This window comes from Taudactylus pleione, unplaced genomic scaffold (assembly GCF_031769625.1).
Source record: "Taudactylus pleione unplaced genomic scaffold, aTauple2 ptg000959l, whole genome shotgun sequence".
Taxonomy (NCBI): Eukaryota; Metazoa; Chordata; class Amphibia; order Anura; family Myobatrachidae; genus Taudactylus; species Taudactylus pleione.
Window position 1 is genome coordinate 2,573,825 of NW_028285360.1, and position 72,089 is coordinate 2,645,913.

Genomic DNA, 72,089 nt, shown 5'->3' on the forward strand with positions numbered 1-72,089 from the left:
ACACAAAAAAAAAATAAAAAATAAAGGAATGTATTTACCTCTAACTGAACAATAGGTACAATATACACTACAGTTTGTTTTTTAAAAAAACTGTAAAAAAAACCCAAAAATTAAAAAACAAAAACACAAATGCATACTTACTCCAGCGTATTTGTGCAAACAGACTTAACAATATCTGTAGCGAACACCGCCGGAGGTCCGACCACCGGCGCTCACATTGTGCGATATTGCGCTGAAATCCGAGCGCACGCAGCTGGCGCTGGACCACTGCGTAAGCCTGCCTTTTGAGGATATTCCTGATAGGGGGATCAAGATGGCCCAGAAGCCTGTCCATTACTTCCACCAGCACCATCAGCTCCGCATGAGTGAATGCTGAAGCTCTCATGATGACAATGGCAGGTTTTACAGTAAACAACAATTATAAATGGATGACCAGAAAAATAATTGGCTAAAAAAAACAATATTTTTGAAAAAATTATTTCTATTGGACAAAGCATTATTCATGTGACTAAAAATTAAAAATTAACATTCATAATAGCAACTCGGATTGGCTCAAGCCCTTTATGTGCGAATGCAAATTTAAATATGCAAAATTACACAACTAACATTCATAATGTTAAGTTTATCAAGCATTTCACAACAACAAAACATTATTAACCAAAAAACCAGGTTTAAAACATTTTATTTCAACAAACGCACTAGCAGAAAGACATCAGCATGACCTGAATGACATTTGAACAATAAAGTTTTTACACCAATTGAAAGGGATTAATAAAAAACAAACAACACTTTCTAACACTAATTATATAATTGACAAGTCAAGTAGATAGTAACAAGCTGATCGATAGCGCATGTAAGCATGAATGTGCGCATCAAGCGGCCGCAACCATCAGAATAAAATTAACATACAGCGACAGACAACGACTGACAACGACCAACTCAAACGCTAGCTGCTATCACTCATTAGCTAGAGGAGGTGCTTTGTCCATGTATGGGCGTCACTTTGTTTGCGATCGGACGGACGTATGATTTTTTTTTTAATAGGATTCTCGATCGTTAGGCGTACGACCGAGCAGCCGCAACGACCGCCTCTGAATGAGGCCCCCTATTCATAAGAACCTGTATGTTTAAATAGCTATCTTCTCTAAACAATTCTAAACTATAAGGACAATTGAAGGTGGATTATAATAACAGAGAGTGATTTAAAGGGTAAGATAAACCTAGACCAATTCCACCCCTTCACATTTAATTATCTACTCTTTGTATAGTAATTTCCCCTTCCTCTCCTGATGTTAGGCGATGTGACAATGTCTCACTTGCTCACCACTCCTGGCTGATAGGGCTTTATCAGGTTTACTTCATGTGGCTGTGATGTTAGGCAGGCTGCTCTCAGTAGAGCCTGTTTCTATACAGTCATCAGACATAGCCCCACCTGGCAGGCAGATCTCACAGCGAACTCCGCCTCCTGTCTCACACTCTGTGTCACTGTATCAGCCCATGCCCTGGCTTCGTAGTCTGGCTTCCGTAGCTGACTGAAGCCAAGGTTTATACTACCTCCGTCACCGCCGCTCACAGCCGCCAGCTGAGGTTTGTACTTCTTCCATCACTGCTGCTCACAGCCATCCTGGGCTTTAAAGATGGGTTAATCCCAGTCATTGCTTTGTTGGTGCTGCTGGTGTGGGACCCGTAGCTCTCAGTCTGCCGTTAGTCCTTCATCTGTCCAGCTAACAGTTCTCCCTGCTGCTTCCCACACTAGGCTCCCTCTCCTCCATGCATCTCTTTTAGAATACTCCCATTGAAATGAATTGAATGGGGGCATTTTTTTTAATCACCCTCTCTGGGGATACAATCCACTCTCTTACATAGAGTATGATACACATAAGGATATATAATCACATATATATATATATATATATATATATATATCATATATTTATATACATATATATATATACACACATATATATATACGCAAACACACACACATCAACCTGGGTTACATTTCTTATTGGCAAATTCTGCAATCATTATAAAAAAGTATATTGTGCTTATATGTAATGCTTTGGTTCAGTTATGTGGTGGTGGTGGACAGGGTTGCACTGCTATTTGTCCACATACAGGGCTCTATTTAGTAACATTATTTTTACTAAAATAAAGTGAAAAAGGGTGTTTTCACACCCTTTTCACATTATTTTAGTTTCACCTGTACTTATTACAGGGCAATTGGAGTAGAATTAGTAAAATTCTACTCCAACCCCTAGTATCACTTATTTTTAGTAAAGTAGATCGCATTTCCCATAATTGTAATGGAAAATGTGATCCGACCAGAGTTACTAAAAATAAATTGTAAAAAAATACCGGGGGAAGCCCTGTGATAAGCCCGCCTCCAGGTGGCGTTATCCAGGGTCTCCCCCGGTTACCGGGCTCCCACTCTGCTCTAACGGGGAGAGCAGAGCCGGGAGCCGGTACCAGTAATCAGCTATGTGGTCTAAACAGACCGCAAGCTGATTGCTGTAAAAAAAAGAAAAAAAAAATTGAAACGTTTTTTTTTTACTTACCTGAATCCAGGGACCGGTGATCGGGCCTCCGGTGATGGCCCCTCTCCGGTCAGCTGGTCTCCCATAGTGCACTGCGGCTCGGTCATCAGGTGATCGGGTCCCAGTGCAGTATGGGAGATCACCTGATCGGGAAGCCCGGAGAAGATCACCGGAGGCCAGGAGGATGCAGATAAGTGTAATGAAGGGAGGGGGGGTCGCGGGGGGCAGGGGGGGTCACGGGGGTCTGTGATCGCGGGGGCGGGGCTTAGCGTCGGTGGGGGGTAGCAGCGACGGTGGGTCGGCGCATGCGCGGGCTCTTAGTCGCTGTATTTTTTCCGAAAATACCGCGGCTAGAGTGCGGATGGGATCCGCAGGGACAGAGCTTTATCACAAGCTCTGTCCCTGCAAGGAATTTATAGTAAATCCCTGTGATATTGCCTGAATTCGCAATGCGAATTCACTCGGTAATATCACACTACAATCCGCATTCAATATGAGGATTGTAGTAAATAGAGCCCACAGTATTTACTGATTGGCAGCCACCAGCACTGATTTTGCCTATTCACATTGACTATAAATAATTTGATTTGGTACAGGACTACAAACTCGTGGCACCCCTACAAGTGCCTTGTGGATGTCACAGCACTATATCACAATCCCACTGCCACGGTTCTTGCCAATGGCTGCTCCTCCTCTACTTTTACAATTAAAAATTACACTCTCACCTTAGAACCCCCTATAGCTGGGCTCCGTCTTAATCCAGATATCACTGGCATTACAGTAAGCCCCTTTGAATATAAACAAGCATAATATGCAGAGGACATTCTCCTTACCATTACTAAACCCCTCATTTTACTTCCCTTAGTTTTGCATGAACTTATATGGTCAATTCTCTTAACTTTAAAATTAATTCTGATAAAATGGAAGCTCACACACTTAACGTCTCCCCGTTTGGAGTAGCAATGTCTCCAAACCAACTTTCACTTTAAATGGCAACCACAGAAATTAAAATATCATGGGGGTTTACCTAACAATATCCTATGACCAGCTCTATGCTGCCAACATATCCTCTGCCACCACCCCCCCCCACACACACACTTATAGACTCAATAAAAGACATTTGCACAGAGTTGCTGGGATTAAAATGAATGCCTTACCTAGGCTTCTTTATCTATTCGAAACCTTACCGGTCAGTGGGGCTGATTCAGACCCGCTCGCGAGCGCAGGACGCTCGCAAGCGGGTCGATGGTGGCAAATTGCGCATGCGCACGACGGAGGTAGCTCCGTCATGCGCATGCGCGAGACCCAAATAACGACGGTCGAGCCGTCGTAATGGGTCTCGCACCAAAGCGGGCGTGCTGTCGATGGTGAGTGACAGCACGCCCCCTTTGGTGGGCGTGCCGGGGGCGTGGCTGCCAGACAGAGGCGTTCCCATGGGAACGTCTACCGTCTGAGTCCGGCCCCACTGACATCAGTAGTGATGTCAGTGGGAGTGATTTTGGCTCTGATAGAGCCAAAATCACTCCAGGGCTTGCGGTCACCGAGACCCTACCGCAGTGTCTCGTCGCAAGCCCGATGGTCGCGATGGTCTTGACCATCGCGACCATCATCATGGACACTCGCTATAGCTGTGGGTGGTAACCCACAGCTATGCGAGCGTCCATGAGGCCGCTCCAAGTTGAGGGAGGAGGGCCCTGATTCAGAGCGAGCGCTCTGGTCAGAGCGTCCGGCTCTGAATCAGGCCCAGAGTCCCAGCTGCTGTCCTTAAAGATCTCCAACAGCAAATCTCCCACTTTGGTCTGCGAGGAAACCCAGGGTCTGTCTCAAGTATTATATAAACACATTAATGATGGTGGCCTAGGCCTACCTTGTTTGCACAAATATTATCTTGCATCCCACCTGACTCAGAATGTTCTCTCTCATTCTGATTCCCACTCCAGGTTCTGGATAGATGTTGAAACCAATTTCCTACACATGCTCTTGACTTACAGTTTGTTCTGGATGGCTCCGAAAGTCAGGCCTCCTATGTCTACCCTACCCCCACCTTGTGTTTTTCTTTGAAAATATTCTTTGAACAGATTGTCTCTGGACTTACAATATACAATTCCTCCCAGATTGGGCCCCCTGACACAGTTTCCCTGAGTTCTCTGAGCTTAGTGACTGCTTCCACCTCCAATCCACTGACTTCTGTCAATTTCTACCACTTTGCCACTTGTTTGATTCTGTAGCCAAACCCTGTGGTTCCTTACAACCTTCTATTAAGCTTTAGGTCTTCATAGGTCCTCTTCCAGAGGCCTCATATTAATTTTTTACTCTCTTCAGAGACATGGCCAACCAGACAAAGATCTGCAGGTGCGTCGATAGGAGACTTATATGGGAGGTCGGGGAACGTTCAAGCCGGAGGTCTAGGCTCAAATTCAAAGTCTTATTTTCGAAGGACAGTACTTTTTGGGGAGAGGGATGCAAATTTTCAGTCCTTTTGAATTTTCATTTGTGGCAACAGGATCTAGTCTGGTCTGAAAGACCTGGTGTGCTACGTCACAGCTTTAGCAAGCACAGTCAGGGTTTTGTTCCACTGCCATGTGAATGTGAAAGGGGAGAAGTAATTTTTGAAAATGTGTGTACAACTTGGTGTTCTTGCAGAGTTGTGTACACACTAGCGGATATATAAAGAACATAGACAATTAGCCCAGTGTAACATAACCAAGAAGGGTTGTTTATTGTGTACAGCCACACTCATTGTTACACTGGTTTTGTCCAAGACATGAAGTGGAGCTTGTAGCGGAGCAGGGTTAGGCAGCTCACCAGCCAGTGACTGTCTCATGTACCGTGGCAATGGTGCAGGCAGTGGTAAAAAGGGGTTACTAATCTCTGGAGTTAAGACGAGGACAGCCGTCCTCCACTGTATTGCTCATACATGGTAACGTAAGATGGCACCATGCATCTACAGCTAGGGTATTGGTGGCCATCTTGGTAAGGGAACTGAAGTGTTCCTTGAGGAGCCATTTTGTTGGAGACTGCGCAGTAGCGCACACCACTTCGAATAATCATGACCACCAATAACATGCAATCAGCTCCCAACTGTCAATTTTCAAACACACAGCCTATGACATGGCAGTTAGGAGCTGATTGGCTGGTACCTTATCTCATTTCACTTTGTCTCCTAACACTGCTGAGTAAATAGACCCCTGAGTCATGGTTGTAGATGGCTAACGTAGGGGAAATCTGACCATTTGGTTGCTCAGACAGAGCTGCTAGATAACTTCTGCCACATTCATGGCCATTGTTTAGGAACGCCCGCTGTCTTTCTGCCACTTGATGTCACGGCTCTTCCAACTGTTGGGTCAATTGCCCTTAAGACATGTTGGTATATGGAGTGCGCTAATGCACTACCTCCATGATGCATCTCTCCATTACAAAGATGGCCACCGTTAGGTAGTCTGCACATGGACTGCGCCATCTTGGCATGGTGTTTCAGTGCCACAGTCCTACACAGGCATGTACTACTTAGCTCCATGGGTGACCCTGCAATATCCGCTTACATACATGACCATATGGTCCGTTGGATTCACAAACAAATCAGTTGTACACACACGCCAATGCACTCACAATATTTCATCAATCGAACAAAACAATATATTGACAAGTGTGCATCCAGCTTTAGGTATCCCAAATCTAAACCTCAAGCAACTCCAGAATTAATTATGCACAGCTGAAATCATCTCTTTGACTGGGTTAATCATTATCTCAGAACATGACCTTTTTGTGGTATTGAGTATCAGATATATGTCACGGCCAGGGTTTCTCGGCATGGTGGTCACCGGGTATTACCTGTGAGGTCATTGTGGCGGGGAGTGTCTGGCAGCGGTGCTGGTGTTTGGCGAGGGGCATTGGCTGCGCGTGGTTCTGAGCGGGCACATTGTCACTGGGCCTGGTGAGGTCTGGTGGTACTTCCGTTCCGTTTGGCATGGGCACCGCCATCTTGCCTGCGGCCATGTGATTCAAGCTGTCCAATCCTGGTGGGTCATGTGTTCTTTCCAGCCAGTCACAGTGCGGCACTGAGTATTTAGGAAGGTCCAGAGCCTTCCTTCCTTTGTCAGTGCAACGTGTTTCTCAGCTGCGGCTGAGAGAGAGAGAGTACCTGTGCCTTACCTGCCTCCTTAGAAGCACTACTAGCATGAACCTTGCCTGCTCCAACCTGCTGGACTTACCCTGCACCCTCCATTTACCTTTTCACCTGCCTGAGTACCTGAACCTGCTGTTTCCCTGCACCTTGCCTCCACTCACACGCAGCTGGACTTCATTACCTCTGCCTGCATTCTGTTACAGCTCACCATACCTGTATACTGAACTGTTCCTGCCAGTCACTATCTGGACATTCTCCCATTTACCCCCACTACAGTTATCAAGTGCAATTTAGTGCTATACCTGGACTTTTTCGTTTGCCATTCCCATGTCTTCGAAGCCACTTATTAAAAACTCCACTTTTTCATTTAAATCTGCTTCTGTGTCTGCTCCTATCACCACCCCAGGTCCACAACAAAATCAGAACCTCACAGTTTGAACTGGCCCCATGGATCCTGCCACAGAACAGGAGTCTGTAGTGGATTTATTTTGCTGTATTGCTGGCCGTTTAGAAAACCTGGAAGCTATGCAGCATCAAATGGCTCAGTTTCTACAGGAGATGTCTAAACAACAAGATAATCTGCAAACCTCGTTAATCACCCCTGGGATATCAGCAACTACACCTCCTCCTGTGCCTGGTAATAGAGGGACCAGGGTATCCCCTAGTCTACATCTTCCTATGCCAAGCAAATTTGACGGCAATCCTAAGCTCTGTCATGGTTTCTTAAATCAGTGTGATATACACTTTACATTACAGCCTAATAACTTTCCCACCGCTAGAACTAAAGTGGCATACATTGTGTCTTTGTTGACCAGCTCGGCTTTGGATTGGGCCTCCCCACTCTGGGAGCGTTCAGACTCGCTGCTGGATAACTATACAGACTTTGTATCATCGTTCAGGAGGATTTTCGATGAACCTGGATGCACAGTGTCAGCATCGTCCAGTATCATGACCCTGAGACAAGGAACCAATCCTGTTAGCCAATATGCCGTACAGTTCCAAATCTTGGCATCAGAGCTTAAGTGGAATGAGGAGACCCTCACCTCAGCCTTTTGACATGGCCTTTCTGACCGACTAAAAGATGATCTGATCACCGTGAGCTTACCACTAATTTAAATATGATCTCACTCTGCAACAAAATTGACCTACGCTTCAGAGAACGTCAGGCTGAAAAGCACAATACTAACCGGCAAAGGTCATTTATGCCTCCCTTGCCTTCCCGTCCACCCCATCCTCCTATAGATGAGGAGCCTATGCAGGTGAACCAAACCCATCTCTCCAAAGAGGAACATCAGAGAAGGATACTAAAACACCTCTGTCTATACTGTGGAGATTCAGGTCACCCGTTGGGCTCCTGCTGCAGTAAATCAAGAAACGCCCATTCCTAACTGATCCTGGGGACATCAAGTTAGGAGTTATGAGCCCGTCCCCAAATACTAAAGATTTCAAAATTTCCTTAGCTTTGGATCTCAAACCTAACCCTGTGTTCGTCTCTGCTCTATTAGACTCTGGAGCAGCCGGAAACTTCATGACTTCCAGCCTAGTTGATGAACAAGGAATCTGTAGTTTATCTCTCAATCATGTAATTTCCCTGACTTCTGTAGATGGATGGCCTCTAGCTAAAGGAGTGGTCACCAAGGAAACTCAACCAGTATTAGTTCATGTTGGGGCACTTCACTCCGAGTCATTAAAGCTCTTAGTGATACCAGAGGCTTCCCAAGAAATCATTTTAGGACTACCCTGGTTATGCCAGCATAATCCCAGGATAGAGACTGGTGTTCAATGCAGATTCTTTCATGGGGAACTATCAGAAATCCTGTCTTCCCAAGATACGACCTGTAAGAAAGACAGCTTCGTTAACATCTCCAGCTATTCCCAAGGAGTACCAGATGTTCTCTGATGTTGTTTCTGAACAACAAGTGAATGTCTTACCTCCCCACAGGGGATGGGACTGTCCAATCGAGCTGCTGCCTGGCAAGATGCCACCTCGTGGTTGCACCTATCCTCTATCCTTGCCTGAGACTCAAGCCTTGTCTGAATACATCCAAGACAACCTAGCGAAAGGGTTTATTCGTCCTTCCACCTCTCCTGCCGGAGCTGGCTTCTTTTTCATCGTCAAGAAAGACGGTGGCCTAAGACCTTGTATAGATTACCGTTGCCTTTATGATATAACGATTAAGAATCGATATCCTCTTCCCCTGATCACAGAGTCGTTCAACAGAGTTAATGGGTCCATCATATTCTCAAAGTTGGATCTGAGAGGGGCTTATAATCTCATCCGTAGTCGCACTGGTGATGAATGGAAGACCGCCTTTAATACTAGAGATGGACACTTTGAATACCTCGTGATGCCCTTTGGGTTGTGCAATGCCCTGCCGTGTTTCAGGGCTTTGTTAATGAGATTTTCCGGGACTTGTTATATGTCTCGGTTGTTGTTTACCTGGACGATATATTGATTTTTTCGTCTTCTGTAGCAAAACATGTTTCAGTAGTTGTCTATTTGGACGATATATTGATTTTTTTCGTCTTCGCTAGAAGAGCATCATAAACATGTGAAGGAAGTATTGTCCCGTCTAAGAAAGAACCACCTTTACTGCAAACTGGAGAAATGTGTCTTTAGGGTACCCAGTGTGCCATTCCTTGGTTATGTCATCTCTGGCTCCAGTCTAGAATTGGACCCCAAGAAGGTGCAGGCGATTTTGGATTGGTCCCGTCCCCAAATTTTGAAAGCCATCCAGAGATTACTTGGGTTCACCAACTACTATAGAGATTTTATTAAAGGATTTTCATCATTATCGGCTCCCATTACCGTGCTGACCCAAAAAGACGCTAATCCTGCCCTATGGTCACCCGAGTCAGAGACTGCATTCCAACTTTTAAAACAGGCGTTTATTTCTGCTCCAGTCTTACGACAACTAGATCTGGATAGGCAGTTTCTTTTGGAAGCGGATGCATCATCAGAGGCCGTGGGTGCAGTTCTTTCCCAGTGTTATGTTCGTGCTGACCTGGAGAAGGCGTCCTCCCATTACAAATTTCAAGCTGATAAGAAGCGTAGGAAAGTACCACGTAGGCAAGTTGGAGACCAAGTCTGGTTGTCCACCCAGAACCTACAGCTTAGAATACGATCTATGAAATTTGCTCCACGCTTTATCAGGCCCTTCTCCATCATAGAAATCATTAACCCTGTGGCTTTTCGCCTTCAGTTACCCCCTTATCTGAAAATTCCCAAATCCTTTCGTGTCTCCCTGCTTAAACCCCTGGTGCTGAACAAATTCCACAGAGTCCTGCCTGCTTCTCCCTGTATCCAGACTGAAAGGGGCGTGGAGTTTGAGGTCTCCCAGGTCTTGGATTCTCATCTCCGCAGAGGACATTAGCAGCACCCGGTGGATTGGAGGGGCTACGGCCCAGAGAAACGTTGTTGGACCGATGCCCGAGATATCCATGCTTCTGCACTCAAGAGGTTCCATGCTGCCCATGGTCACTGTGGCGGGGGGTGCCTGGCAGCAGTGCTGGTGTTTGGTGAGGGGCATTGGCTGCGCGTGGTCCTGTGCGGGCACATAGTCACTGGGCCTGGTGAGGTCTGGCGGTGCTTCCGTTCCGTTTGGCATGGGCGCCGCCATCTTGCCTGCGGCCATGTGATTCAAGCTGTCCAATCCTGGTGGGTCATGTGTTCTTTCCAGCCAGTCACAGTGCGGCACTGAGTATTTAGGAAGGTCCAGAGCCTGCCTTCCTTTGCCAGTGCAATGTGTTTCTCAGCTGCAGCTGAGAGAGAGGACCTCATTCAGAGTCTGTCGCTGCAGCCGCACGATCGTACGCCACCGATGTTCGCTAAACTGCGCATGTGTAAAGTTCGCAATGCGCGTGCGCAAACTAGCTGCTACGATCAGAGATTTCTCTCTCCTTGAACACAGCCAGGTCGGTAGTTTGAGTGACAGAATGAGGCGTTGTGGGTGGTAACAGGGGAAGGTGCTTGAAAACGGGGGTGTGGAGATCCGAACGCAGGCGTGCCTAATTATGCGAACAGCGTTTTATGGGCGTGCATAATTAACAAAGTAGTGTCATGGCACACGTGACATGGGTGGTTTGTACACTGACCTGATCGTAGTGCTTAAGAGAGGGTATGGTCAACCCTAAGCTCTACGACCAGTTCCGATGGTCTCGATTAATCCTTATATGGCCGGAGATGACGTGTAATGCGTACGGGAAGGGGGCGTATTTTTTGTCTTACGGCCGCATCCTCCCCTTGGTCAGCCAGCCAACGATCCGATCTTAAGGACGCAACTTGTGAGTGCATCATTTGCATATCCGGCCCCTTTTCCCTTACGACCGTGCGGCTGCAACGACCGACTCTGAATGAGGTCCAGAGTACCTGTGCCTTACCTGCCTCCTTGGAATCGCTACTAACCTGAACCTTGCCTGCTCCAACCTGCTGGACTTACCCTGCACCCTCCATTTACCTTTTCACCTGCCTGAGTACCTGAACCTGCTGTTTCCCTGCACCTTGCCTCCACTCACACGCAGCTGGACTTCATTACCTCTGCCTGCATTCTGTTACAGCTCACCATACCTGTATACTGAACTGTTCCTGCCTGTCACTATCTGGACATTCTCCCATTTACCCCCACTACAGTTATCAAGTGCAATTTAGTGCTATACCTGGACTTTTTCGTTTGCCACTAATTAAAAACTCCACTTTTTCATTTAAATCTGCTTCTGTGTCTGTTCCTATCACTACCCCGGGTCCACAACAAAATCAGAACCTCACAATATAAAAATACTTTTTCAGAGGAAGGACAATCCATTGCTCTACTCTACACTCAAGTGTGTTGGGCACAACTGCCATATGCCTTTTTACTCAACCAGTACTAAGCAGGAAGTGTTACAGGTACCGAACACAGGAAAACATTTCATATAAAAAAAAATACTGTATATGTTTATTACTGAATATAATCTACGACCCAAGTACATACAATGAATAATTCAAACATTAAATAACAATCTTCACATAAATCTAAAAATACATAAAAGCATGATCCACTAATAAATACAATAAACACCAGATATCTTTACATGCTGATAATAATTGCTAGATCATAAATTATCAGGTGGAGATGTCACTTCATATACTTCAGGCGAGATATCTTATCAGCACTCCTATAGTTCATCAGGTGACATAGCTTTAGAAGTTGTGCAGCGGGAAATGCCCTCTGGCCCCAAAAGCTTATAGTTTAATTTAGAAAAGTTACGCTGCGTTAGAGGTGAAGCTTACCATTCCCTCCGCTAAGAAACCAAAGTCTGCATGGGATAAGCACAGCTGTGGTCCATGGGTATTATAATTATGCCGTACATGTTTTAATACATATTTTAACAATATAAGTACAAGTATAAATCCATGGAGAATGTATAATCTGCTGGTGCTTCTCACTGTAAGTCTGTATTGTACTGTGTATTGGCTTCCTCAATATATGTGTGTGTAATGCACTCTACCATCCCCTTATGATTTCATGAATATTTACTCTCTGCTCATTTATATTTTCTATCATTACCCAACCATTTTCTATGTAGGTCTCTTCATGTTTAACTGTTTCATTTGCAACAATGGCACTAAGATTTGGTGGCTATGGTGTCTGTATGTGCATAGACATGTAGTTATTGGCTGCCTTGTCTATACTGTTTCGCATACAGTTAGGTTCTGCTTTGTTTGTACATTTTATGTTCTGTTAGGTTTGCACTGCATATGTATATGCACTTTGTAACTGAACTCTGTTCTTAGAGTCAGATTAACAATGGGACTACAGCCCCAGCTCTCCATATAAAACTAGGCCCATCACCATGGAGGTATAATGATGACCAGTCACCTGCTGGCCACACAGTCAGACATAAATCAGAAGTAGAAAAATTGTATAATTTTGCGAAGAAAATTTGATTACTTTTATGTATTTAGGGAGATATTGGAACGAATAGTTTAGGGTGTACACGCCCCCATGGCACTGGCCACACTAGCACTGGTCACATCTCCTATGCGTCTCACAATAGGCTTTTGAGCATAGTCAGCCCCATGACCGTGTGGCCTGTAATCTAAACCTGCTTCTTTTGGATCATGGGATTCACGAAGCCCTGAAACAAGTCTCTAAATTTAGCAATGTAAGTCATAAAAATAGTCTATAAACTCTTACATACTCCACCATAAACTATACATATATATGTAAGGCAGGGGATTTTAAAGGCAAAGTTAATAGCATCCATGTGAATATATTTTTTAAGCTATTTACAGGTCATACCAAACATAGAGATGGCAGTGCCATTTTCACATTCTTCTCAGTCTGCTTTACCTTTAATCGCACTTTTTGATAACTGTATGTATCTCTTGATAAAGTCTTGCCTCATCTACCCAATTTATGAGGATACTTGACCAACTGTAAGGATAAACTCTCCATTCCACCAAGAGCTAAATGCAGTTTGTTTTTGCTCCTCATGAAAACAGAATTATTAAAGTCCAAATTCCACATGCTGACAGATTTGCCAGTCATCACTCCTTCAAACTCAGTAGATGTTAGTATATGCTTAGTCCAGTACATCATTAGGAGCTTAATGTTCTCCAATAACATAGGAAAATGTTCCTTCATTCTTCCCAAATAGCTGAACAGCCTTAGTTGGTCTTCTACACCAAGATTCCCTGCATGGTGCAGGTTTTACCAGATGCATCGAAAGCTCCATAGGCTTTGCAAGACCTCGCTCTATTATCTCTCCTTCTACTGTAGCTCAATGTTTTGCAACTTCTTATCTTTTTCTTTTCCATACAACAGCGTCTGAGGGCAGTTTAGATGCAGTGGAGGAGAAGCGTTTTCTGGCATACAAGAATTCCCTGTTTTTTGAGGCAATATCTCTGTGGAAGAAGAAAGTATTAACATAGGCGATCATTATAAATCCCTTTAGATTTTGTAAACCAGTATAAGAAGGGTAGAGAGTTAATCCTGCTTATAAGGGGTCTATGTACTAATAATCACAAAACATGATTATTAAAGGTTCTGTTTCATGGTGTTTATTTTTAATGAAAATATCCCCACTATATACCAAGGGGGATGCGCAGGGACAGCAGTTGCGGTAACCACTGTCCCTGCGAGTTATATCCCTGGCATATGTAGAATTCATTCACAGTTGTGGGAAGCTAGCACTGCAGGGGGCTGCAGGAGAGAGAGATCGGAAGATCTCTCTCCTGCTCATAAACCTCTGTAGGCTTAAATCAGTTTGCCCCATCTGAAGATGGTGTAAACTAAGGGGGCCAAACTCAGAAAATGTTGCTTTTAGGAGTTTGGTACATAGGGCAGAGATCGTAGTCCCCATTGATAATAATGGGGATTGCGATCTGCAGTGCTAATTAGCACTCTGCTGGAGATTTCTGTGAAATCTGCATTGTGCCATTAGTACAATACATAAAATTATGCAGAAACTGCAGTTTTTACATAATGATAAATAGTCCCCTTCATATTGATAAGGATGATTTAATTGCTTACAATAATAGTGCTATCTTTCACAGCCTCTGTTACGTCAATAGCCTTTAGTCAGAATATTTGGCATTATTCTGGACATCTGGCTGCCAAGCAATAGCCGTGTTCCCTTTGTGTACAGGCATAGTGCAAGACTTGCTCAGCTTGCCTTAGCAATACTGAAGTCCTTGAAATCCACACCAAAGGAATTTAAATTCACATTTATTTATGCCTCTTATCTCTGCAATTTTTATAGAGCAATTTGTGGTGCTCTGCCCTTCCAGTGCCTATAAACTGGGGAGGTATAAAAGGTAAAAGTTAAGTTTTAGGTGAGGCCACAAAAAGTAAACAGAAGCAAGCAGTAATTTATAGAACTTTCCTTTCCAGCCAAGTCATCTACACTATCTCCATTTTAATTTGTCAAGGGAAACATGCATACCCATAATGTGTTTGTCGCTAAAGAAAAAAGTGGAACATGGCTTATGTAACACCATTAACTCCACTCCCTCTAGAGGGTGCTAGGTATCGTAATAATGCTTTACATGGAAATGGATCACTTCATTTCTAATGGAGTTTAAAAGTATATGAATGGGTTTGTGTTGTGCAGCTGACGTTAAATCTGATGTGGCAGAAAGTATAAACATTGGGGCTCCTTTTCGAACATGTCATTTAGAGGCAAAATTTGCACTGAGCCACATCAACCAGTCACGAACTTGCTTTTATCTGTCTAATACAGATTAGCCAACAAGGTTTCTGACTTGCTGTTCTGCTTTAGTAGAAGTTATGCACCTAAATGCAATTTTTAGTATAAGCCCTACTGCATTGGATGTCAGGCTGAACTATTTCATAATTAATTTTGTAACATTGACAAAATATTATATATTTGTTCACAGCTCACTTTCTTCAAAACATGCAGAAACACTTTTCAGAGCTTTCCTAAATTAGCCTTAGATGACATCAGTCTGCTTACCTCAGTGGAGCAGATGACTGCTATGCCATTGTAACTTTCACACTGTGTGTGCGTGACCAGAATGTCACACATTTGAGTTTCTGTCCAAACCCACAGGTTAAGAGCTGGCGCAAGCATTCACTTTACTATTTTGTTTACACCAAGACGGGCTCTTATAGTATCCGGTGTCTTGGCGACACAAGGATGATAAATACTCCCAAAATTATTTAGATATTGCTGCAATATGCAGTAATAAATAATGTTCGTTTTTGGGGCTTTAAAACAAATATCGAGAAACATGGCCCTAAGAGAGCAGTTACCAGACAGCAGTAATTATACAGTCTGTACGCAATATATGATTTATTATCAATATTTACTTACATAGGTCCACTACATTCTATTGTGCTTTACAATTACATAACAGTAACAACAGACAAAGAGGTAAGGAGGCCCTGCTCGCAAGCTTACAATTACATTTTGGACACCGTTCCACTTTATTGCATGATATTAATAATTCATTACACCTTGTGCATCTTACCGGAGAACATGCAAAAGGCGGACTTGAGACTTCTTCAGGTTTAGGAAGTGGTTCATTGGTAACAATTGCTCAGCTGCTCTTGGTTCCTGATCAGCAAGGCTCCTACAGACACAGGGAAAAAGTGATTATTTCACTTGGTCCCTTTCTTAGTGAATATGTTGAAGATGGGACAGAAACTGATTCCCCTGTCTGCTATATCATGGTTACAGCACACTTTTGCTTATGTAATACTGTAGAAAGATTGTATGGGACTGGCATACTCATTTCTCTATCACTATAATGAATTTAATGATAAGGTTAAACATGTATTTTTTATTGCTTTATTACACGTGTTTTATTGGAGCAATACAAGGAAGCTGGTATTGTTGATAATTTTTCAGACGCCACTCAGGTTTATACTGCATTAGAAAATGCCCATCAAGTTTTTTGAATAGAGTATCATGAATGACTAAAAATGTAAAGCTTCTGTACCCAAGTACATTTTCTCTTTATTTCATTTCCCTGACATTTTGTGCCCTCTTTTCCTATGACATAACTTTCATTTTTGCAGAAACTGAAGTCTTTGGCTGTTCCTCTATGTAGTAGAATACGCTATAAAAAGCTGATCAGCGAAATTAGCTCAGGAATAAGAGAGGAGAGGGAACATTTTCAAGTCTCATAGGAAAAGGGAAAGTCTGCAGTGATTCAAACTGGCTGGATTCACACACAGGACAATTCCCTATAATGTCATCTTAACTGTTTGGCTAAATATTGCTATCTGGAGACTTTTGTCCTACATTTGAACACTTACCTGTGATAAAGGCCTTATGGTATGTGGTTTATGCTTATGGTTATAGTGTGTGGATGGAAAACTTCTATTAACTTTTAAACAAATATGTGACAAATCAGTAGTAAATGGTGCTTCATCGTATATGCATGGGCGCCGAAAGGAGAGAAAACAGGTACTAATTACCCGGGCTTATTGGAGGGGCCTGGGTCTGATACCGCCCCCCTTTCCTGTCAGCAGCCCAGCACACAGCGCTGCAAATAGTTTTTGTTTTTTTTTAATAAGTGGGCAAGGTCACGCCTCCTGCTATTAGGCCACTCCCTCTCTATAGTAATGGGGCCTGGGCCGGCTCACTACGGGTGCTGTGTATATGAACATTTTTGGGGGGCTGAAGTTGCATAACAAATGTAACAACTGTCTAGTCACTAGCGATGATAAGATACAGATTAATACAACCTAAGTACAGCAGACCTAAATAACATGGTGTTCCTTAGCCCAGAGGTTCCCAAAATCGGTCCTCAAAGCACCATAACGGTCAGGTTTCAAGTATATCCATGGTTGAGCACAGATGGTTAAAGCAAAAAGACTGAGGTACTAATTAGAGGTTGAGTACGGGATGCCGGCGGTCAGAATACAGACACATGCCCTCCCCCTAATCCACCTTTCCCACAGCCTTACCCTAACCTTCCCCTCCCACAGCCTAACCCTCCCCTCCCACAGCCTAACCATAACCCTCCCCTAGAGCCTAATCCTAACCCTTACCATCGGGATTCTGGAGCCAGGATTCAGGCGTCGGGATTCTGACCACCGGGATGCAGACTACATCCCCTAAATAGGTCACTTGTGCCCAAACATGGTTATCCTTAAAACCTGGTCCGTTATTGTGCCTTGAGGACAGAGTTTGTGAACCTCTGCCTTAGCCATTACCATTTCAATACATGGAGAGAAAGGAGTTATATAGAGCACTGCTGGTTCTATAAGATGCATAAGTAATCTTCATAATGTCTTAAGATACGTTTAAGATACTGTGGTAAAAAAACATTGGAGCATAAAAAGATCTGCTCGATGGCAATACTGTTTGGCTGAATGCGACTATTCTGTTGCTGTAAATGTATTTATGAGCCTATTTATAATCGAAGGCCATATGGCCTCCTATGATTTAGTATTGATCTCGCTGTGAGGGTTACTTAAGTATCCAACTCACAGCGGGGGATAGAATACAGCAATTCCTCATTGGTCCGGTGAGGGGACAGCTAATCTGAAAAGCAGATGTAGCTGCGTTACTTACCTCCTTCCCGTTGGCCCGGCTATGCATGCGTGACCAAAGGTCATGCATGTTCACAGTCCAAGGGGGTCCGTGAGAAGGCAGTGGAGGGATCCGCTCGGATCCCTCTTTGCATCCCCAGAACTCCTTCCCATAGGAAGGAGCAGGGCTGTGAGAGCAAGTGACGTCTGAAGATGGCGCTTGTTCTCAGCAGCAAACTCTGAAAACTTTGTTTTCGGAGTTTGCTGAATATCGGACCCCTGATGATGAATGGCCCAGTAAGTAAAATATGCTTCACCATGGTTACCGGGCCATTTATCGATGATGAATAGGCCCCTGTGAGAAACCCAGTACAATGTACGGATAAATTATTGAATTTCAAATATAATATATATTATATATTTAGTACACACACCTGTATACGCTAGCCTTGTTGTAACATGTTATAAAACATGAGGGGGCCCCAGTTACAGTCTTCACTGTATTGTGTTCTGCTCCATATTTCCAAAACTATCTTCTGAAATATGGTGCCGAGCAGGGACGTAGGTTCATCTCAGTCACCCGGAGGCAAGTTAGAGTTTGAGTTTTGCGCCACCACCCCCACCAAAAAAAAAAAAAAAAGGGAAAACAAATTTTGTATATAATATATATCGTTTTGTTTCAGGACTCCAGGTGGGCTGCTGGGTCGGAGTCAGACAGACTCAGAGTTTGGCGACTCTGCAGCAGCATATGCTGGTGTACGTCGTTTGTTGTGATACAGAATCAGCGGTTACCGATGGGTGGCACTCTGTACCAGTGGTGGCTGAAACACGAGATCAGGCAGGTGTCTTGGGTCCCAGCTCACTGTCCAGCAACAGTGGTGGGTGCACCATCTCTTGCTGTAGCACAGGCTGAGGGATATATGACGGGAGCCTCCTGACTCCTATTGCAGGTGTTAGCAGGGCTCCCAGTACAGAGCTGATCAATGCTACAGCAGCAGTGGGGGGCACCACTGCAGAGCTGCAGTGGAAGATCAGCGGCATACTCGTGCTGCTGCATATGCTATAAATGGAGGAGCCCCTTAAGGGCTTGGTGCCCGGAGGCAGGCGCCTCTATTGTCTCTGGGAGTTACGCCCCTGGTGCCGAGGCCATATTTTCAGGGATTTCTATGGTGTTACTGACCACAAGGAGATGGTTGTGTGGTGGTTGTGTAATTGTAGGAGCAGGAAATTCTATAGCTTCTCTTCCACTGAAATCTGTGCCAGTGCAGGCCGAGTGGTCATATGTGCAGGTGTTGGCATTGGGGTAGTATAACTATACTGCAAGATTGTTATAATGAGTAAAGGAAATAACAAATTCAAAATATAAAGATTAATGTTAAATATAATTTATTATGTTAAGGGTGTTTGTTGCCTACTATTTATTAATAAAATAATACTTCACTGAACCTGATAATGAACAGTAAATGTAACAATATATTTCAAATATGGTCTATAGCCGTTCATGAAATGTCTTTTTTTTTTACATAATTAAGTTATTAAATACAGTATGGGTGCATCAGCTTTAGGGGCCTATTCATCATAACTTAAAATTCTCTGGAGGTGATTAGGTTTAGAACTCGCATGGAGTTCTACCTAATTACCGGAGGAATTCATCATTCCTCCTCTCCATAATTATCTATTTCGAAAAGCTGTCATTTTTGCGATGACAGCTTTTCGGGAAATAGTACTTTTCCCTCTCTACACTAACTTACCGCAGCTGGAATCTGTGCTGAGCATACGCTGTTACATTCGTAAACCCAGCGCATGCGCAGCACTAATTAGTTTACAAAGAAAATAGATCTAAGACTGCACATTCTGGACATATATATATAATTGGAGGTGCTACCTGTGGAGACCATTGATATATACACAAAGAAGAAATACAGGTGCACAACTCCAAATTAACTGATTATATATAAATAAATACATTTTGCAGTAAATACAATAGAGGTATTTGGCATAATCTTGGCCAAGCTTATGGGCCTGCCCACCATATCAGGGTAACCTCTTGTCGGGCAGGTCCCTAACAGACTAAGGCTCAAATCCAGAGCGCAGGACACCCCCAAACTAGCCCAGCCAATCCACCCCAAAACACCGCTCTAATAAGAAAAGTGAAGTGTTAAGAGCAGCCGCTGGCCGCATATAAAGCATATAAATAAAAAAGTGAAATACATATATATAAAGGAAACAGACAGCGAAGTATTAAAATGTGTTAAAGGAAAATGTGTTATACTGCGGTGCCCTGAAGCAGATCAGCAAAGCAATCTAGGGGGACCCACACCCCAAAAATGAACCAATGTCTGTTTCCTTTAAATATATGTATTTCACTTTTTTATTTTTATGCTTTATATGCGGCCAGCGGCTGCTCTTAACACTTCACTTTTCTTATTAGAGCGGTGCTTTGGGGTGCATGCGCAGCACTACCTACAGCGGTGGTAATTTTGCGTGCCCCCCCCCAACCCCCTGCTCCCCTCCCCCCGCCGAAAACCTCCCCCCTGTCCCGCACTTACCTGCCCGCTGAAGTTGCCTGAAACTCCAGTGCCTGCGCTGACACGTGTTCTCCCAGCAGAACACAGTACAGTTTAGAAAAGAAAAAAACAAATTTTCTTCTAAACTTTATTGTGTTCTGCTGGGAGAACACAGTGTCCAAGCAGATACCGGAGGAAGAGAACGGACCAGAGCGCAGGAGGAAGATGCCGGGGTACCTCACCAGCTCGAAGCAGGCAAGTCTTACCTGCTATTCGCCACTTCACAGTGGCGGATAGTAACTCCATCAAATTCCGAAAATACATAATTTTCGGAATTTGACGAATACCATAATTTTCATATCCCCATACTAATGTATGGGGAGTGTGAAAATTAACGCAGGGGGACTTAACTAGGAGATATCAGTAATATCTCCTGCGTTAAGATACTTCATGAATACCAAAATAATGGTATTTAAGTAAAACATCCTTAAAAACGTTAATTAGTGTTGATGAATAGGCCCCTCAGACAGTAACTGTTCAGTGTTAACAGGGCCACCCCGGGAATAACCCTGGTCGAAAGTACAGTGTGAAAGGTGTCTGACCCGGGTCGCAGCTGGGTTGGTCCAGTGTTCAAAATAACAGGTCAGAGCAGAGTTTGCGATGTGAAAGGGGTATTACTGTATTTGTTTGCAAAAAAAAAAAAAAATACAGTGAGACGTGTGCGGTGAGGATTCGCAAACTCTGTCACTGCATAAGAATCTTAATACATTCTTGTGATATTTCCTAAATTGGCAATGCAAATTTAGTAAAAAATATCACACGATAACCGCATTTGAAATGCAGATTGTATGTAAATAGGGGCCTTTGTGTGCCGGGCGTATAGCAAGTCTCAGAGGGCGTGTTTGCCAGCAGTTTGAATCGGCTGCCATCATCGATATAATTTATTATGTATTGAATAAGAGCAATAAGTTGGAAATATTAATTGATTGCTAATGGGGCCAAAAATGTGTTTATGACCGGGGCAACAATAATATTTTTATGCCAGTATAAATGATGCCTAGATCATAAAATAATAATTGTTTCAGTTATCATTAATACATTTTTGGCCAACATTTGCAAGCAATTTAAGTTTTCAACTTAATCTAATTTATAAATAATATTACTCCTGATAATTGTATTGAAAATCCTCATTTGCAGTTTGTCCAGATCATTGCAAAACGGTTGCTTTATAAATGTGATGGTTTCAATTCCTAACAGGTTTAAAATATTGATGGTGATGTGTGAGATTTTGAAAAATGGTGGTTTAGCCATTATTACAGTACAGCAGATTCAAAATGGCTGTAATAAAAAAATAAATAAAAAAAAACAGAAAACGGCAGTTCCTTTAGTACTCAAAGTCGGTCCTCAGGACCCCCAAACAGTGCATGTTCTCCATGTCTCCACACTGAATCAAGTGAAATAATTAGCTCCACCTGTGGACCTTTTAAGATGTGTCATTGAGTAATGATTACACCTGTGCACCTGCTGGGTGACCTGCAAAACGTGAACTGTGTGGGGGGTCCTGAGGACAGAGTTTGAGAACCACTGCTCTAGTGCATTTCCCCTGGTAAAAGAGGGCTGAGATTACACTTGCTGTGTGTTGTATACCCTGCACATGGAAATACAGATCATAAAATAATTAACTGTAGCAGTAAAAGAATTTAAAGGGAAAACAAAAAGTAATGAGGGGAAAACAAAAAAATTTTTTTTATATATATATTGTGAGCTTAGCAGGTGTATTTGTATTACTTTGACCGTTATCCAAAATCATAATGACACAGCAATACAAGTAGAAAGGATTTAAGTAATAATAAGAAAAGCGGTTTATTACCTCTAATATTAATACCAAGAGATTGTTAAAGAAACATTGCATATATAATGATTTGGAATCGGTATGGATTCCCAGCTGCCGCATGGCCGGCAGTTCGATTCCCAGCAGCGGCAGACCAACAGATCAGCAGAGCCCGGCAGCGGAAGCCCGGCAGCGCTGGAAATCCCGATCGTCCCTAAGGTAAGCATAAACTAACCTAACCTAACCCCCTAACCCTCCTTAGGGGTGCCTAAACCTAACCTCCCCCCAAGTGCCTAACCCTAATCCCCCCTCTAAGTGCCTAACCCTAACCCCCCCCTTCCCCGCTGCCTAAACCTAAGTCCCTCGGGGGAGTGCCTGACCCTAAGTCCCCCCAGAGTGCCCTAAACCTAACCCTCCCCCCCCCGCGGCTGTCCGCTCGCGGCGCACGGCATCCCTTCGATCTGGTTGCCGGGCGCCTGTCTCCCAGTGTCGGGGAAATGACAGGTATCTAGGTAGATGCCTGGCATTTCACCCTCGCCGGGATATGACATTCGGGAAGCCGGCTGCTGGTATTAAGGCAGCCGGTTTCCAGATTGTATACCAATGATTTTGATTCCAATCTTCTTACTTAAAAATATAAGTACACGGAAGGTTATTTAGTAAAGTTGCTCAAATGCATAAAAATACACTATAGCAACCAGAAACTTGCATTTCTGTCTCATGTAAATTACATATTGAAAAGTATACTGTTGATTTGCACCTTCAGAGTCCTTCCAATATATCTATCAAAGGTCTAGGTACACTATGATACGAATGCACATGTTACAAATGTGGATAATAGGTATCCCCACTCACCATGCCTCATTGTGTTGGCAGAAGCGGATACAGTTCCTGTCCTTTATATCATCACACTGACACCGTGCGGCTGCTCTCCTCCGACGCCTTCCTGGGCTCCCCAGGCCATAAGGCAGGGTCTGACTATAAATACAGATTGGACAGATAAAAACATTCTTTTAGAATATGAAAGACTTCTACTCATGGAAAGCAATTTCACCTGACATCTCATTTATCGGGAAATCATTGTAAGATTTTTAAGTAAATCCTCTAAAAAAAAACAGGCTAAAAAGTTGGATAATTCAACAGAGAATGCTATATATGTGACTAAACAATGCAAACTAATGAGCCCATGGCCAACAGGATCTGTTCCTGCCAGCTGTAGATGGCTCTTCAATCATTATCCAGTAATTTCAGCCTCTCATTTGAGGAGAATTTTTATTCAAAACTGATTCAATCTTTTCCATGACATAGAAAATGTGATTTATACTACATAATGTTATATCCTTTTGTTTTCTGATATATCTATAGAGTAATAAAGCAAAATGTTTAGACATTAACAAAATTTCCATTAGTTAAAATTTTTAGGCTTTGTAAAAGGTAATTACTATCCTTTATTTGTAATTTGCTGACATATCTGCAAGTGTCATGAGCTGTAGACATATAGGTACCCCTATAAGAAGAAAGGACGTTTTCAGAGATTCTCCCTTTGTACATAGAGAGAATCTACATCAGATTTTCCCAAACTCAGACTTCAAGGCACCCTAACAGTTTTAAGATGTCCATGCTTGACTACAAGGGATTTAATTAGTACCTCAGTCATAGTGATTTATCCACCTGTGCTCAACCATGGATCTCCTGAACTGTTGGGGTGCCTTGAGGACCTCATTTGGGATCCCCTGGCCTAGATCACCAAGGTTTTTCTCCTAGGCTTATTTTCTTAGACATGATTTAGGACCCATATGAATGTAGCCTTATTGTCCCAATAATTCATGGCATAGTTTGTCTACACTATCCTTGTTGTCTATGGTATTCATTCAAACTCACCTTCCTGTATATATCCAAATAATATCCAGATGACAAAAATATATACACTCCTTGTCAATCATGTTATTGCAGGAACATCTCTTAATCCGTATGTGACTGTTTGGTGGAATGGTAGAGGAGATACCAGGGAAAGACAAGGTGCTGGTAACTAGGGAAAAATACAGAGATCTGTAGATTTTTATCCTCCATAAAATATATTATTATATATAAATAATATTCAAAATGACTTTGGTTTTATTTGTAAACTGCCACCATAGAACTCAGCAAAACACATTGATTAGATTGGGATAAAAATAAATAGCATACAATTACATTAAGAAGAAGTAAAGATAATCCTCACTAAAGAGTTTACAATCTAAGACATGGAGGAAACACTTTGATACAAAAGGGGAATAACAATTTTATATTTATTGGTTAATGCAGTAATCTCAGTGTTCTAAATCTACATATCAAATTGTCCACCAACACTGCATAGCTAACATGGAAATACCATTTCCAAGGACATTATACTGGGCAGCAGTGTCCATGGGTTTATATAAATTTATTATTATCATATAATATATTACAATACTAAGGTGCAATAACACTGGACAGCGAGGAAAACAGGACATACAATAGGAGTATAAACAACACAAATGCTGTTATGAGCATTCTAATTGAAAATAGTACAGCTGAAACAAGAAGAACATGTGGCTCAGTGCAGTGGTGGATCCAGGGTGTGAGACGATCACTTCTTGATGTACTCTACTGCAGGCCACTGTGTAGCATCATGCAGGGAGAAAGTGGAGACTGCACCTGCTTAGCGGCAGCAGCCTCCCTCCCCAGCCCAGCACATGCAGATTTGTTTTGGTTGCAGCCGGTCCAGGGAGGCTGCTGCCACTGTGCAGCAGCAGTCTCCTCTCTCTCCCTGCATGATGCGGTGCTATACAGCGCCTGTTGGGGTGGACGCAGTGATCGCCCATCGCCCCTGGATGCACCTGAATAGAGATTTGGATAGTTGCAATGGTGCATTGGCATGGGTAGCATAGGTGGTCTATAATAATATCGAATAAAAAGAGGTGGGGTTTTAGAGAGTGTTATCGATTTGAAGGCTGTTAGATTAGGCATGGCAGGAAATTCTATATATTTGCAGTGGCTCAAGAGAAGTCCTTTAGATGAGAGAGAGAGGTTATCAGATATGATGCTAGGGCAGAGGTAAGTAAAGGAGGATGAGTGGCTGATCACTTTGATATGCTATTTAAGATGTGCAGCATGAAGGGATGATGTTCTTGAGGTGAGGTAATCAGGATTTCAGCGATCACAATACCGGCAGTAGAATCCAGACCAGTGCACGAAGTGGGAGGGTATGCAGCGGTATGACATACAGCCACTTCCCGCCACCACTTCATTTTTGCTGCAGTGGAGAAGTGTCCTGGCGCTGGGATTGAGCAGCACGGAATGGAGAGGTGTCCTGTGGGAGACATCTCTAATCTTCACCGAGAAGGAGCAAAATGTGGCATTCCCCTGCTCGTCTCCACCATGAGCTTGTTCAAGCCAACCGGGGAGCTGGACATCGCGCTGCATTGTGGAGAGCCACCGGAGCGTGCAGCATAACATGGAGGGCAAGAAGGAGGAAAAACATTTTCCTCTTCTATTGGAGACTGAGGCATATTCAATTAGGTGCGAAAAGTCCTGTACTTTTAGCATGCCGGACTATATGCCGACATCGCTGGTTTTCCATTGGAAAAAGTATGGCGCTCGTCCCCGCTTATCCCCGTATTCAATTAGAAATCAACAAAAACGGGACCCGGCAAATTTAGACCTGGCAAAATGTGCTGTCAGATTTGGGGAAATCCGCCTTACACCCCCCAAAAGATGCACTGACATTGGGGGATCACTATAGATACTCCTGAATAGGCCTGTTGAAGGTATTTGGAGTACTTAAATGCTCTCAATAGCGGCTAATTAGAGTCTTTGCACAAGTGGAGAAGAATAGCATTTAGCAGTGTTTTTTGGGGAAAATAAGTAGTCCCAGAAAATTTGGGGTACATGAAAATGGGTGCTAGCATATTTTAAAGTTGCTAAAGCGAAGTTTAAAAAAATCCACCTACTGCAAAGTTAAAAACACCTGGGGCATACTTGGGGACCCCCTTGGAATCTATTTCATTAGTCTTTAAGTTTGTCCCGCAACTTTGTACTTTTTCGTCCCTATTTTCAAAGTACTTTTTTGGGGTGTTCTTAAGTATTTTTTTGACTTTTTTTTGACACAGTTTAACTTAGAGGGGCTGTCCCAAGGGTGCAGGGTGGTTTCCGCAAGTTTGCACCTCAATTCTGCATTTTTTTTCCAACAGCTTTCATAGGCGAATCTTTTTCACCTATTCCAATGCACTGACTTTCCGCACCGGCGTAAAGTCTTTGGAAGTGAATACAGGAATAAGTTTTCGCCTGGAGAAATTTCATCACCAGCTATACTTTTCCGCAGAAACGGGCTTCGCACCTAATTGAATACGGCCCTGTGTGTCCAATCGCTTCACAGTCAGCATGTGGAGCCCGGGCAAGTGACTGGAGCACCAGGTCCTGAAGATCAAAGTCATCGGTTAGATGGGGTCGGCCAATGACTCACTAGGGGATGGATTGGAGGGGGGGATAGAAGGAACCAGTTAGTGAGAGGTGCAGAGAGGAGGTAGTTAGTGGTGCAGGGGCAAAAGAGGGTATCAGTTAGCCAGGGGGAATCAGTGAGAGTGGCAGTGGGTGAGAGGGTATCAAGGAGTGAGAGCCTGAAGTGCAGTGGGTGAGAGAAAATTAGTGAGAAGGGCAGTGGGTGAGAGGTATATAGTAAGAGGGTTACCTGGGATGAAAATATGGGCACATGAGGAGAGTGACAGACAAAGGAAACAGATAAGAGAAAGCAGAAGGGACACATGGAAGACATAAGAGAGGTGAGCAAAATGTGTTCAACATATCCTGCAACATAGTGCTAAAAGCATCTACAATTAAAATCATTATAAAAATCCCTAAAGTTTCTGGGTAAGGGGGGGGGGGTTTAAGGAGGATGGGGGATATTAAAATTTCCAGACCCCCACTTCAAAAATCCCACTTCGAGCAATGATCCAGGTGGTATTAGGCAGAGCTGTAACTAGACTTTTTGATGCCCTGTGCCTGAAAAAGCATTGGCGCCCCCCTCATTTTTCAAAGAGACATAATGCTCCCAAAAAAGGGCCATGGCTTCATGGGGAAGGGCCAGGGAAGAGATAAGGGAGGCCAGGAGATGTTGGGGATGAAATAAGAGAAGCTACAAGCAAGAATGATAATAAACAGTAATTTGACAGCACCCCCTGACCTGTGGTGCCGTGTGCGATGGCACCGGCCGCACTACCCTAGCTACGGCCCTGGTATTAGGCACTACAGGAAGTGTTAGGGGAGTGTTAGGGCTAGAATACTCGCACTTGCTTTGTGGAGAGAGAGGTGCATTTGTTCTGGTTGGCCAATGACCTCCCACCTATTTGACAAGACATCCTGATATTCACACATGCCTTTAATTAGATTTATACTACAAAACTCAAAAAAATCTGCTGTGTGGGCTTTCAGGGTCAATAAATGACTTCTTGTAAAGAGATTGCCATCATAAACTACTAAACAACACTCTACCATGAGAAATGAACCGTAACTATTTGCATCATAGTGGATGCCAAGTGCAGTAACAGTAAGTTGTGCACGCTATAATCCGGATAGCCATGTGAAAACCAAGTACAGGGCCATGTCCCAGTAAATCAGGGACAACTGGCAATTATGTTGCAACCCATGATAAGGCTGTCAGAGCGCTTTATGCTGTTATATAGCTGATCTTCCTATTTACAGGAGTTGCAAAACCAACAAACAGTTCGTCAACGTGTGTAGAAGAGATTAGACACGAGTATATAATAAACTTTAGTGCTAGGCTAGCAGCATATTATACATTAGCAAACAGGTATTGTGAGGGCCTTTGTCCCTAGCTGTTGATATGTATTTCCACAGGCAACTTCTGTCAGGGTTGTTCAGCTGCCAGACCAGTGCATTCCAGAGACCTGACACATAATGAATTTAGAAATAGGAGTGTAACCTAACACCTGAAGTGCACCACTCCACAGACATGACATCACAATCATTCATATACAGGCGGCATTAGCTGGATGGATCATTGACCTGCATCGATGCACTGGAAAGCGGTGAACCATCGTGCAAGAATGTTTTCAGGTAGACTATGATACTCATTCCCATTTGATGAGTAAACAAAAAGAAAAAAAAAAAATGATAAAAAGTTTGTTTCTTTACAGCAGCTTATCACTATCATCGGAACTGGTTATACTGTATCTTGCAACAGATAATATATCAGGTAAACACTGTCCTGATAATCTTCTTTCAGCACAGGCGAGAGAGTGAGAGAGAGAACTCTCTTCTGCTCATTGTCAGGACAGTATTATACATTACTGATGATAATAATAATAATAATAATGATTAATAATGTGACAGCTTGCTAACAGAGCACATCATAAAAGACCTGACACTAAGCTGCCAGTAAGGATCCGTCACACAAGAACAATACCAGATAATCAGAATCAAGTATTTCTCAGCATATTTATTTATAGCAATCATAGTCATAGACAAGTAACATATTAAACTTAAAATACACAAAACACTTTCGAGGACAATACAGTAGATAATCAGCAAAGAGAAAAACAACTACACTATAAAGTACAAATCACCCGTGACCCTAGATAATGCTAAACGTCTACCTGTAAATTGCACTTACTGCCATCAGTAGCACTAACAGTGATGAGTGAATGTGGCGTTAGTGTGATATTACAGCGTACAGTAAGTATGAACCTAGAAGTGACATATAGGGACTCACCTGCTGCGGCAAGGTACATGGCTATTATGCCCGCTCCCAGCATCTTGTATGCTAAGCAGCTGGTTAATGCTGTGCACCTGCCCTCATCCCACTGGTTATATATATATATCATAGCCAGCAATCTCACGCCCCTCCATTGTGGACCAGGTGAGCTGCCTGCTGCCAGTGCCTCCCACTGATAGGATATCTCTCTGCATGTGGGGAAATACATTTTATCGATGCTGGGAATTATTGCTAAGGGAGGGAATGATGGGTGGAGTAGAAAAAAAAAGGGCTTAACTCCTGCATTGCCAATTGAGGAACTGCAACTTACACCACCACAAAGTTATAAATTTACAGTTATGTATTCATGAAAGGTATAGATTTATCTTAAATACACTCATATATATTTTGTTTTGGTAGTATTAGTATTTTTTGCATATATGTGATTATAATATATAGAGGTGTGTATAATATATTTGGAATTTTTTGTCATTTTTCTAATTAACACAGAGATCATGTTATGGCATTGATAATTTGGTGTACCCATGTAGTGATGACGCGTGTACCTATGGCAGTTATGCCCATGCCTACATGTGCTCTCGAGGAATGGGTCTTTCCCCTTTCATATTATTTGTTCATGCTGGAATCCATATGAAAAGTTATGTGAGCAAACTGCTCCGGAAAGTGCAATAGTCCATCGTCTATGCCAGTACTTGCTTGCCTCTGCAGTTAACATGGATCGTGGTATAGCCTGTGGTCCAGACTACAACAGTAAAAAATTGCGTATTCTCACCCACAAACTATACGGCTGCCTGTGATCCCGGCATCCTGACTGTCGGGATTCCAACTACTTACCTTTTGATTATAGCCTTGTTCATTGTCAAACAAATCACAATGGGAGAGAAAGATTCAAGGTAGCGGAATACAGTTTTATACCTGTGTTGGAGTTGCATTACTGTGTCACTGAAAAAAACAGGCATCAGTAATGATTCCAATATTACGATATTATTATTGAAAGTATAAAAGTCAGCATTTTAGAAATACTATTGCTGATGACCATATACCTCTGAACAGAGGTTCCCAAACACGGTCCTCAAGGCTCCCCAACAGTTCAGGTTTTAGAGATATCCATGGTTGAGCGCAGGTGGTTAAATCAAATTGACTGAGGTACTAATTAAGTCACCAGTGCTCAACCATGGATCTCTCTAAAACCTGAAGTGTTTGGGAACCTTGAGGACTGCGTTTGGAAACCTCTGCCCCAAAAGATAGGATGATGTTCCACTTTCAATATCCACAAGCATGTGTCAGCTGCTAATGCTGCAATAAAGCAGTAAGGCCATGGTTCCCAAACTCTGTCCTCAAGGCATCCTTAACAGTCCAGGTTTTAAGGATTTCCATGATTGAGCACAGATGGTTATATCAAATTGACACTGGTACTATGTAAGTCACCTGTGCACAAGTATGGATATACTTAAACCGGTACTGTTAGGGTGCCTTGAGGACCAAGTATAGGAACCTCTGCAAAGTGGAGTATTGGTCCAGGTGCAATTTATAAAAGCCCAGAAAATAGTGGAAAATCAACAATGAGGGGAAAAACTGACAAACTGTCTGTCCATCTTCCATCACATGCATTATTTAAATAAATATTAACGGGAGAGGGTTCCCGTCAGTGGGCGATGCACGTGTGTGGTCAGTAGACTGTGCATATACAGAAGTCCAGATAGAGGAATGAAGAGACCCCTGATGCACATCGCAGAGATGGGCTCCTTTCTGTCCCTGTGGGTATATATTGATACATTTGGGCAATATTTAATTCCTTATTGCTGTGAATAGCAATTTTTTCAAGTCTAAAACAGATAATTGATAAATATGCCCCTTTAAAAATATTGATATTTATAAATAAATAAAAAAACACCAAGCTCTGCTCTATCCAATTCACAACCATAGTAACTATTCAGTGTTAACACTGTGAATTTTAAAGAGAAAATATCAAATACAGTTTTGGCAACAAATAGCTAGATCATCATTCTGTTGATCATATAGCGACACAGCATTTTTTGATTGTGTACAGATTGTAATTACACTTTATTTTTTCATCCCACGTGTTCCTAGTTACACCTGCACAATACATGTTGAGTGTGTATACTAAATTTCAAACATACTTGTTTATGATTGCTGCACTAGATTGTCTGTCATATACTGTAAATCCTTCTTATTCAAATAAATACTGGCATAACATTTTGCCTCTTCTGCTAAAGTTCCCCTTTTGTATGCTCTGCATGCTTTAATAAATGTAGTACAGGCTAAACTGGCATAAGTTAAGAGTCTTTTAGACAACATGGTCAGACGCACAGTTAGTTTCCATCTAAGGCAATATTGCAGTTTACAGATGACCATGTATCCAGTCGGGAAATGCAAACCATGTTATAACTGTTAGATTTCCATGTGTGCACCATCATCTGAACTGGCATGCAAATCTTCCACACAAGTTTAATCTCCTCCTTTGCATAAGGTGTTCCTGTGTATGGTATCCTGGCTAGATTACTGTGCTCCCTAAATCTATAATCCATCATATCTGTAAATGCTAAACTCAGATGCATGCATAGTACAAAAAACTGCAAGTTTTGTCCGCAAAACGGTCAGGCGCTATAATTGTCTTGCACATCAAATTTTCATTTGAATAAATATTGCAGTACTGGTAACTCTAATATATGTTAACATAATTATAACTGTGAAATAAAATGTTTTTAAAAATAGCTGAGTGCAGTATGTGTGGCTGAAATTCACTTAATATTCCTTATGCCAATGGTGCTCTACCTTGTTATATGCCATTTTTACTTGGACCTCAAAGGAGCAAGTTTACAAATGTAACAATCAAGGGCCCTATAATAAAATCTGGAATCCCAGTTTGGGCCCCAAACTGCCAACTCAAGGGCCATTCCAGTGGAGCTGTTGAACGGGAGCACCACCCCACGGTGGGCGCAGTGCGGCTGCTGCCAGGGTCCTGGACTCACCAAGGCTGGCCACAACCTCAGCAGCACCGCCAGTACTAACTACAGGACGGGGCAGTGTGGGGCTCTACCGGGCAGCTCAGACACAACCTGGGCCATGCTCTATGCCAATGCTAGTGCCATATGCCAGCGCACAGTGCAATAGTCTGCACTGAGGCTGAAGCCACTTATGGTGCTGGGGCTGCCGGTAGCTGAGGGCAAGGGAGAAGTCCTCTGCTACTGACAGGTCAGTCTTCTGTGAGGGGCCGGGGCAATTAATGTGTCTTATTTCTTTTGTTTGGGGGCCAATGTGTGTTTTTTTTTTTTTTTCTGTGTGGGCCAGCATGTGATTTTATTTTCTGTGCGGGCTAAAGTGTGTTTTTTTTTTTTTCCTACCGGGGCTCATATGTTTGTTTTTTTCCCTGTACGGGCCAGTATGTTTGTTGTTTTTCCGTCAGGGGCCATTGTGTTTAGTTTTTTAGACTAGAACAAAATAGAAAGTAATTTTTTCACACCCCTCCCTTTTCAAGCACCTTTGAAAGACCATTAAGTTGATCACTTTTTTTATAGTACTGTTTTATAGTACACCAGCAGATCTAAGATGACCCAAGTGTAGCTTAACCAGGCAGTGTGGTTTATTATGGTAGCAAAGCCATACTCACTATTATACTGGTAGAGGAGGAGCATGAAGTGGAGCTTGTAGTGGAGCAGGGTTGAGGCAGATCACCAGCCGGTGACTGTCTCAGGTATGCGGTAGTGGTGGAAGTGCTGAAACAGCAAAAAATGTGGGTGAAAGGTCGCAGGTCTCTGGAGCTTATGGAGAGATGTCCATCTACCACTGTCACTCATACACAATAAGCAAGATGGAGTAGCGCATGCGCAGTAATAGAACCTGCAGCCATCTTAGTAAGGGAATAAAGTATCATCCTCAGAGGAGCCATATTGGAGACAGTGCAGTAACGCTCTCCACTTCTAACACTGCCCCTCCCCTACTACAAGCTTCTCCATGTTACACAAACTCACAATTGAGCTGTCACGTAGCAACCTGTAAGAAGGGTAAGATTACACATATAACATTAACACATTAGACAACTTTTGGGCCTTCTTGATTGGAACTTCAGCAAAGTTCATCTTACTGACAACATAGGCCTCAGCTACAGTCTCTAGACTCGTAAGGTTAGGACTGATGTCAATGTCACAAATTTTGGTGTCTTTTGTATTCTTGACAAAATGTTGCAAAAATCTGGAAAGGTTTCCTATACAGGTTTAGACTTCTGCTCGCACCATTCAGTTTTTTCCTTTGGCTTTTGAATTATATCTCCTAGGTGGCTCCATGATATTTCGTCTAGCCAATGATCTTTGTTGTGGTTGAACTTCCACGCTGGTAGTCTTTTTTGAGATATATTTCCAGCTACTGGCATATCCAGTGACACATATTTGCTTTGCATGTCAAAGTCTAGCTTTTCTGTAACTTGTACTGTTTGTTTAAACACAATGGGCCTGATTCAAACCCGGTCGCATGCGCTGAGCGCTCGCAACCAGGTCGATGGTGGCCCACAGCGCATGCGCACGACGGAGCCGGCTTCATTGTGCGCATGCACGAGACCCAGCTAGCAACAGGCACTCCGTCGCTCCAGGTCTCGCAACAAAGGGGGCGAGCTGTCGATGTTGAGTGACAGCTCGCCCCTTTTGGTGGGCGGGCCGGTGGGGTGGCTGCCCAAACGGAGGCGTTCCCATGAGAACGCATGCCATTTAGGGTCGGCCCCACTGACATCACGAGTAATGTCAGTGGAGAGATTCCGGCTCTGTTAGAGCCGAAATCTCTCTGGGGCTTGCGGCCACGAGACACTACCACAAGGGTCGTGATGGTCTTCACCATCGCGACCATCATCATGGCCGCTCGCTGTAGCTGTGGGTGGTCACCCACAGCTATGCGAGAGGCCAGGAGTCCGTTCTAAAAAAAAAAAAAAAAAACCCCGGCCCTGATTCAGAGCGAGTGCTCTGTCAGAGCGACCCGGTCTGAATCGGGCCCAATGTTCCTTGACTCTACAAGTTTTCTTGTAAATGGATTCCACAATCTGTAGCATTTACTTTCATGATAATAGCCATGCATCATGCACTTTACTGATTTTGAATCCAGTTTGCATCTTGTTTCTTTTGGTATAGGTGTGAGGTTCTGGTTTTGTTGTGGGCCCGGGGTGGTAATAGGAGCAGACACTGAAGCAGCTTTAAAAATAAATGTGGAGTTTTTAATGAATGTGGCAAAACAAAAGTCCAGGTATAGCACTAAAGCACACTTGGGAACTGTAGTGAGGCAATGGGAGAAGTCCAAGTAGTGATAACAGAAGGCAGTCCAGTATTCCAGGTTTTTTGAGACTGAAATGAAAGTGCAGGCTGAAGAAAATAATGTCCAGAGGAATGCAAGTGGAGGCAAGGTGCATCGTAACAGCTGACACAGGTACTCAGGCAAGGGAGAGGTAATGGAGGAGGCAGGAGAATCCAGTGGGCTGGAACAGGCAGGGTGAAGCAGGCTAGGTAATGGTCCCAACAGACAGGTGAACAAGCACAGGAACACTCTCTCAGCTCTCGCTGAGAAACACGTTGCACTGGCAATGAAAGGAAGCTCTGCACTCCCTTAAATACCCAGTGCCGCACTGTGACAGGCTAGAGAGAGCATGTGACACACCAGGATAGGGCAACTAGGTCACATGTCCGGAGGCAAGATGGTAGCGCCCATGCCAGAACGGAACGGAAACACCACTATGCCGAGAAACCCTGCTCGTGACAGTACCCCACCCCTCCTTATGGGTGGCCTCAGGACACTCACCAGGATTTTCAGGATGGACAGCATGGAATTTCCTGATGAGTGCGGGAGCATGGATATCCCAGGCATCAGTCCAACAGCGTTCTTCCGGGCCATAACCCTTCCAGTCCAGAAGGTACTGTAGTCAACCCCTGCGAACACGAGATCCAGAACCTGGGATACTTCGAACTCCACACCTCTTTAAGTCTGGATGCGAGGGGGAACAGGGAGAACTTTAAGGAATTTGTTTAGGATTAAGGGTTTCAGTAAGGAAATGTGGAAGGAGTTGGGGACTTTTAGGTATGAGGGTAGCTGAAGGTGATAAGCCACAGGGTTGATTACTTCGGTGATGGAGAAGGGTCCAATGAAACGGGGGGCAAACTTCATGGAAGGTACTCTGAGCCGTAGGTTCTGGGTGGATAACCAAACCTGGTCTCCAACTTGCATGCAAGGTACCTTTCTTCGCTTCTTATCTACCTGAAGTTTGTGGCGAGAAGATGGTTTCTCCAAATCAGTACGCACTTCAGCTCATATTGATGCAAATCTCCATACAATATCTTCCACTGCTGGCACATCAAAAACAGAGCAACTTTGGAACTCAGGTACTCAAGGATGGACACCGTAAACAACCTGGAATGGAGTTTGGTTTGTGGAGTGATAGGAGGCATTATGCGCAAATTCAGCCCAGGGCAGCAAATCGGACCAATTGTTCTGAGATGAAGACATAAAAACTCGTAAGAAAGTCTCAAGGTCTTGATTGACTCTCTCTGTGGATCCATTGCTTTGTGGATGATAGGCTGTGGAGAAGTTTAGCTTTACTTGCAGAACAGAACATAGAGCTCTCCAAAATCTTGCTACAAATTGAGCGCCCCGGTCTGAGACTATTTCGGCAGGAAGTCCGTGAAGACGGAATATGTGCTGGACGAACAGATGAGCTAAATCCGAAGCAGTAGACAGTTTCTTTAGAGGTACATAATGGACCATTTGGAAAATCGGTCAACCATGACCCAGATAGTAGTGAACTCAGCAAATCAGTTACAAAGTCCATGGAGAGATGCGTCCAAGGACGTGATGGAATAGGCTGGGGCAACAACTCACCAGCTGGGGCTTGACATGAAGATTTGTGTTGAGCGCATGAAGTACATGAAGAAATAAATTCCAACATGTCAGTTTTCATCGATGGCCACCAGTAGGCTCTCTTTAAGAATTCCAGAGTCTTCCAAGTACCAGAATGACCTGCGAAACATGAGGAGTGAGCCCATGTGAGAAGCTGCTTCCTTAACTCCAGGGCCACAAAGGTTTTCCCGGTAGGAGGTTGTAACTGTATGGTAGCAAACACCCTTGACTCCAGTACGGGGGTACTGTGTAGAATTTCGGAATTATCATAGGAGAGGGATCTAGACAGAGCATCTGCTTTCTGGTTAAGTGCTCCAGAACGGAAAGTCAGAGTGAACTGGAAACGTGCAAAGAATATTGCCCATTGGGCCAGATGAGGACTCACACACTGGATGTTCTTGAGGAAGAGGAGGTTCCTATGATCGGTGAAGACAGTGAAAGGAAACTTAGCCCCTTCCAACAGGTATCTCCATTCCTTTAGCGTCAATTTCATCACTAAGAGTTCTTGTTCTCCTATAGCATAGTTCCTTTCAGCAGGAGAACATTTCTTGGAAAAGAAACCACAAGGCTGAACTCGGTTATCTTCATAACGCTGGGACAGAACAGCTCCTACTGCCTCTGATGATGCATCAACCTCCAATAAGAAAGGTCTATCTAGGTCTGGTTGTCTGAGAACTGGAGCTGTAATAAAAGCTTGCTTCAAAAGCTGGAAGGCTGTCTCTGCCTCAGGTGACCATAGGGCAGGATTAGCACCTTTATGGGTCAGGGCCGTGATGGGAGCCATCAAAGACAAAAATCCTTTGATAAAGCGTGTCTAGTAATTGGCAAATCTGAGCAGTCTCTGAATGGCTTTCAGTGTTTGAGGTCGAGACCAATCCAGGAATGCCTGAACCTTTTTGGGGTCCATTTCTAGACTGGAGCCAGAAATGACGTAACAAAGGAATGGCATGTTGGGTACACTAAAAACACATTTCTCAAGTTTGCAGTAGAGGTGATTCTTCCTTAGACGTGATAGCACATCCTTCACATGTTTATGATGCTCTTCTAGCGAAGACGAAAAAAATCAATATATCATCCAAATAGACAACTACTGAAACATATAATAAGTCCCGGAAAATTTCGTTAACAAAGCCTTGAAAGACAGCAGGGGCATTGCACAATCCAAAGGGCATCACAAGGTATATAAAAGTGCCCATCTCTGGTATTAAAAGCGGTCTTCCACTCATCACCTGAGCGGATACGAATAAGATTATAGGCCCCTCGTAGATCTAAGTTAGAAAATATGATGGATCCTTTGACTCTGTCGAATAACTCAGTGATTAATGGAAACGGGTATCGATTTTTGACCATTATATCATTGAGACCCCGGTAGTCTATACATGGTCTTAATCCACCATCCTTCTTGCCAATGAAAAATAACCCAGCTCCTGCAGGAGAGGTAGAAGGATGAATGAATCCTTTCTCCAAATTCTCTTTGATGTATTCAGACATCGCTTTGGTGTCTGGCAAGGATAGAGGATAGGTGCGGCCACAAGGAGGCATCTTGTCAGGCAATAAATTGATTGGACAATCCCATTCCCTGTGAGGAGGTAAGATATTCGCTTGTTGTTCAGAAAAGGCGTGAGTAAACATTTGATACTCCTTGGGAATTGCTGGAGATACTAATGAGACTGTTTTCCTCACAGGTCGTATCTTGGGAAGACAGGATTTCTGACAGTCAACTCCCCATGAAAGAATTTGCATCGAGCACCAGCCAATCCTGGGATTGTGCTGGCATAACCAGGGTAGCCCTAAAATTATTTCTTGGGAGGCCTCAGGTATTACTAAGAATTTTAGAGACTCAGGGCCTGATTCAGAGTTGGACGCTCTGACCAGAGTGCTCGCTCTGAATCAGGGCCCTCCTACCTAAAAATGGAGCGGCCTCCTGGCCGCTCACATAGCTGTGGGTGACCACCCACAGCTTATGCGAGCAGCCAAAAAGATGGTCGCGATGGTCAAGACCATCGCGACCATCGGGCTTGCGACGAGACCCTGCGGTAGGGTCTCGCTGCCACAAGCCCAGGAGAGCTTTTGGCTCTATCAGAGCCAAAAGCACTCCCACTGACATCACTAGTGATGTCAGTGGGGCCGGCTCCAGATGGAAGGCGTTCCCATGGGACCGCCTCCGTCTGGGCAGCAACCAAAGGGGGCATGCTGTCAGTCACCATCAACAGCACACCCCCTTTGGTGCAAGACCGATAGCGACAGCTTGGCTGTCGCTATGCGGGTCTCACGCATGCACATGACGGAGCTCCCTCGCGCGCATGCGCATTAGGGCACCATCAACCCGCTTGCAAGCGGGTCTGAATTAGGCCCTCAGTATGGAGTGCCCCAATATGGACCAGTACTGGTTGAGTTTCCTTGGTGATAACTCCGTTAGCCAGAGGACGTCCATCTACAGCGGTCAAGGAAATCACGTGATGAAGGGATGAACAAGGAATCTGTAGCTTGTTAACTAAGCTGGAGGTCATAAAATTTCCAGCTGCTCCAGAATCTGGTAGAGCAGTAACGAAGACAGGTTTTGACTTGAGATCTATGGCTAAGATCAATACGAAATCTTTAGAATTTGGGGACGGGCTCATAACTCCTAACTTGATGTCCCCAGGATCAGTTAGGAGCGGGCGTTTACTGATTTTCAGGAACAGGAGGCCACCAGGTGACCCGATTCTCCACAGTATAGGCAGAGGTTTTTTAATATTCTTCTCTGAAGTTCCTCTTTGGAGAGATGGGTATGATTCACCTGCATTGGCTCTCCATCTGTAGAAGGAGGGGTTGGACGGGTAGTAGAGGGAGTAGATGACCTTTGCCGGACAGTTCTGTGCTTTTCAGCCTGACATTCTCTGAAGCATAGGTCAGTCTTATTACAGAGGAAAATCATATCGTTTAGGTGAGCAGGAAGGTCACGGGTGACCAGATCATCCTTTAGTCCATCAGAAAGCCCATGCTAGAAAGCTAAGGTGAGGACTTCCTCATTCCACTTGAGTTCTGATGCTAAAATCTGAAACTGTACGGCATATTGGCTGACAGGATGGGTTCCTTTTTTCAGTGTCATAATACTAGATGAGGCTGATACAGTACGTCCAGGCTCATCAAAAATCCTCCTGAATGATGTCACAAAGTCAGTGTAGTTTTCCAGCAGAGAATCTGAATGCTCCCACAGTGGGGAAGCCCAATCCAAGGCTGAGCCGGACAACAGAGACACGATGTAGGCCACTTTAGTTCTTGCAGTGGGAAAATTATCAGGCTGTAAGGTGAAGTGTATATCACACTGATTCAGGAATCCGCGACAAAGCTTGGGATTGCCGTCAAATTTACTTGGCATAGGAAGGTGTAAGCGGGGGGGGGATGTCCTATAACCGGTATTTGCAGACAAAGGAGCAGGAGTAACTACTGTTGCACTAGGAGTGGATAGAGAAGTTTGCAAATTATCCTGTCATTTAGTTATTTCTTGCATGAACTGAGCCATTTGGTGCTGCATAGCTTCCAGGTTTTCCAAATGGCCAGCAATACATCGGAATAAATCCACTCCAGACTCCTGTCCCGTGGCCGGGTCCATGTGAGGTTCTGGTTTAGTTGTGGGCCCGGGGTGGTAATAGGAGCAGACACTGAAGCAGCTTTAAAAATAAACGTGGAGTTTTTAATGAGTGGTTTAACAGACATGAATGTGGCAAAACAAAAGTCCAGGTATAGCACTAAAGTGCACTTGGGAACTGTAGTGAGGCAATGGGAGAAGTCCAAGTAGTGATAACAGAAGGCAGTCCAGTATTCCAGGTTTTGTGAGACTGAAATGAAAGTGCAGGCTGAAGCAAATAATGTCCAGAGGAATGCAAGTGGAGGCAAGGTGCAGGGTAACAGCTGACACAGGTACTCAGGCAAGGGAGAGGTAATGGAGGAGGCAGGAGAATCCAGCGGGCTGGAACAGGCAGGGTGAAGCAGGCTAGGTAATGATCCCAACAGACAGGTGAACAAGCACAGGAACACTCTCTCAGCTCTCGCTGAGAAACACGTTGCACTGGCAATGAAAGGAAGCTCTGCACTCCCTTAAATACCCAGTGCCACACTGTGACAGGCTAGAGAGAGCATGTGACACACCAGGATAGGGCAACTAGGTCACATGTCCGGAGGCAAGATGGTGGCGCCCATGCCAGAATGGAACGGAAAAACCACCGGGCTTAACGAGACCAGAGTGACAGTATGCCTGCACAGGACTACGTGCAGCCAATGCACCCCACCAGACACCAGCGCCACTGCCAGATGCTCCTCACCATAGCATCCTCACAGGTATTACCTGCCGGCCAGAATGTCGAGAAACCCTGGTCGTGACAATAGGGACATAAGCAGTACTTTAAAATGATCTGAAATGTTTCACACTTGGTTTTATCTTTGACCTGGCTTAAATAGGTGTTATGTCTTTTATAACAACTGTTGGAGAATGGTTTTTCAGGTAAACTGCTGTGGACATGGCTTCCACCCAAAACCATTTCTTAGTCTTGCATCCTTCAGCATATACCTTGCTACTAGTGTATGGTTTGATTGTTCACGAACACCAATTGATGCTCTGTTCCATATTTTCTTAAGTACTGTTCCACTTCTCTTTTGAGTTACTCTCCACCAATATCAGATCTCAACACCTTGAGTCTGCATCCTATTTGGTTTTCTACTAGTCTTCTGTAAACTGCAATTTTCTTTTCTACTTCAGATTTGTCTTTTCTGAAGTACACGTGTCATTCTCGTGAAGTCTTCTATAAATGTCACAAAGTATCAAACTTTACATCCATTGGTCCACACATGGCTGAATGTACTATCTTAAGTGGTTTTGTAGCTTTACTCGTTGACTTTGGAAAACAGTCATCAGCCATTTCCAAATATGCAGCTTTAACACACAAGTCTTTCTATATTAGTCACTGACATTCCTGTGACCATCCCATTCTAAAGTTTTGAACACTGTCCTATCCAAGGTGACCAAACCTTATATGCAAGAGTTCCAGTGACTGTGACTCACTTGTTTTCAATGCGTAGTAGTGATGTGTATCAAGGACATACAATTGCTGGCGTCTTATGCCTGTAGCAATAATTGTGCCACCTCTGTTTCTCACAGTGCACTTTCCTTTAGCAAATTGAACTCTGTGGCCCCTCTCTTATAGGACACTGATGATGATAAGATTTTTTCCATCTCTGGTACACAAAATACATTTTGGATTTCTGTGACATGTTCTTAATTCAATTTTCGAGCAAGCTTTAATTGCCCTAACTTTTGTGGCTATCAATGTTTTATTGCCAATTCCCTTGATTGTGATAGGATCACACTCACTTAGCTTGGTGAACCACTCCTGAATTGCAGGAGAAATGTCTTGTTGTGCCTGAATCAGTATACCAACAATCCCTTATGTGGCTATATGTAATACTTAGGGCTGATCTGTCATCACATTTCTGGCTCTGCAAAGGATTCACTTTTCTCTGCTTATAGCTAATTGCTTTGTGACCTTGTGACAATTATAACACTTGAACTTAAATTTCCTGACCTTTTCTTTCTTTGCCTGCAATGCAGTTGTCTCAGCATTAGATTCACAGGCTTCAAGTTCATGAAAATGTAATAACTTTGCTCTCACTGTGCCTGTTGTTAACTTTGCAGTGTTTGCCTCTAATGCTACAACCAAGAAGTCAAACTCTGATGTTAGATTCTGAAGCATGGTTGTTGCTATTTCTTCATCATCTATTTTTACAGACATTAACTTCTGAGAGATCGACATCATCCTGTCAACTCATACTTCTGCATTCATGTACTTTGCATTATACAATCCACATCCTAAATGCATTCTCCTCATGAGACCTCCATCCTGATATGTCACTTCAATGCAGTCCACATGTCACTAGCTGACATTTTCCCATGAATTATGGAGTATATACAGTATGTTGCTCCATGCTAAAGCCTATGGTACCAATGCCTCTCTGTCATCTGTGTTTGGACTATTACCAGAATCTACTGTTACTTTCCTCAGTCTTTCCTACTTAAGTTGCATTTCCATAGCAAATGTCCATGTAGTGTAGTTTTCTGAACCGTTAAGTTTAATGAACCTCATCGTATATGTAATACCTCTCTGTGTGCTCCTCATAGCCATTATTCTGCAGTTTCTGTACTTTAATTTGTGTTTGTCTCACTCTGTACTGCTACAGCCTTCTGTACTTTACATGTGGTCAAACTGATGCCTCAGCGCTGCTGGATTGTTTGTATTGAACTTCACAATGTGCTTAGGCACTTCTTTAATATGCTCTGTACACTCTGGGTGCCTTTTCTTAATTGTATGTTGAGGTACCCTTACTACTGTTATATGGGTGCCTGTCATGAACTATGCACCCTTTGATCCTCGGTATAAAGCTTCTTGGTCTTTGTCTCACAAAACACTCTTATGGGCTCTGCGCCCATAACCTGTTGGAAATGTGTGTACAGGTGGTGGTTTTAGCAGAGTTAAATATACACACCAACGGATTGCAAAATGACCGAAGGACCAGTCCAGTGTAGCTTAACCTGGCAGTGTGGTTGATTATGCAAACAGTAGCACAGCCATCTTCAAAGGTCATTGGCTTTTTCTGTGGTGTACAAATGAAATTGAATGCTGTACTATTGTTTACAGGGACACTGGATTAAGTAACAAATGCTACACACCAGACTTGAGCTGAGAGGGAGGCCAGTCTGTATCCACCACGTGCATGCCAGGCAGATTTCTGGTGGTATGAGTTGCTGCATCTTCTCCTTGTATGTGGTGCGGTTAATGAGCAGTGTTGGTTTCCCATCAGTACCTTTTGCTGCATGCTGCTCCTCTGCAAGGTTCTTTGAGCCACCTTTTTATATCATTGAAGCACTTGCAACAATTTCCACATTCCTCTTCATATAGCCAGTATTCAGAGCATCAAGTCTGCCTGCCAGAGGTATAACTTATGTGGCAGTTATGTGCGGTGTGCCTGAGTGGCCAGTATTATATCATATTACTGGGGGAGATGTATTAAACTGTGTAAAGGGATAACGTACCAACCAATCAGCTTCTAACTGTAATTTTTTAAGAACTACCTGTAAAATGGCATTTTGAAGCTGATTATCCCCCATTGGCACAATAACATGCATCAGTTCAAAACAGGCTCAAAACAAAAGGCAACAAAGGGAGAATTCATGTTTATTTTCACCACCTGAATTCAGTGGAACTGTGGAGCTCATTCAGACCCTCTCACTAGATGCGTACGCTCGCACGATGCGTATGCAAATCCAGCGCACGCACAGCTGGGCAGGCGATCGTACGGCAAGGCATTAGCACGCCCACTATGTCTTGACATGTGATCACTGTGTGTATGCAGATGCCCACCAGCCATTAATAAGATGCCCACTTGCGCACGTCATCTCCTGGAAGTGCATGAAAACATTGGTACATCGAGCACCATCGGATGCGATTGCAGTGCTAGAGGTTGACTACACCCTGCCGCAAGCACTGCGATCACTTCAGTGTGAAATATACTGAAATGCAAAACCTTTGGTCAGAGTAATTGTGGTCATTGGCGGTTACCAACCATCGATGGTCTGATGGTGATGGTTTTCACCATCAAATGGAAGACCACCAATGGTAAACAATTGCAGTCAACCCCCAATGGTGACTGCCAGCCCACTGTGCGCATGCACATAGCCTAATTATCGATGGATCACCATCAATTATTAATTGGCAAAGGTGGAAAACAATCAACCATTGACGGCAGAGCCATCGATGGTCATCACCAGGACAGAGCCAGAACGCACCAAAATCCAAAGCAAATAGTCAGAACTAATCATCACAGAAATAAGAAATGCTTCCAGAAATGCAAACATAAGACACACCAGTGGTGGATCCGGGGGGGGGGGGCGATTGGAGTGATTGCCCCCCCTAGCACAAGCGCCAGACACTCCTCCAGACAGTGTGCAGCCACATGGTCCAGGTGCGAGTCGCGACCATAGAGTATTGTAACTTTAGCTGCAGTGTTGGCTGATGGTCCTGCCTCCCGCTCTGCTCCTCCACCTCCTGTGCCCGTCTGTTTCCGACACAAGGCACAATGTGCTGCTGAGGCTCGCTGTCTAGCGCGGCGTGACAGTGGCTACGGAACCAGGCAGTAGCAAGGGAAGCAGCTCTGCCTCTGAGGTAATAGAAGGCTCCACAAAAGGACCCGTGAGTGAGAGCATCTCCTCCCCATTTATTACCGCTCTATCCCTCCTGCTAAACTTCCGAGTATCCCCTCATCCTCCTGCCCCCCTGGTATTAGTGCCGCACACTGCGGGAGCAGCCAGTGTCTGCAGCCCTGGGGAGGGCTTGATGAATGAATTTGTGCGTCACAACTGTGGAGCTGTGGGGGAAGTATATATATATATATATATATATATATGTGTGTGTGTGTGTGTGTATATACTGTATATATATATATATATACACAGTCAGGTCCATAAATATTGGGACATTGACAGAATTTTCATATTTTGGCCTCTATTCACCACCACAATGGCTTTGAAATGAAACAAACAAGATGTGCTTTAACTGCAGACTTTCAGATTTAATTAGAGGGTAATTACATCCAAATCAGGTGAACGGTGTAGGAATTACAACAGTTTCTATATTTGCCTCCCACTTTTTAAGGTGCCAAAAGTAATGGGACTATCAACTCAAAAGCTATTTCATGGACAGGTGTGGGCTATTCCCTCGTTATTTCATTATCAATTAAGCAGGTAAAAGGTCTGGAGTTGATTCTAGATGTGACATTTGCATTTGGAATCAGTTGCTGTCGACTCTCAATATGAGATCCAAAGAGCTGTCACTATCAGTGAAACAAACCATCATTAGGCTGAAAAATCAAAACAAACCCATCAGAGAGATAGCAAAAACATTAGGTGTGGCCAAATCAACTGTTTGGAACATTCTTAAAAAGAAAGAACGCACCGGAGAGCTCAGCAACACCAAAAGACCCGGAAGACCACGGAAAACAACTGTGGTGGATGACATAAGAATTATTTCCCTGGTGAAGAAAAACCCCTTCACAACAGTTGGCCAAATCAAGAACACTCTCCAGGAGGTAGGTGTATATGTGTCAAAGTGAACAATCAAGAGAAGACTTCACAAGAGTGAATATAGAGGGTTCACCACAAGATGTAAACCATTGGTGAGCCACAAAAACAGGAAGACCAGAGTTTGCCAAACAACATCTAAAAAAGCCATTAGTTCTGGAACAACATCCTATGGATCAACTTGTACCAGAGTGATGGAAAGAGACGAGTATGGAGAAGGGAAGGAACTGCTCATGATCCAAAACATACCACCTCATCAGTGAAGCATGGTGGTGGTAGTGTCATGGCGTGGGCATGTATGGCTGCCAATGGAACTGGTTCCCTTGTATTTATTGATGATGTGACTGCTGACAAAAGCAACAGAATTAATTCTGAAGTGTTTCGGGCAATATTATATGCTCATATTCAGTAAAATGCTTCAGAACTCATTGGACGGCGCTTCACAGTACAGATGGACAATGACCTGAAGCATACTGCAAAAGCAACCAAAGAGTTTTTTAAGGCTAAAAAGTGGAATGTTATGCAATGGCCAAGTTAATCCCCAGACCTGAATCCGATTGAGCATTCACTTTCACTTGATGAAGACAAAACTGAAGGGAAAATGCCCCAAGACCAAGCAGGAACTAAAGACATTTGCAGTAGAGGCCTGGCAGAGCATCACCAGGGATGAAACCCAGCGTCTGGTGATGTCTATGTGTTCCAGACTTCAGGCTGTAATTGCCTGCAAAGGATTTGCAACAAAGTATTAAAAAGTGAAAGTTAAATTTAGGATTGTTTAGTTTGTCCCATTACTTTTGGCCCCTTAAAAAGTGGGAGGCACATATAGAAACCGTTGTAATTCCTACACCGTTCACCTGATTTTGGATGTAATTACCCTCAAATTAAATCTGAAAGTCTGCAGTTAAAGCATATCTTGTTTGTTTCATTTAAAAGCCATTGTGGTGGTGAATAGAGGCCAAAATATGAAAATTCTGTCAATGTCCCAATATTTATGCACCTGACTGTATATATATATATATACACACATATATATACACACACACACACACACACACACACACACACACACATATATATATATATATATATATGTATATGTATATATGTGCATTCCATGGGGAGCGGATCCAGGCAGTCAGAATCCTGATGTCTGGATCCCGACTGTGTTCACATACCAACACTTGCTGGTCGGTATGCTAACCTTCTTCCTACCCTAACCCTCCCTCCCTGGTGCCTGAACCTAACCTCCCCATAGTGTCTTAACCCCTTCGTCCCCCTCCCTACACCCTAAACCTATCCCTCCCTCCCCCCTTAGTGCCTAACCCTCCGCCTAGTGCCTAACCCTAACCATCCCCCCCACCCCACTGCTTACCTTATGCATCCCGGCGGACAGGTTGCTGGCGCCGGTATTGTAAACGTCATCATCACCTCCGCCGGTATAATGAACGCATACCTTTCCATTCACCTGCTCACAATTGCACTAAGGTGTGCTCCCACCGGACCCAAAAGGGGACGTGCCAGGATAGAAAAGAGGAGGAGTCATGGTTATTATCATTAAACCGCCCCCCCTAAATGAAAAGTCTAGATCCGCCCCTGAGACACACTGGGCCTGATTCTACATAACACGCAATGCAAATGTTCATGTAGTTCAGCGATTATTTGCAACTGTGCATTTGTGTGAAAACCCCTATGACACATGCGTTACACAGAGTATACGCACAAAGGTGCTGTTGCGATCCATTCAGAAGTATCAGAAAGGTTGCAGAAAAGTGATGGGTGTTCCTGGGCAGTGACTGGCAAGTGGCTAGAAATACATGCAAATATGGGCCATTCAGTGGGCGTATTATGGGTGACATAGGGCTGGTGCAATTTTCAATTGCGCAACTGATTGTGACATATAAGGATCCACCGATCGGTAATACAGCGTGTACGGGCGCTAAAAGTGGGCGTCTCAGCCCTTACACATTTGGCTGCACGGATGTCGACAAGGGAAGGAGTTTGTAGTCCATTTGCAAAAACTCACAGATGGGCACCGCCAATACACAGTCCGGCAGTGGATCCGAGTGCAGCATTCTGTTTCACTGCCAGACTCTCTGACCTGTCACAGTCCCCACCCAGGGCCGGTTCTCCCGTTATGCATGGTACATAGCTGCGTAAGGAGCCACATAGTGAAGGACGCCTCAGCTGCGTACCATGCAGGCCGCGGTGCAGACTGTTTCTCTGTGACACAGACTGCACCGCGTGTGTATCGCTGACCGGACGGAGTTCGGTCAGCGCTACACAGCACAAACACACAGCCGCCGGCTCCGGCAGCTGTGTGTTTGCTTTAGCAGCTGATGAGAGTCAGACAGACTCTCATCGACTGCTGCTCCCCACTGCCAGAGCCGGACATCTTCCGGCTCCCGCAGTGGGTAATGGGAGTGACGCGTCACTCCCATGACACGTCACTCCCATAATGCAAAGCGGCAGACGGAGGAGCTGATCTCGGCGGCAGGAGCAGGAGCGGGTGTCAGGTAAGTGTTTTATTTGTATTTATTTTTTTATTATGTCTCTACTGCAGGGGGAGGTTAACTACTACTGGGGGGACTACTGGGAGCACTACAAGGGGGGGGACTACTGGGAGCACTACAAGGGGGGAAATACTGGGAGCACTACAAGGGGGGGACTACTGGGAGCACTACAAGGGGGGGAATACTGGGAGCACTACAAGGGGGGGACTACTGGGAGCACTACAAGGGGGGGACTACTGGGAGCACTACAAGGGGGGGAATACTGGGAGCACTACAAGAGGGGGGGACTACTGGGAGCACTACAAGGGGGGGACTACTGGGAGCACTACAAGGGGGGGGACTACTGGGAGCACTACAAGGGGGGGAATACTGGGAGCACTACAAGGGGGGAATACTGGGAGTACTACAAGGGGGGGGACTACTGGGAGCACTACAAGGGGGGGACTACTGGGAGCACTACTGCAGGGGGATGTTGATTACTACTGGGGGCACTACAAGGGGGGGAATACTACTGGGGGCACTACTAGGGGAAATACTACTGGGGGCGCTACAAGGGGGGGAATACTACTGGGGGCACTACAAGGGGGGGACTATTACTAGGGGCACTATATAATGGGCACTGCATAGGGGGGTACCACTACTGGGGGCACTGCATGGGGGGGAGTACTACTGGGGCACTATATAAGGGGCTTACTACTGGGGGCACAAGGGGCACTGCACTGGGGGGACCACTACCGGGGGCACTGTAAAAGGGTCACTGCATAGGGGGGCGCCAAAAAAATACTCGCTTACCAAAAAATTTGGGCTAGGGCCGGCCCTGTCCCCACCCCAGCAGTCACAGTGCAATGCAAGAAAGATAGTCAGGTAGCACTGTACTGTACAGACAGTATTGATGTCTGTGGGATTCAGGACAATCGATTTGTTATTTTAAAAAGATCGTATTCTATATGGACCAGCCAGTGCATGGGAGTAGGTAAGTATGTAGTAAGTCTGAGTGAGTGAGTGAATGTGTAATAAAGTGTTAAAACATGCAATGTATGTGTTGTTTTTTTTTTATATTTTACAATGGGGGTATAGGTACCAGCGGCCTGCTGGCACTTGTGGTTCTACAAGTACCGAAAGGGCAGGCTTGCTGGGATCTTTAGTTCGTCTTTGAGGAACAATACAGGTACTATATTTAAACCATTACCCTTGCACCCACCACCACCAGGGGTGCAGGGAAGTCCCTTGGGCTTATTGATCCTGGAAAGGGGGACCCCATGTTATTTTTGGGGTTGCCACTTTCTGAAGATTGCCAGCCCTTGGCTAGCCAGTTTGGGGCTGGTTTACATTATGGCAGGAGGACCCCACGTGGTGTGCCTCCCTGTTACAGTGTAAGCCCCCCAGGTGGTTCAGCCCGGTGCTGGTTATAGGAAACTAGGGGGAACCACACAATGGTTTTTCCCCCGATTTCCTGTCCAAGATCGGACTCATAGGTCCTGGGCTTGTTATGTGACCCCACAACACTTTTTTTCTTTTATCCCTTTCTTTTTACTATAACACACAGAAACCTGCACAGATTACACTGATCTGTGCAGTGCTTTTGCTGAACACGCAGCTCACAGGCACTTCTATTCATTTTGATCCAAATACGACTGAACTCGCACATGATCATACACAATTCTATAGACCATCGGAAAACACTATTCAGTCAAACACGATTCTTTGTAAAGTTTTGAGGTGGCTTTAGAAAACCGCACTTGTGTCCCTGCAATGCGCAGCGTGTTTAATTTCGGAAAGAGACAATTCTTAGTAAATCTACCACCTTGAAAAATAAAGAACAAGTAACTATGAGGAAACAGAAAAAAAAATTGTATATGATCGCAAACGACTGAAAAAATTAGAAAAATATGCAAATCACAAGTAGATCAATACACTATAAATATATAAAATTTTAAAAAGTTGGCATAGCTCTTAAGCGGAAGATGTTGGTAACAAAAGGCAAAGGAAGGAGCACACAAAGAGTTAACAAAAATAGAAACAGAAGTATACCTAAACTCAAAACCAGTGCCAATTGCTGCAGCTCTACAGCCGCTGCTCTGTTGATAAAACTACTGTTGTTAAAAGCATTAGGCTTACTCACTACTGGGGCTCCAATGATGTTTCATCAGAACCATTAATAGCTCGGTTTCAATGTTCGAAGGATTATCCAGCTTAGGTGAAGTTCTAATGCTTTCTCACCATCGATAGTTTTATTCCAATGATGGCTCACTGGGATTGGCTCACGTAGTCGGCCTTCCCCGCCTACTGCAGAAAATCTTTAGCCATGCACGCAAAGCAGGAGCAGGCAGAATGTGCGGCGGGCACTTACTCTGACTTTGTCACTGTGTCTATGATGTGATGCTCTGAGGGCCCGATTCAAAGATGGATGTTAATGCGATCGCAGTTGCGATTTTGTACGCAACACAGCAGCGAAAATATGCTAATGGTTGCAAAGATCACCCGAGCATAGGGATGCCCACTGCTGCCTTTTCATCTGTGTACGTCGCGTACCTACGTAAATATCAGTAACATCGATGCAAATTGAGCAGCCATCTTGACCAGCCACAGACACTGCAGCTTTCCCGACACACAGAGAGCTCTCGTGCTGCATAGGGCATCACAAGCAATAATTTATGCATGTCCATGTAGCAACGTTTAAACAGCCAGACACACCTGCTTTTTTCTGGCCACTCCCCTTACCTCCTCCAAACGCTGACTACCTGTCACTCATTATGCAAGTGGATTCTCTGTGCGAACGTACATGTAAAGCAATTGCGGCGCATGCGCATTGCGACTTATACGTAAGTGCACTGGCAAACAATTGCTCGATCTGCGTAAATATTGCCTTTGCATCCATCTTTGAATCAGGCCCTTAGTTTGTCACTGCACGGTGGTAACTGAGGGCCTGATTCAGAGCCGCTCGTAAGCGGCCGCATGTTCACTCTGAGCGATGTTTGCACAACTGTGCATGCGTATGGGTCGTAATGCGCATGTGCCAACCAGTCATTGAGGTCGGAAATTGAGCACTCGCAAAATAGCGAGTGCCTGCTAATTTGAGTGACAGGATGAGGTGTTTGTGGGTGGTAACAGAGGAAGGTGCTTGAAAACGGGGAGTGGAGATCCGAACGCAGGTGTGCCAAATGGTCAAAACGGGCGTTTTAAGGGTGTGCATAATTAACAAAGCAGCGTCATCGACCACGTCACTTGGTTGTTTCTGAACTGTTCGCATGATTGCGGTAGGAAAATCCAACCACAAGCACTGCGAGCAGTTGTCGAAGCTGGATTATTGGCCGAGACAAGATCAGTTTAAAATTGAATCGCAGCGACACCATCTTGCGACTGGCCGCAAGACGCCATTTTGCGATAAACTCACATTTTAGTACATGTGGCGATAATACCATTAGCATCATGCAAATGCATCTGTGACCATTATCATATGTTATGGCGATTCACTAAAAGCCTATTTCATTACTTTACGTATTATAAAGGATATATTCCAGAAATGGCTTTAAAGTATTGCGTTAAGCAAGTGTCCAGGTGACAACTGGCTTGTGTAGATAAGCTTCCTGCATAGTGTTTGTTCACTACGGGTGGTCTGGCTAGAATAAATAAGCAAGCTTCCTGCAATGACAGAACACAGGAAAGGTCGGGGGGGAGGGCCTGCTGACAGGACATGTAGAACTATCTGGCCCAGCATGCTAAAATGTTAGAGACAAATGCACTCATCTTCATACACACATTAAATATGTCTTTATATCAAACCCTGAATACCCACACATTTCATATTCACTCATAAGGTTCAATAAGCATCAATATGTATGATTTAAGTTGGTTATTTTAGTTTAAATGCTGAGAAATAAAGGTTTTTGATAACTAAGGTATTATACATGATAAGCAAGTTGTGTTTGGTCTTGTTCTGATGCGTACGCTTTTTACAGCATTCCGGTATTATCGGTGGAGAGATCGCAATATGCAAACTCAAGTTATGGATCGCAGAACCCACAAGCAACAAAATGTTTAAACTGTTGGAATGTACAGAAGGCGTTACTAGAAAGATTCCCCTGCTGTTAGAGGCAGGGGGAGTCTATTTGAACCAGCCTGTTAAATGTGCTGTAACATATGCTTCTCCTCTGGGAACCAATGACATCAGCAAGAAACTTCCCCATTGTCCTGCTTTAGTCTGAGGGGGATAAATATGTGTGCCCGGATACTGGTTTTTTAGTCCATGCTGAATGATGTATGAACTGAAGGTCTCTTACTGATGTCTATCTCCAGGCCCGGAGGCGCAGCGTATGTATACTGTACTTGGGGTCTGTATAATTACGTTTTGCGCCTAAAGTGTGTCTCTCTCTCTGTGCATGTGCCTCTCTCTCTGTGTGTGTGCCTCTCTCTGTGCGTGTGCCTCTCTCTCTGTGCGGTGTCTGCGTGTGCCTCTCTGTGCGTGTGCCTTTCTCTGTGCATGTGCCTCTCTCTCTCTGTGTTTCTGTGCCTCTCTCTCTCTGTGTGTGTGCCTCTCTCTCTGTGTGTCTCTCTCTCTCTGGGTGTTTCTCTCTGTCTCTCTTTCTGTCTCTCTCATTGTATTTATTTGCGCTTATTATACACAAATCATAGCGTGTAGCTGACTGTACTTTTACTTGAATAATACTTTGTGCTTCGGAACCACATGTTCTGAGTCTGGAGTCTCTATTTATTGTATGACTGCGTACGCAAATTAGCGTCATCCTTAGAGGTTTATAGGAAGGATTTTAGAAGGTACAGGCAGGGGTATATAGAGGTTCATTTTAAAATCAACAGATGGGGGCTCATCCAGTGAAGTCACTTACCTACTCACACGGCACATACGGCTATCGATGTCTCAGTAAAGGGTGGAGTGGCCACATGCAGGGTTTTCCTGCAACCGCTTTGTGCTGAAAAAATCGCTATCTGTTTTCGTGTGAGCAAAGGAAGCTGACTAGAATCCAGGGACAAGAAAGGAAAAAGTTTGTTTTCCTTTGTTGATAGAACCTAGCGTTTAAAGGGGTGCCGTAGTATGCGGCTGAGTCGCAGTTTTGCGCACAGAAAAGACGCACTTTTGAATACGCAATTAAAAAGTCATTATACGGTTGTGTGGTAGTCGCATTAATGTGTATGCGGCTGGTCGCACAACAGCGTATACGTATTTCCGGTTCTGCTGCCACGTGTTTGAACAAAGCCATTGAGGTTTACATTTTTTTTTCTATTACCAATATCTGGGTTAAACGTGTATTTTTCTGAGCAGGAAAAAAGTGTGTAACAGTGAATACTTGTTGAACAAAGTTAAGGGTATCGTATGATCCTTAAGGGCTAGGTTCAAGGGTTAGCCTAGTCGCTCGATAAGCAGCTTTACCATTCTATACACAGTAGCTGGTGTACATGTTGTCTTTGTTGTATAGAGGTGGTTGAGAGTAGCCAACATATAAACTCTCATAGGTTTGGAAGTTGCCTTACTAAAACTTATCCGGGTGTGGAAGTTGCCTGTTTCAAATCTTATCTAGGTGTGGAAGTTGCCTTACTAAATCTTATCCAGGTGTGTGGGCGCCGCCGACTTAAATCGTCCACAGGTAAGTGAAAGTATCTTGATTGTCTTTCACCAGTTTACATTTTTATTGAAAAGTGTAGGAGTTGTCTCAGAATGGGGGCCACACAAACAGTAGAGATGTTAGGCAATGATGTGCTGCTAATGGAGGCTCCGATTGGATCGGCCCGTCGTATTATGCATACTAAGGGCCTGATTCAGAGCTGCTCGTTAGCGGCAGTACGCTCGTTCCCCAAACAAGCGAGAAAATGTAAATTCCAGCGCTCGCTCGAAAGTTCGCTCGTAGCTATTCTTCCGCCCCAAAGTCTCCCAACCCCTCCTCTAGCTAACGAGTGAGCAAAATTGCGACCGTCCATCTCCCAATTTGGTTGCAGGGAATGCTCACACAAGTACAAACCGGAAGTGGGCCTGTCAGATTTCGATTACCTGCTCGTTCATTCTGCATACATACTTTAATCGTATCATGCCAATCAATATATTAATTAGCTTAATTGCTCTTCACATGTTTTCTTTTACTTTATTGTCCGTGTGTGTCATTTTACCCGCAGAATACGTACGGTTTCCCCAATGGTTTACTTTTTCATAAAAACATGTTGTAACCAATTATCCTTTTGTTTTCGTGTGTTTAGGATATTCCTAATTTCTGATCCAAATTTCTTTATTTAAATTAGCTTACGCATCTCACTGCATGAAGCCTATCATAATTCACATTAGATTTTGGAGCCTGAAGGACACATGACTCATACAAGAACCAATACAATGGTTCCTGTTAATTTCCAAAGTACATTAGCCAATCAAAAGTTTTCTCTGCCCTTTATTAAAACTGTTTTTTGCCAAAAAAATCATTGCCATCATGAGAGCCTCTGCATTCACAAGACGGGAGCTGTTGGTCCTCACAGAGGTCATGGACCGGAGGATCACCAGCCAGCCTCCCCCCATCACCAACCGGGCCAAGCGATCGGCCTATGCGGAGGTTCGCCACCACCTGCGCTCCTTCGGCTCACACCGTAATATAGGCCAATTAGAGCGCAGGTGGTCGGATCTGCGGTGCCGCACCCCCCGCTTGCTGGCATGTTTTCGGCAGCTGATCGCTGCAAGTAAGTTTTTTGTTTTGTGGATTGGTTTTTTGCCCTATCTGCGTGTGCTTGTTTACAGTATAGCCCTGTTTGTTTTTTGCGGCCCTATCTGCGTGTGCATGTTTGTTTTCAGTATAGCCCTGTTTGTTTTTTGCGGCCCTATCTGCGTGTGCATGTTTGTTTTCAGTATAGCCCTGTTTTAGCTTTATGGCCATGTGTGTGTGTGCATGTTTGTTTTCAGTATAGCCCTGTTTTAGCTTTTTTGACATGTGTGTGTGTGCATGTTTGTTTTCAGTATAGCCCTGTTTTAGCTTTTTTGACATGTCTGTGTGTGCATGTTTGTTTTCAGTATAGCCCTGTTTTAGCTTTTTTTACATGTCTGTGTGTGCATGTTTGCCTGTTTTATAATGTTGTTTTTTTTGGGGGGGTGGGAAATTTGGCTACCACACCCCCCCTTCTCCCCAACCTTCCCCCAATTCCCCCTCCACCCCTGCCCGGCCAATAGATTTATTTGTTTAAATCTTTTTTTTGTTTGTTGTTTACACTTATTTGTTTGTTGTTTACACTTATAATGTAAGGTGTCATTTCCTTAAGGATCCCTTTTTTTTATACCAACAGCAGACCAGAGGCGGATGCATGCTATGCAGGAGGGCTTGGCCACCTTGCGAGGCCACGTAATTTCAATGCTTATGGTCCTCGACCACATGTTGGCGCTCCTTCGTAGCTGATTTGTTTTTTGGGGATTTTTTAATTGTGTTTTTTTTGCATAATAAAAATGCATTGGATGTTAACGAGTCTCATTTCTTGTCTGTAAAAATTTCTTTGTTTAACCTTCCATAAGTCCACTATTTGTTCATGTTATTTAAAGTAAGGTAAATTAGATTGTACAAAGCGCTACAAAGTATGTAAGCTGCCACATTAAACACCTCGCAATACCAATAGGTTTGTGGCTACACCAACAGTTTGTGGTTTTTCGTGTGGTGGGTAATGTAAATAGAAACTGAAACCTGCTTAGGCCTGTTTTTTATGAAACTACTGATTTACCCTAAGACCTTTGTTGTTTTTTTTACGCCACAAAGCATGTTCAAAGACTTGACAATTTCACACATTACAGGATACAGCATTCTGAAAGGTGGCATTTTGGGAGACAGGTTACATGTGCTTGTAATGTGTAAATAAACAGTCTTTTGAACAGAAAACAAAACTTTAATACACAGCAAACACAAACAGAAAGTGAATTGTGACAAGAAATTCACACAGTGAAAACACCCGTCAAAAATCAACCTACACCAAACTCCAAAAAAACAAACAACACTCAAGAACTGTTGAAATAAGTAGCAGGCCAACAGGAATCCACAAATGAGGTGATGCAAAAATATGTCAACAAATTAGTTCCAATGTGGCCACATGTAGACAATTTAGTGGATCAGGTAGTAGGCATCGTTTTTACATGGTTTGAAAAGGAAGACAAAAACAAAAAAGGAAAACCAAAATTAAAAAGGCACATTCCAATCGTACATGTAGATATTGGGTCAATTAAGTAAAGGTTTGACAATAATTACCTGAAAAAGCGGGCCTCCACATCATCGCGTATGGCCCCCCCACATACTGACCTCCGACCAACCTCGGGGGGGCCATCCTCAGGTAAGGCATCCTCTGGCTGCATTGGGACACCACTCCTTATGGCGATGTTGTGAAAGATCCCACACAGGACCACAATTTTTGAAACCATATCCGGCAAATACATGAGTTCGCCACCAGAGCGAAAAGGCCGATACAGCGCTCCACCACCTGCCTGGTGGCTGTAAGTGCGGAATTATACTCACTTTGTGGCCCTGGTGTGGGAGCCAAATAAGGAGTGAGCAGCCAGGGCATGCAAGGGTAGCCACTGTCTCCTGTGAACATAAAAAAAAACCAGTCAGGATCACTGTGTCTCAAGCTTGGCAATGGTTACAACTAAAGGTCTCCACTTACCCAGTAGCCATGCATCACCAGCTTGGAGGTTGTTTAATTTATGCCAAATCCCTGATTGCCGGATGACGAACGAGTCATGTGCACTCCCAGGTAATTTTGCATTCAGGGACAGGATCTGGAGGGAGGCATCACATACCACCATTACATTAAGGGAGTGATAGTGCTTTCGGTTGTGAAAAATGGCCTCCAGCCATGCTGGAGGCTGCAGTGGTATGTGAGTACCATCCACAACCCCTATGATGTGTGGGAAGCCAGCTATTTGGTAAGGAAGTGTGAGGAGAGGGGAAAGCACGTGGTGACCAGAGGCCAAGTGGAGAACAGGAGTGCTGTGTGTTTGGAGCCCCTGTAGTTACAGCACTCATCATTTGGACACTATTCAGGAACTGTATTGGAGTTTTCTCAACTTGGGACATCATCCCTGGTTCCAGCATCAATCTTTTAGAGGTCTTTCCGTGCATTGGATGTTCGCCGGTGTGATACCATCGCTAATTTTGGGACCCTCGTTTCATCTGGACATAAGCTGGTAAAATCTTTCCCATTGTTGGATTTACATCTATATCCCAAGTTACCTTGCGAGACATTAAATCAGTGCCCATCCAATATATTGCTGCAGCAATAGTGCCTATATGATAATATGCCTGCTTTATGAGGTTGTTATTTGGACCTCCATCTACTATCGCAGTGGATCCACAATATTACCACACACAAATTATATTTTGATATGTTTTTATTTTCATGATTGTATTGTTTTTATATTTATATTAAACTGCATCTATTATCAGCGCTGCATATTTTCTTTTCTATTTGGTAAAAATTGGCCTTCGCCACACTAAGGGAACCCATATCCAATGGCATGTTAATAAAATGATGGAGGTGCTTGAAAATGAGGATTGGGAGATTCCAGCCACTATTCCCACGGTGGTTTGAAAGGATCCTGAGGCACAGAAATGTAACACCGCCATTAATTGCGTAAGTGGTGGTATTGCTGTAGGACTGTCAATTTGCCGCTCAAGATCACTCTCTATTAATGAGAGAGTGTCTATGATGATTTTTGGAGGAAGACGGTATAGTCATAAAACCTCATCATCGGGCATTCCAAAAAGGGTGACACGTGTTCGAAATATCTTGGGCCTTGCATGCCTACGATGCCTATGCCTGGGACGAGATTGAGGTTGGTCGGGTTCTGGAAGCATGGCCAAAACAATACGACCAACATCAACCTGAAATGGGAAGCCAGGTAGTTATTTTGGGATAAAAAGGTAAATTCAAAAATATACTTATCTTAGGTTTAAATTCCAAAGATGCTTACGTGCCGGGGTATGGTCATGAGTGCAACAACCTACATTTGCAAATTTGAAATTCCAGTTAGTATTTTTGGTTGACATATTTGATTCTTTAACCAAAAACAAAATGCGTAAAAAGATAGGGGGGAGCACACATTATTTCGAACATCAAACCTACTTTGAGAGGCCAAAAAATAATGTGCAAATTTCTACCGAAAAAAAACATTAGTGCGCTAAATAGTTCGCATTTGGCGAAGGAGAATAAGGAAACATTAGTGCGCTAAATAGTTCGCATTTGGCGAAGGAGAATAAGGAAACAGTGCGCTAAATAGTTCGCATTTGGCAAAGGAGAATAAGGAAACATTAGTGCGCTAAATAGTTCGCATTTGGCGAAGGAGAATAAGGAAACATTAGTGCGCTAAATAGTTCGCATTTGGCGAAGGAGAATAAAAAAACATTAGTGCGCTAAATAGTTCACATTTGTCCCATCAAAAGTCACGAATCCAAAAATACAAATATCGGACGCTAGATTTAGTGTTAATACATGATATGCCAAAAAAAACAACAACATGAATGTGCCAAATATATGCGAAGACCCACACATCAAATTCGAAAAATAATGTAAAAAACAAACTTACCAAAAGTCGAACAATAAGTCACAGTCCAAAAACTTCTCTGGGGCAAAGCCAAAATAACTGCCAAAAAAACCAAAAAAATATTAAAATGCAGAAATTCGGATTGTCGAACCCTTAATTTTTAAAGTACATGAAAAAAATACTTACAAAAAAACAAACAAAGAAAATATCCGCACTTCAAAAAAACGAACGCAAAATATCCAAATCCAACAAAAAAAACAACTACACCTCCCAAAAAACGCCTCTCAACCACGAATCCCGCCAACAATCCACGACTACACACGATACCTCCAACAATCAACACCCGTCACCTCGACTCAAGTCGCCCATATCCATAAATAGTTTTTTTTTTCCCGCTCAAATTAAGGAGGGATCATAGGAGCGCACAATCAATGATGCGAACACAAAAAAAGGACGCATGTATAAATACGTCACGGAAAAGCCAAAACGGTCTGGTGTAGTTCAAGTGGTTTTGAAAAAAATGTCTACAGACCAGCAAAACGAGGGCCAAGAGGCGCCCGGTAAGTACTTCTCTCTTTCTGTTTAAAGGATTTGTTAGTCCCCAAATGTATAGACAGTTGGACATGTAAATTATATTTATTTTTAAATTGAAAGGTGTGGAGGATGCCATGGAAGAGGCTGCTGGGCCGAGTATGGCAACCAAAGAAAGCAAAAAAAAAAGGCAGCCACAATTCACAAGAAAGGAGATGGAGGTTTTGGTTCAAAGGTGTGTTGACACCCTGCCACAGGCAGATCGGAATATGGGTTCAAGCCAGAAGTGGAAAATGTGGGAGGAGATAGCCAGTGCTGTCAATAGGGTTGGTGAGTTTGAACGTCTAGCCCGGGATGTCAAACGGCGGTACGTAAAAACTACATTTTTAAGAAAAGTGGTTACAGGGCCAAATACTGCAGGAATAATGCTTTTGTTTTGTTCCACAGATGGACCGATTACAAATATCGTCTAAAACAAAAACTGGCAGAGAGGGCTAGGCATGCAAGGGGGACAAGTGGGGGTCCCACCCCTGTGTCATTGGAGCTGAGTGACTTGGAAGAGCTGGCACAGGGGTGTGTGCAGTATGAGGAGGTGTTTGGCGTGTCCAACATGGATACGGACATGCCAGACTTTGCGGCTCCTCATGTTGTCCCAGGTAAATGTTGCTATGTTACCCACTCTTAAATGTATTTGTGATAATATGTAGATTGTAATGTTCCTCTTTTCTCTTTTTTCTCACAGAGACACAGGTGGATGAGTCTGCTCCAGAGGGGAGCCGTGGCCACAGATTTTCTGCTGGCTCTGCAGGGGAGGAAGCAGTAGATCCGGCTGGGGACCCTGCAGAAGCCAGTCCAGGGCAATCCCCCTCGCAGGCAGTGGCCCTCCTCACAGATCTCAATTTTAAATCGGATCACAACACGGAGATTCTGCTGAGGATGGACGCCAGTCTGCTACGGGTGGCGGAGGCCATGGAGCAAAATGCTGCGGCCAACGTGACCATTGGTCAGGCCCTGGCGGAAAATACCAGGGCCAACATCCGAATTGCCAATGCCCTGGAGCAGCTTGTTCGCCAGCACATGGTGGAGCCAGCCTCCCTTCCTGCCGGAACATCCGGATCCTCCACCTCTGGCACAACAACAGCCATCCCTCCAAATGTGCCTAGCCCTCTGCCTAGTCCAGAGGCCACAACATCTGCCTCTGGAGAGGCCAGCCAAAGGACATCCCGGACCCGGTCAGGTTCCCACCCTACCCCAGCCAAACGGGGCAAAAAGCGATGACAGCACTGGCGAATTTTCCCACAATCCTTCTGTGCTTGACCCATATTCCTTAAGGGCCAAAACTTCCCTCTCCTTTCTTGTGAATTGCTTTTAATGTGTGTTCTTTTAATTTGGCCAAATGCCATTCTTCTTTTTTATTTAATTATGTCATTTTTTATGATGTTATCCAGACCTGCAAAGTGGCCAATGGCCTGTAAAAACAAAAAAATTACATTTAAAAAATAAAACAATCAAATTATTCTGCATTGTATTGTGACATTATTCCAAAAACGTATTTTTGTTAATCCCGGCACCCCAAATATTTTAATTTTAAAACATTCCGAAAAAAAAGAGTTAAAAACCATTTGGGAGTTTAAAGGCATACTTTTCTATTTAAAAATGTTGTTGAAATTTCTGAGAACATAAAAAATTTAGCAAAAACACAAACATGATGACAATATTGTTGCAATAACAGAAAACCCTAAACCAAAATAATGTAATTTTTGGGACAACAAAAATGGTACGCTAATTGATTGTGTAATACTGAAATTAGCAGCTGAATATTTCACCTGCGTACGGTTTTGGTCTTCCACCCAAAAAATAGTGGCTAAACACATTACAAGCAAGTTTGGTAATCAAAGTTGATTGCTTGTCTGTTTAAATTTAAAACATCGATGAAACATCGAGGCGGCTCGGGGAGGGGGACGAGACCATCGCCATTGTGGTAGAGTATACCAGACCCCAAGCTGTGCGAGCGGTTTGAACGGAAAGTGGATCAGACAGTGACGTATGACTCGTTTCGATCACATTTGACGTTCGCATGAGATAATTTAAGGACGCCCACAAAATGCCTCGACACGCCTGCGTTTTCCGATCTCCACCCCCGTCACTGCCCAAAAACGGCCTGTTCTGTCAATCACATTTGACAGGTCACTTCCTGTTCGCTATTTGACGAACAACTTAAAAAAAGATTGCAAACAGCCGTACGCACATGCGCTGTGTAACACCGGCGCATGCGTGGTTGCACAACATCGGAACGCTACGAGCGTACTGCCGCTAATGAGCGGCTCTGAATGAGGGCCTAAGTACGGTACTTATGCAATAAGGTATTGTGATTTATGGTTTAATATGACGAAGAAGAGTGTTAGACCGTTTCCCAGAATTGGTAGTTTTGATAAAAATGTGTTAGACAATGTCCAGGATCACATCAGTATGGTGCGATCCCGAGAGAAAAAGATTAAGTATTTTGAATGTTTAAAACTATGGCAGCATGAAGGGGATGCTTGGTTTAAAAATGTGCAAACAACGCAAACCAGCGTTGCGAGCGCATTGCCAGAAAATACATCCGCGACGCTGAGTTGCAGTACGGGCGAGCCGCAAATTGGCGCGCACATGCGGCAAGGTAGCGGCGTGGAGAGTATTGCCAGCAGTTCACGCTCACCTTTCCCACCTAATGTGGATGGAGGTGCAAGTACAGTTACAAATTTTTTAAAAAATTTTTTATCACGGATTGTGTATTGGATGGTGACGTTCCCTTAACAGACCAAGTAAACCAAGGTAACATTTCCCGCATTGTGACTCAATTGGGTATATATTTTCCAGTAGTAGTTAACTGGAACAAAATCTTCACAATCAAACAAAAGGAGAGTGAAACTGCAGAAGACTATTGCGACCGGGCTCTGCAGGCTATCACCCAGTACACTGGGATAGAAGATATTAAAGATAGCACTCACCACAGGGGAATGATAGTCACGGTACTCATGGACGGTCTGAAAGACGATTTAAAGATTCGGGTTCAGACCTCACAACCTGGCTGGAGGGGACTCACAATAGATAACCTCATAGAGTCTGCCATAGAACATGATAAAAATATCACAAAGAAGAGAGAGACCCAGAGCGAAAAACTAATGGCTGTCAGTATCCAAGCTCTGGAAGGAATGACAATAACATCACAGCCAACCGACACACCTGCACCCACACACACACCTGCACCTGAACAATTACACATCCTCACCAATCCCACACCACAGCAAACACATCCTTACCCCACATATCATAGACAACCACAGGTCCCATACTCATATCCCCCACAATATCCTTACCCTCCCTATCCTTACCCATACCCACCACCTTTCCCTCTTGCTCAAATCCCACAACAATCTTTTCATCCACCCCGTTCAAAATTATGTTTTATCTGTCACCAAGTGGGACACGTAAGTAAGAACTGCAAAATGAAGAACACCACACAGGAACCCGAGTTTCCCATGGGTTCATAGGTAACCCCAGTATCTTCTCCCAGGCCTTATATGACTGTTTATAATCTTTTCAAACTATCAATGGATCTGTTCTAATGTAAAATGTGGATGATTTATTGTTGTATTTTAGGTCATGTTTAAATGATGTTAAACGGTTGTGCTTTATCTCCCACTCATAAGACACAAGGTTGCTGAGGATAAACGGCAGCCATGCCAGGCTGAGGTCGACTACTCGGAATACTATCCAAAACAGTGGCACAGGCATTATTTAGAACAGTAGCTATTAATAACAAGATTTAATTGCAGGAACCTGTATGCAGATACTATATCCCTAGAATTATTAAAAATGATAGGGGGACTTATTTTACAGGTGACGTTTCCAAGAACATGTGTAAAATGATGGGTAACAACAATGAGATTATCCCAGACTGTCTTTTCCTTTATTTGCCCCCTCTTTGAGATACTGTTCAAACAGGCAGCCTCATGTGAAAATATGATAATGTGCAGGGTCTCACGAAGATGAATGAGAATAACCGAAATTGAAAGTGTTATTAACTAACATGTTTAATGCAAACTGTCATGATGTCAAAATCTGGAAGAATTTGTTATGATCCAAATTTTTTTAGCTCAGGTCGTTTGACTGATCGGTGGAAAGGTCCGTATCTGACGATACAGCATCCTCAAAGGGTGGCCGGGGAAGATACGTGGGTCCATTCCACTCACTATAGGGAGGTTAACCAACCGGTGGAGATACAAGGCAGAGACAAGGCCGATAACGTGGACCTGTCGATTGCGAGCTTGTTCCGGAACAATTAAAAAGGTGACGGTGAGATATCTGAGCTAAAGAAATGTGTAGATCAGTGCTTCCAGCAATGGAGTGGTCTGCTGTGGTCATCCTAGTTCTTTTTCTTTCCAGAGTTTTTGTCATGATGATCTGTTTGGGGATACTCAGTGTCTGTGATGGGGGACCGATAAAGGAGATGTGAGCTGATGGCGGAGCTGATGGAGTGGAGTCAGGAGGAGTGCAATGCCAATCAGGGGAGTTTCTGACCAATTTTAGTATTGTAATTGTTATATTATTTGGGAAAAATACTTCCAGAAGTTATGAGCTTCTCACATTTTGAAATGTTGGGAATACATAAAAACATACCATCACCATATCTTCACACACAATATGAACACAGAGGCAAGAGAAATATGATACCTGGTGATATGCATAAAGCCGCTCAGTTAATCAGTGAGACAACTGGCTTCCAAGTTTTAGTCGCCCTGGATCCCACTAGGATTGCTAGGGGTACATTAAATTTTAGATATATCCAGGAACTTGCTAAATTAATAGATAATATCACTGAGATGTACGATGACACATTCAGGTACACAGGGAAAGAATTGCAAGTGTACAAGAAAGAACTAGTGCAACACAGGCTAGTGTTGAATTTTTAACTGCTGTTACTGGAGGGTATTGTGTAATGTTAGCCACCCAATTGGAGTAAAATGTTGCACTTATGTCACCAATGATACCAGCGACTCTAAGGAGGTGATAGACCAGAAGATGGATGAGATTCTGCAGCTAAAGTGGGAATTTCGTAAGAACCATAACGCATCAGTGGCTGAAGCAGGGGAAAAGATAGAAGGATGGGTGTCATGGCTGAACCCAGTGAAATGGTTGTCAGGTCTAGGGGAATGGGTCCAGGAAGTGATCGCCAGCATAGGCAAATTCTTGATCCTTATACTGATTGTCATCATAGTAATTGGCATATGCGTCCGGTGTGTTCCTATTGTGTTGAAATGTGGAAAATGTAAAAATAGAGTAAAACGAAAGAATGAAATTATGATAGTGGCCAGTATGAATACCGAGGTAGACACAGAACTGCATTACAACCCTGAGCTAGGAAGTACCATCATTTAATGTATTATATTTAGACATGCATAGAATGTATTATTGAAATGTTATTTATAGAACACCTCAGACAATGTAAAGTCTCAATTCCCCTTCAAGACTGCTGTTATAAGACTAGTGCATTCCCACACCGGTCACATGATCTTCCAAGATCCGCGGTGTGCATATAATAGTAGTTTTATGTCCCCACTCAGAGACACATTATTGATGGAGTAAGAACCACCTTGTGCCATCCCATAATAACACCAAATAATATGTAAATGTAAGCCTAAATTAAATTCTAATAGTAGATTGTGATAGCATGTTGTTCGCTATCAAAGGGTGGACTGTCAAAGCTGGATTATTGGCCGAGACAAGATCAGTTTAAAACTGAATCGCAGCGACACCATCTTGCGACTGGCCGCAAGATGCCATTTTGCGAAATGGCCGCCTAAGCGCCATTTTAGATAAACTCACATTTTAGTACATGTGGCGATAATACCATTAGCATCATGCGAATGCATCTGTGACCATTATCATATGTTATGGCGATTTACTAAAAGCCTATTTCGTTACTTTACGTATTATAAAGGATATATTCCAGAAATGGCTTTAAAGTATTGCGTTAAGCAAGTGTCCAGGTGACAACTGGCTTGTGTAGATAAGCTTCCTGCATAGTGTTTGTTCACTACGGGTGGTCTGGCTAGAATAAATAAGCAAGCTTCCTGCAATGACAGAACACAGGAAAGGTGGGGGGGAGGGCCTGCTGACAGGACATGTAGAACTATCTGGCAAATGCACTCATCTTCATATACACATTAAATATGTCTTTATATCAAACCCTGAATACCCACACATTTCATATTCACTCATAAGGTTCAATAAGCATCAAAATGTATGATTTAAGTTGGTTATTTTAGTTTAAATGCTGAGAAATAAAGGTTTTTGATAACTAAGGTATTATACATGATAAGCAAGTTGTGTTTGGTCTTGTTCTGATGCGTACGCTTTTTACAGCATTCCGGTATTATCGGTGGAGAGATCGCAATATGCAAACTCAAGTTATGGATCGCAGAACCCACAAGCAACAAAATGTTTAAACTGTTGGAATGTACAGAAGGCGTTACTAGAAAGATTCCCCTGCTGTTAGAGGCAGGGAGAGTCTATTTGAACCAACCTGTTAAATGTGCTGTAACATATGCTACTCCTCTGGGAACCAATGACATCAGCAAGAAACTTCCCCATTGTCCTGCTTTAGTCTGAGGGGGATAAATATGTGTGCCCGGATACTGGTTTTTTAGTCCATGCTGAATGATGTATGAACTGAAGGTCTCTTACTGATGTCTATCTCCGGGCCCGGAGGCGCAGCGTATGTATACTGTACTTGGGGTCTGTATAATTTCCTTTTGCGGCTAAAGTGTGTCTCTCTCTCTGTGCGTGTGCCTCTCTCTCTCTGTGTGTGCCTCTCTCTCTGTGCGTGTGTCTGCGCGTGTGCCTCTCTCTCTGTGCGTGTGCCTCTATCTCTGTGCATGTGTCTGCGTGTGCCTCTCTCTCTGTGCGTGTGCCTTTCTCTGTGCATGTGCCTCTCTCTCTCTGTGTGCCTCTCTCTCTCTCTGTGCGTGCCTCTCTCTGTGTGTGTGTGTCTCTCTCTCTGGGTGTTTCTCTCTGTCTCTCTCATTGTATTTATTTGCGCTTATTATACACAGATCATAGCGTGTAACTGACTGTACTTTTACTTGAATAATACTTTGTGCTTCGGAACCACATGTTCTGAGTCTGGAGTCTCTATTTATTGTATGACTGCGTACGCAAATTAGCGTCATCCTTAGAGGTTTATAGGAAGGATTTTAGAAGGTACAGGCAGGGGTATATAGAGGTTCATTTTGCAATGCGAGCGGCCAGGGGTCGTCTTTACAAAATAGCGAGCGCATGTTTTGTTCGCTCGCTCAGACATAGAGGTATCAACAGACCGCAAAGAGTGAGCGATCTATTTAAATAGCCGGCCCCTTTTCTGAACGAGCGAGCGCAAATAGCGTCCGGCTCTGAATCAGACCCTGAGTGCACTGCTGAGTGAGTATGCTTAAAGTTTGTCAGACAGGCATCTGTGTGTCATTGGTCACATGAATAATGTAGTGAGGCGGGATCCTGGTTGCGCCTGGGTGCTGGGCGGCGGGCCTGGCTCACACCCTAGCAGGCCAGCCTAGGTTGCCGCGGCGAGCCACATCATCACCATGCCCCCTTGTGCTGGTTGCAACAGCCAGCATGAGCCGCAGGGAGTCAGGGCCTGATTCAGAGCCGGACGCTATTTGCGCTCGCTCGTCCAGAAAAGGGGCTGGCTATTTAAATTGACCGTTCACTCTTTGCGGTCTGTTGACTCCTCTATGTCTGAACGAGCGCACAAAACATGCAGACTTTTTTTTGTAAAAAACACCCCCTGGCCACTCGCATCATACGTCATCTCCGCTATTTATTAGATTAATCGAGTACATCGAAAGGCGAATGAACTGCTCGCTATTCTTGTGGTTGCATTTTCCTACCGCAATCATGCAAGCAGTTCTGGCTAAAAGACACCCAACTGATGTGGTCGATGATGCTGCTTTGTTAATTATGCACACCCTTAAAACGCCCGTTTTGACCTTTTGGCACGCCTGCATTCGGATCTCCACTCCCCGTTTTCAAGCACCTTTCCCTGTTACCACCCTCAAACGCCTCATCCTGTCACTTAAATTAGCAGGCATTCGCTATTTTGCGAGTACATGATTTTCGGCCGCACGCGCAGATGAGCGAACATCGCTCGGAGCGAACGAGCAGCCGCTTACAAGCGGCTCTGAATCAGGCCCTCAGTTCGGTGGCCAAGAGACCAGAGAATAGCTCTAGAAGAAAGAAGATGGCACTGGAAGCCCTGGGGGGCAGCAGCCATTGTAAAAGAGCTTAAACAGGTCGCCATCTGCCAGGAGAAGAGTAAGTGAAGATGCTGAAAGCCCTAGGGTGGCAGTGGCCATTGAAAAAGAGCTATTGCCAGCCATTGCCCCCCGGGTGAAGACTGCTGGAAGTTCAGAAGTGGTGGGAGGTGACCCACCTCCGGCGAAGATGACACCATGGGTGTGGCTGGGCCAGGCTTGGCTAAGCCAAAAACTGCAGTTCCTTGCCTCTGTAGACCACCAAGGCTTAGGCGCTAGGCCCATGGCACATGCAGGTGCAAGCCTGGATGGAAATAGGCAGGCAGAAGGCCTGGGGCACCATATGGGCATGAGGCCCAAGACACAAAAGGGGCACTAGGCCCAGGCACATTCCTTATGTGCTGCACTCTGTGATCCTGGTTTGCTGTGCAATACATATACATATATTCATTGTGTGCTGTACCCTATCGGTATATCCATGGGCTGCTGGGTTTGTCTATCTTTATTTACAGAGTCTTGGTTGGGATGTACCACAGTAGCCAGCATATGGGCCTCTTGCACGCAGAGCAGTTAGTTAGGGGGGTAAACCCCTGTGCAGGGGCCGCTGTTGTGCTTTATTGCAGGGCTTGATCAGGACCAGCCACCCATCAGTGGGACAAGGGTGTCTGGGTGAGTGTAATTCATGTAGTCTGTGTTGTTGGATGTCTATTCTCCTCTCCCTTCGGGCATTTCCATCCAGGTTGCACCCTATGCTTGCAAGCCGGTGTAACCAGTGTGAAGCTAAAAATGCCAATGATGACCAATCACTGACCCCAGTGGAGGTCATCCAGTTTCAGCCCATATTCCCTACCTTAGGTCCGTTTCCACTGTCCTCACCTGTCCTGGATCCCAGGACCATCCACCAGAGTGAAGATGGCCTGAAGGTGTGAGTAAATGGCAGAGGTATGAGCCCAAGGACACCTGCATGGCAGCAGGCTTTCAACACCACCCCCTGTGTCACCCATCCACAATTAGCATAGTGGGCAGGATCATGATGGCAGACAGGAGTAACATTGCATCGAACGACCACTCCCAACCGAGCACAGCAGACAATGTACAACTGCTGACCACAAAAGATGGACAGCCACAGGCAAGAACAATGAATGAGACACCAAACTTCATGGGATTCATTGTAGGACAACTTCCGCGGTATGATGGGTACAACCTCCATCTCTCAGATTGAGGCATGGGGTACAGGACATCTTGGATCTGTACCAAGTGGCACCTGCGACCCAGGCTAAGATTACATTACAGGCCCTGGAGGGGGATGCTTGCCATACCCTCGTGTGGCAGCCTGAAGAGGAGCGTTCATCAATGGAATAGATCTATAGACCTTCTGGATCCTGCTGAACATCTATGGAGACACCTCCTTGGTGGTATTGTAGAAGAGCTGGTTGTTTAATCAGGTGCAAGATGCTGAAGAAACTATCCCTCAGCATGCCAACATCCTCCAGGAATGGATGGTTGAACTGCAAATGAGAGAGCCTGGGAGCTTAGGAAACATGAACCAGACACTCCGGGACCAGTTCATCATGGGATTGGAGAATGCCTCCCTGTGGCAAACTGTGGTACAGGATCTGTTGAGTCGATGCCCTCGCATTCCTCCAGGTGCATATACACACCTTGGTGCAAGAGCACAACAAAGATCAGGTAATCTGTGTCCCTGGGCAAATATGGGCTCAGACTGCTGCAGTCCCACCACAGAAGGATATTAAACCATGGGATATGGGGATGAAGATGCTACAGGACTCCCTGGCTAGCCTAGAAAAACTCACCCAGCTGAAACACCCCAACAAACAGAACAGATCCAAAAGAGGCCCAATAACTCACAACAGATGGTGGAGTGTTACAGGCACCCAGGAAAGCAACAGCAACAAGAGTGTACCCTATGTCTACTTGGAAGCCCACAGCTGGATTGATTGGAAGGACCGTAAGAAAAGGGTGACAGTGAACAGGTGTTAGGAGTGCCAGCAGGAGGGACACTTTGCATGTGAGTGTCCCATAGGGAAGTTGAAGACAGGGGGAGAGTTCTGCAAAGACCCCGGACAGCAGGTGCCAAAGTATCTGGGGCAAGAATACCTGAGTGTCATGGAAGCCCAAATGACTAGGCAGTGACAAACCTTCAGAAGGATGAGGGTGTCCAGGAAGAGCTTGGCATTAGATGGTGGATGCCATCACCCCCAGAGAATAGGATGATTACCCCAGAAGGGTTGGAGGATGAAAGTCGGAGGACAGTTTATATGGACTGCACTCTCAAACACGTCCCAGCAGTTGACTGCAGAGGGCAGTGCCCATGCCCATGGATGGAGGAACCCACTGCTAATTTTGTAGGGACTACATAGGAAAATGGCGTGGTAATTTTGTAGCAGGGCGGGATCCCTGTGGAAACTGGGTGCTGGACACTTGGCATAGTAGGCAGGATCAGGACAGGGGACAGGATAGACATCGACACTGAATGACCATGCCTAACTGTGCACATCAGATGACTCACAACCCCTGACAGCGATGGACAGACAGATCCAGGCAAGATAAATGTCTGAGACTCCAAACTTCATGGGGTTCGTCACAGCACAACTGCTGCAGTATGATGGGTACAACTTCCCTCTCTCAGATTGGAGGCACCAGGTACGGGACATCTTGTGCATGTGACCTCTGATCACTGTGAGTAGTGTTGAGCATGCAACAAAGCAGCAACTGTCAAAGCTGCATAATTGGCTAAGACAGAATCTGTTAAAATTAAAATCTGCAAAACGCCATTTTGCGAATGGCAACAAGACGCCATTTTGTGACTGGCCGCCCAGCACCATTTTAGCGAATCTCACACATTATAAGTACATACGGCAATGCTATTATTTAGCGTTGTGCGATTCCCACGCAATAGAACAATATTAAATGTCCTCATGTATATAAATACATACATTTACTAAAACATATAATATAACAACCCTGCAAAACACGTACCACGGTGTACTTCACAAACACGTAGATGCACAACGCTAACTAGCGTCTTTTCTTAATACACTTACACACTGCACACTTACATAAAAAGGTTCCCTAGCATTAAGGTTAATATTCAAGGTTTTATTCATTATTAAGTATGTAATAAAGCGACTGTACTTTAAGATTTCAGGTTTGGTACATGATAAGCAGACAGTGTTTGGTGCCATTCTGAACCACTGTTTATTTGCAGATTTCCGGTTCCATCGGCAAGGAAATCGCAACATGCGTCTGGGAATTATGGATCATAGAGATATAGGAATTGAAATGTACTCTGTTCATGTAATGTAATTAGCCAGTTTAGACTTGTTCTTCGGCGGGAAAACAGACACAAAGAAGCTGTTGGAGGCTGAACTATTACAATACAAACTGACCTATGAACTGCATCGTAACAGGAGAACCAGGAAGAAGAACCAATGGGATTATGCCAACTTGTTCTATTGCATTGCCTATCTCTGCAAGGGTTTATATGCAAGCACCCAGAATCTGCTAGTCAGTCATCTTTTCTTTGCTGTTGATGGAGGTTTCATAGTTGATGTCGGGAATCTGGATTCAGAGCGCATGCATATGTATTTGACTGTACCTAGTGATTGTATAATCTGTTTGCGCGAATTGTATTTAGATCACAGCGTGTAACTATCTGCTTTTTGGTGAATAATATCTTTTTGTGCTTTGGAAACACAATCAAAGTCTGGAAAGCAATTATTTCTTGTGCGACTTATAACGCTAAATAGCGACATTTAGGGTGTATAGATAGGTAGGAATCGGTAGTTGGGGGCTCGTAGTGAAATCACACTACCATTCATACGGTAACACACAGTTATCGATCTCTCAGCAAAGGGTTGAGGCGCCATACGCAGGAAAGAACGCATTGTGCCTTCGAATACCTACTACCACTTTGTTGCTGAGAGACAGCTATCCGGTATTGAGTGAGTTCAAGGAGCGCTGATTAGAATCCAGGGACCAGGAAGGAAAAAGTTTGTTTTCCTTCGTTGATAAAACTTCATGTTAAAAGGGGAATTCGCACAATAGCATAAGTGTAATAATACATTTTGTGTAGCGGACGCATTATCGTGTATGCGACTAGTCGCACAATAGCGTATACATATTTCCTGTATTGCTGCCGCATGTTTAAACAAAACCATTGAGATTGCATTGCGATATTGATAGCATGATAGCATTGTTGTAAATATCTTTGTTGGCGTTGCCATAATCTGGGAAAACGTTTATTTTTCTGTGCAGGAAAAGGCTGTGTAACAGTGAACGTGTGTTGGTAGGGGTAACATGTTCCCTAGCTAGGGGTATCGTAGGACCCTTAGGAGCTAGGTGCCTAGTATCGACCTAGTGGCTCGGTAGTTAATACCGAAGTCTATACACATAGCAGGTGTAGTTGTTGTTTTGTGTTAGGTATCAGCTCTCAGTGTGATCGCAGCATCCACTGATCATTTAGGATTATTGGGCATTGTGATAGAACCGCACGGTAGTGGTGGTGGACGAAATCACTGAAAAGGGTAAGCATTATTGGAATGCTTAAATTCTAGCAGTGCAAAGTACTCAAAAAGGGCTTAGGTGCGTGGAAGCAGCCTGGTTATTCTTCCATAGGTGTGTGGGCGCATCCTGTTAATATCGTCCACAGGTAAGTGAAAGTAGCCTTGACATTCTTTCACCGATTTAAATCTCTATTGAAAAGTTTAGTGTTAATTTCCCAAGATGGGAGCCAAGCAAATGGTAGAGATGTTAGATGATGTGCTGCTCTTGGAAGCGCCGATTGGTTTGGCACGACATATTATGCATACTAAGTACGGTGCGTATGCAACTATGTACTGTGATGTATGGTTTAAAATTACGAGAATGAGTGTGAAACCGTTTGGCAGAATTGGCAATTTTGATAAGGAGGTATTGAACAATGTCTGAGATAGCATCTGTATGGTGCACTCTCAAAAGAAAAAGATAAAGTATAACGATTGTTTAAAGTTATGACAGCACGAGGGGGATACGTGGCTTAAGGGTGTGCACGCGACGCAAACCAGCATTGCGTGTACGATGCAGTGGAGTGCGCATGCAGCGCTAAACTGCATTGTGTGCACGCCGTGAAATAGCGCGCACGCACAGCAAGGTAGCATTGCGGAAAGTAATGTCAGTAGTTCACGCGCACCACCACTGCCCTATGCGGATAGGGGTGAAGGTACAGTCGATGTAAAAACCCATAAAAATGTAACATGTAACCTGTACCCTCTCTTAAGTAATTATAAGGAACTTGTTGATGATGTAGATGATGACCCTGTTGTGCTGTCCGCTCTCTCCCATGTTGCACAAATGTTGAATGTACCACCACAGGAAGCACAGGTAGCTGCCTCACTAGTACCAGAAATGGAGGTAGCACCACCAGTATAGGAAGTATTAACCCCCGCTTTAACAGTAGCGGAGATTACTAATACCATACGTAGTAGCAGTAGGTAGCATTATGGCAGGCATACATCCCG

The 72,089-nt window shown here is 44.1% G+C and overlaps 1 protein-coding gene across 1 annotated transcript; it reads right to left on the reverse strand.

The window, feature by feature from the left end:
• Window positions 1-11,596: 11,596 nt before the first annotated feature.
• On the reverse strand, window positions 11,597-28,918 carry LOC148473172 (uncharacterized). The gene is made up of 5 exons (XM_088459968.1): window positions 28,735-28,918; window positions 23,868-24,015; window positions 22,842-22,964; window positions 15,638-15,739; window positions 11,597-13,549 (listed from the first exon to the last, which is right to left on the reverse strand). Exons 1-5 carry the CDS (start codon window positions 28,844-28,846, stop codon window positions 13,444-13,446), a joined length of 591 nt encoding a protein of 196 aa, XP_088316094.1. The 5' UTR covers window positions 28,847-28,918; the 3' UTR covers window positions 11,597-13,443.
• Window positions 28,919-72,089: the final 43,171 nt, after the last annotated feature.

Coding starts and splice junctions, on each gene's coding strand:
- LOC148473172 (XM_088459968.1), bottom strand. CDS start 28,846: ATGATATATATATATAACCAGTGGGATGAGGGCAGGTGCACAGCATTA. Junction 24,016..28,734: donor CATGTACCTTGCCGCAGCAG/GTGAGTCCCTAT, acceptor ATTTTTCCCTAG/TTACCAGCACCTTGTCTTTC. Junction 22,965..23,867: donor ATTTGGATATATACAGGAAG/GTGAGTTTGAAT, acceptor CTGTATTTATAG/TCAGACCCTGCCTTATGGCC.